This window comes from Emys orbicularis, chromosome 1 (genome assembly GCF_028017835.1).
Source record: "Emys orbicularis isolate rEmyOrb1 chromosome 1, rEmyOrb1.hap1, whole genome shotgun sequence".
Lineage (NCBI taxonomy): Eukaryota > Metazoa > Chordata > Testudines > Emydidae > Emys > Emys orbicularis.
The window spans coordinates 371,745,762-371,817,850 of record NC_088683.1 but is presented as its reverse complement, the minus strand read 5'-3'; the positions used below and the strand labels follow the sequence as shown (position 1 = coordinate 371,817,850).

Sequence of the window (72,089 nt, the reverse complement as noted above, 5' to 3'; positions counted from 1 at the left end):
ACCCCATGGGATCCAGGTGCCAACCGACGGGAGGGTAGCAAGTGGCCTGAAGCAGCCGACCCTAGTCTGATTGCGTTGTGGCCAGAGATCCAGTCAGCGTGTTTTGGCTGGTTTCCCAGCTGACCCAGTGGCGGAATTCTACAGCACTCTTAGGGCTGGGACGCAATGGAGTCAGGAAGGCCCACATCCCTCTACCCCTGCCACCGCAGCCCTGGGGTGGAAATCCCCCCTCTCTAGGCTAATGAGCCTGCAATTGTCAGCCATCCAATGGAGCTAGGATGCCTGACCCTCTTTCTGCTCGGCCCTGAATAGAGGCCTGAGCCATGGACTTTTTGCTGCCCACCCTGACTGAGGACTTGGGGATAATAACGATTCCTTTGCTGCTCAGCCCTGGGTACAGGCCCGAGCCACAGACCCTTTACCACCCGTCCTGACTGAGGGCCAGGGGCTCATAACTGACTGTTTGCTGCTCAGCCCTCAATACAGGCCAAAGCCATAGACTCTTTGCTGCCCTGCCCTGATGAAGGGCTTGGACTCAAAACATTTTTCTCCTTTGCCTGATTGCAGGTTAGAGACCCTAAATGACAACTGGTTTACCCGGACTGCTGTCCAGAGACACACGCTTTGGGTTGCCTTTCAAATTCCCTATCTGTGGGTGACAGCAAGCGGTGTAGTGAGGCAGAGTGGCCTCCAACTGACCCAGAAGGCGAGGAAAAACCACAAAGCAAATACAAGGAATCTTAAGAGGGGTGCTGGTATGAGTAATGTGGAATAAGTAAACAAACTGAAAGATCTGATGGGAAACTGTGTAAGGAGCAAAGGTGTTACAAGTTTGATTGAATGTTTGACCTTGTTCCTCAGGAGTGTTTCTTAAACATATGTACAGATGATGTAAAACAATGTCTATGGGTCAAAAAGGTGAAAAATATGGATGAGATGGTTTCTCTAGCAGTTGATTTTGAGCAGACACGAGCATCTATTGTGAATAAACCAGAGAGAAAGGGGTATAAATTTGTTGGAAAACATGGTTCTCTTTTACTCCATTCCTCTAATCCTCGACTCATATCTCCTGTTAAATCAGAAGAGTCCAGCAGGTGCTATCATTGTAATTCCACTGACCACATGAGGAATAAATACCCTGTGCTGGAAGGAAGCAGGCAGCATGTAGGTCATGTGAATGCTGCAACCCTGAGCACAGAAACTCCTCAGTCACCTGTCACTTATCATACTGGGTTTGTAAAATTATCCTCTACACAATCACATATGAGGCACATCTAGGCTGTCAGCATTATTTGCAGGGAACACCTTCAGTGGGAAGATACAGGGCAGAAGTTTCTGTGGTTAGCAGGGTATAGAGCAAGAAGACAAGACACTGCCAGGACAGATGGAAGAGCTTCTAGTAGAGGAGGTCAAAAAATCCTTGTGCCTTCGGCTCAAGTGCACATACAAACCGAGTGTTGGGAAGCTTTATTATCAGTTTGGGTAGTACAGGTGTGGCCAACCTGAGCCTGAAAAGGAGCCAGAATTTTCCAATGTACATTGCTAAAGAGACAAAGTATTACGTCTGCCGCTCCCCCATCATCCCCCTCTCTGCTCCCAGCTCTGTCGAGGCATGCAGGAGGCTCTGGGGAGGGGAAGGAGTGAGGGCACGGCAGGCTCAAGGGAGGGCACAGGAAGATGTGTCCCAGAAGGGAGAACAGAGAAGGGAGACGGAATCCTAGAAACCACTGGGGAGGTGGGTATGAGTTCCTTTAACATGGCAGCAGGAGGCAACAGCACCTCAGGAAGGGAGGGGGGAGTAGCACCTCTCAGTGTGACAGCTGTCCAGTCTGTTAGCTGTGAGCCCTTCACAACTGAACAGGGGGCAGATCCCGCCCTAGAGAGCCAAGGGGTATCTGTCTTGGGGAGGGGGGCAGAGGGGGAATCTGGGAAAGGAACAGTGGGAGTACAGGAATGTCTCCTCACTGGTCACTTGGGACAGGATGCCCAGGACAGAATGGCTGATTCAGCATCTGCCCATCCAGGCACTCCACCTGTGACTCAAGTTTCGCGAGGAAACTGTGTAACTGACCACCTGGAGGGGAGCAGTCACACAACTGACTTCTTGGGGATAGAGAGAGGGGTGACAGAGGGTACCCCAATCCAGGTTCCTGGCGTGCTTGTGAAAATGAACTGTCTCTATAGAATCATAGAATCACAGATTAGGGTTGGAAGTGACCTCAGGAGGTCATCTCGTCCAACCCCCTGCTCAAAGCAGAACCAATCCCCAACTAAATCCTCCCAGCCAGGGCTTTGTCAATCCAGGGCTGAAAAGCCTCTAAAGATGGTGATTCCACCACCTCCCTAGGTAACCCATTCCAGTGCTTCACCACCCTCCTAGTGAAATAGTGTTTCCTATTATCCAACCTAGACCTGCCGCAGTGCAACTTGAGATCATTATTCCTTCTTCTGTCATCTGCCACCATTTAGAACAGCCGAGCTACATCCTCTTTGGAACCTCCCTACAGGTAGTTGAAGGCTGCTATCAAATCTCTCCTCACTCTTCTCTTCTGCAGACTAAACAAGCCAAATTCTCTCAGCCTCTCCTCGTAAGTCATGTGCCCCTACCGCCTGATCATTTTATTGCCCTCTGCTGGATTCTCTCCTACTTGTTCACATCCTTTCTGTAGTGGGGAGGCTGAAAACTGGACACAATACTCCAGATGTGGCTTCACCAGTGCAGATTAGAGGGGAATAATCACTTCCTTCGATCTGCTGGCAATGCTCCTACTAATACAGCCCAATATGCTGTTAGCCTTCTCGGTAACAAGGGCTCACTGCTGACTCATATCGCACTTCTCATCCACTGTAATCCCCAGGTCCTTTTCTGCAGAAATACTGCTTAGCCAGTCGGTCCCCAGCTTGTAGCTTGGGATTCTTCCATCCTAATTTCAGGACTCTGCACTTGTCCTTGTTGAACCTCATCAGATTTCTTTTGGCCCAATCCTCCAATTTGTCTAGGTCTCTCTGGACCATATCCCTACCCTCCAGCATATCTACCTCTCCCCCCAGCTTTAAGAGAGGATGTAGATCTGACTGAATAAATAGTTGTCTGTGAAAATGCTAATGACCCACCTGACAGAGGGGAGGAGGAAATTCTCTGGGCTGGTAAGACACAGAAAGAGGCCAGGTATGATCTGCTGGGAGAAGGCACAACGCTTTGCCCAGAGAGCACAGATCACCATCACAACCCTCTAGGGAAAAAAAGTGTTATGAGTGGGGATCACAGGGAAAGCCTGATGAGTTAAGAATGTAAGAGCACTTTGCATGTTGTCTAGCCCTCACCACACTGTCGAAGCAGAAGGCGTGGTGTAATAATTATACTTGGAAACGCCTAGCTGTAATAAAAGATTTGATGGTATTGGTAAATATCATGATGGAAAGTTAGTTGCTAATGGTAAATCTTATGACAAAAAAAATTAGTACTGATGGTAAACCTATGAAAAGGTGAAGCAGGCATGATTTTGAGAGAAAGCTTTTGGACATACTAGAAGTAATCAACAAGAAACCGTACATGATTATTGCTTCTCAGAGAACACCTGTTCACAGGCTAAAAGCTTGTCACAGTAGGGAAATTATAATATACCTGGTGTGCTGTCTGGAGGGGGAAACTGAGGCACAACACCTCATGGTGTTGATGAATATATGTATTGAGTTACAACTAGTTGGAAAAACACAATGGTTAACAATACTGCACAGAAAGCACACTTGCTGACTTTTGAGATCACGAGGCTCATCTTCAAAGTGTTGAAAGTACATAGAAGTTTGGAGGAACATCTGTGGATAACACTACAATGTTTGTAACACTTGGGAGTTGTATGATCAAAAAATAAAGAGGGCCTTGAGCACACTGCTTCTGCATCAGACAGTGACTAACAGTCCTGCAGTAAATTAAGGGGAGAGGTGTGACATTCTGTGCCCCAAAGCAACACCCAGTCGCCCCCATATTTACCATGGTGATATGACTATGATGTTAGTTTTTATAAAGTATATAAAATATGTGATGTATTTGTATACCTATATCATTTTTGTACCTAACGTTCTGAAAGCATGCAAGGGCATGTGACCAGCTCCTGTTCCCTGGACTCCATCTTGTGTCTGTACTTTTCCACTAACTGTGCTGGGGGCTTTTGCTTGGAAAAATGAAGTTCCCTCTACATGGCAGAAGCTATAAAATGTGAAAGTGACATCATCACTTGGCCTCACCCCCCAAACAACAGAACACGAAAGACCTTAGAACCTGGAACTAAACTCGGGCTGTGGTCCCAGGCTGAAGGGATTTCTAGCCTATGTATGGAAGATTGGTGGATTGTTTGTCCCATCAGGGTGAGACACTGTTTGATTCAAAGCCTGTCTAGTGTATAGAACTTAGATTGTGATGTTGTTTATTTCTCAGATTTCAACTTTGTTCTTTACATTATTACGTATAATCACGTAAACAATCGATCTTTCTGTAATTAATACATCTGGGAATGGGAAATAAACCTATACTGGTGAGGCTTTTGGCCAGGGCAAGAGGGTACAGCTCTTGGGTCCTAGGCTGGGGAGCTGGGGGGAACGGGCTGGAGTCTATCTATTGCTGTTTCATGGCTGGCTAGTGAAATCATTCATGTACCTGGAGCTGGGTGTGTCCCTGTCTGTGTATGGCTGTGTAAGTGCAGGACCTGAGAGGATTTCAGCTTGTCAATGCCTCACAGTGTGGGAAGGGGCCCAGATTGGTATGCCAGAGGGCTTGGCGGTCCCCAGTTCAGGGTTGCAACCCAGGTAATTCCCTGCCCCCCTCCAGTGAACAGGCCCTGAAAGACTGTGAGTCCATTTCCACGTTTTCATGTGGTCACTGACTGACAGAGAGACCGTGGTTATGGAAGGGAAGTCAGGACACTTGGGTTCTGTCTGTCTGTCTCTATGTGACCTTGTCTCCCCATGCCTCAGTTTACCGATCATTGAAATGGGGAAGTTTCATGATGACTTTCCTTTGCTAGGTGTTTTGAAGATCCATCAATGAAAGCTGCTACACAGTATGATAATAGTTACTGATGAGAATTACTGATCTCTGATCCCATGTGTTTGCTGTAAGTGCTTGTGTCTCCTCTTAGTCAACTTTCTCCAGATCTCTCTGTCTACTATCTACCTATCTGTTCTGAGAATTTACAGGAAATCAGATCCTCTGGAGAGTTAGGCATTATCCTTACTTTTCTTACTCATCAACTATAATTTTTAAATATATGCACACAAACGTACAGAGCAGCCAATTCCTCTCTGACTCAGCACAGAGCCCAAGCGTTCTCATCTCCCTTTGGGAAGGTTCCTTAATTACTGTTTACTCCTAAAGCTGGATAATTAGCAGAGAAGCGGAGACATGCTTCTCTACAGCCTGTTTTCTTTCAGAGCCTCCCTTCTTCTCTAGAGGCTGAGCGAACCCCACTGTGATTACACAGAGCTATATTATAAATGGTGCACATCCCCGTGTTGTCTCTCTGTGTGGGATGCTGCTGCAGATGCTGGGTTCAGAGAGGTGTGGGTCATGGATACCTGAGGTGGATACCTATGGAGGACACTTCTGTCTCAGAATTCACAGGTACCCATCTCTTGCTGAGGAGCTCAACTGATTGACAAACCCTGTGCAATGTGGGTGTGGTGGGATAGAGAGTAAGTCTGTGGTTCTTTCCGCTCTGCACAACCATGAAACTTCCCAGGCCCCTTGCCATAAGTGATGAGTTTGCTAAAGAATCACTAGCCAAAATCTCACTCTTTTCTGTGCACCCCTGCACATCCCGCTTGATGGACTGCAGCCCCGAAGTGGTGCATTTCAGTGGCACAGTGAATCCTTCAGAATGAAAGATGTTAGTAGATGTGCAATACAAGATCAAATTCTGAGACCACTACCCATGCTTTGCTCAGGCCCCAGTGATGCAAAACTCCCTTGGAGGAAGAACTGAGTACAGATGTCAGGAGCCAACTGTGTGTTAATGCACAGACACTGTCACCCCCTCCTCTTGCTTTTCGGGGCAGAGGGACAGGGGCTGTTATCTGACTTTTATCTCCTGGAAAGCTTGGAGGTGCTAGGGCTCCTCGCTAGAACAATACTGAGAATTTTTCAACATGGGTAACACATACTTTCTCCTAGATTCATTCAAGAAGTCGGCTGAACTATAATGCCTGAAACTTTCAAAAAAACAATTCTTCCCAAAGCAGACACCATGGGAAATTTCAGTAAAAACACAGAAAATTTGGCAAACTTATAAGCAACTGGAAATGAGGCCGTCTAATGGAAGGTGTCAGACAGCCTTAACTACAGGTGATGCTACCAGCATCACGTACAATGGCCAATCCATTTGTGAATCCCATTCTTCTATTCTCTTTGCTCCAATAATGTTGATAGCTAGGAGTTCCACAGGCCAAATAGAAATTATGTTAGCAATTATCTTTTCTTAAAGTTATATGTTCAGACTTTCAATTTAACTAAATGTTCCCTTGTTCATGTTGTGAGACACGTTAAATATAAATGCCTGATCTACTTTTTTATCAATAGATCCATAGGGTTTAAGATCAGAAGGGACCATTTGATCATCCAGTCTGACCTCCTGTAAAACACAGGCCCATTAAATTTACCTCTGTATTGAGCTGAAAGAATTATGTGTGACTAAGGCCTGGTCTACACTAGGATTTTACAAGATAGAATGATAGATCCATAGAGTTATAAGGGATCGCGAAGGAGAGCTAGTCTAACCCCCTGACAAGATACAGGATTTTTGTCTTAGTCTCCAATTGAGACCTAGTCCACACCAAGTTGAGGAATGCTATCACGTACCATGATTTGCATGTTATACTTCAGATAATATAACCTAACATTGCATTTGCCTTTTTTGAAACATTTTTCCTAATGTCCAACCTAAACTGTCCTTACTGCAATTTAAGTCCATTGCCTCTTCTCTTCAAAGGTTAAGGAGAACACTTTTTCTCCCTCCTTGTAAGAACCTTCTAGGTATTTGAAAACTGTTATCATGTCCCCCCTCAGTCTTCTCTTATTCAGACTGAACAAACCTTGCTCTTACAGTCATCCCTTATAGGCCATGTTTTCAAGACCCCTAATCATCCTTTACTCGAGTTTTTCCAGATCATTTTGCATTTTTATCCAATTCTCCAAAGACTTACAACCCCTTCCAATTTGCTATAATCTGCAAACTTAATAAGTGTACTCTCTGTGCCATGATCTAAATTGTTGATGAAGACATGGAAAAGAACCGGACCCAGAACTGTTCCCTGTAGTACCCCACTTGTTATGCCCTTACAGCATCACTGTAAACCATTCATTACTACTCTCTGGGATTGTTTTCCAACTAGTTATGCATCCTCCGTATAGTACCTCCATCTAGGTTGTTTTCCCGTAGTTTCTTAATGAGAAGATCATGCGAGATTATATCAAAAGCTGTACTAATGTCTAGATATACCACATCTACTTCTTCCCCCCATCCACAGGGCTTGTTACCTTGTCAAAGAAAGCTAACAGGTTGGTTTGACATGTTTTGTTTTTGACAAATCCATGCTGATTATCATTTATCACTTTATTATCTTCTACACATTTGCAAATTGAATCCTTAATTATATGCTCCATTATCTTACCTGGTACAGAAGATAAGCTTACTGGTCTGTAATAGTCTAGGTTTCCCTTATATCCCTTTTTATAGATAGGCACTATATGTGCTCTTTCCAGTGTTCCAGAATCTTCCCTGACTCCCATCACTTTTAAAAGCTAATAGCTAATGGCTCAGATATCTCCTCAGTCACTTCCTTCAGCGTACTCTAGGATGCATTTCGTCAGGCCCTGGTGACTTGAAGACATATGACTTTTCCATCTAACTTTTAACTTATTTCCTTATTTTATCATCGGAACCTATTCCATTTTCACTGTCATTCTCTATGTTAGGTGTCCAAACACCAACAACTTTTCTGGTGAAAACCTAAACAAAGAAGTCATTAAGCACCTATGCCATTTCCACGTTTATTGTTCTTGTTTTCCTGCCTTCATTTAGTAACAGATCTACCTAGTCCTTGGTCTCCTGCTTGCTTCTAATGTATTTGTAGAATATTTTCTTGCTACCCTTTATGTCTCTATCTAGTTTGATCTTGTTTTGTGCCTTGGTCTTTCAAATTTTGCCCCTACATACATGTGTTATTTGTTTATATTCCTCCTTTGTAACTTGAACTTGTTTTCACTTTTTGTGGGATCCTTTTTTGTTTTTTAGATCATTCAAGATCTCCTATTTAAGCCATTGCGGTCTCTTGCCATACATCCTAACTTTCCTACGCAGTGGGATAGTTTGCGCTTGTGGCCTTACGAACGTGTCTCCTAAAACCTGCCAGCTGTTTTCTATTGTTTTTCCCATTAGATTTGCTTCCCATGAGATCTTACCTACCAACTCTCTGAGTTTGCTCAAGTCTGCCTTCTTGAAATCCATTGTCTTTATTTTGCTGTTCTCCCTCCTACCATTCCTTAAAATCGTGAACTCTGTCATTTCATGATCACATTCCCCCAAATTGCCTTCCAGTTTCAAATTCTCAACCTCATAGACTCATAGACTCATAGACTCATAGACTTTAAGGTCAGAAGGGACCAATATGGTCATCTAGTCTGACCTCCCGCATGATGCAGGCCACAAAAGCTGACTCACCCACAACAGAATCTTCCAGCCTGCGACCCCTGCCCTATGCTGCGGAGGAAGGCGAAAAACCTCCAGGGCCTCTGCCAATCTACCCTGGAGGAAAATTCCTTCCCGACCCCAAATATGGCGATCAGCAGAACCCCGAGCATACAGGCAAGATTCTACAGCCGGACTCTCATTTTACCCGCGATGGCCCGTTAATGCCTATTTGACTAAAATCACATTATCCCATCAAACCATTCCCTCCATAAACTTATCAAGCCTAATCTTGAAGCCAGAGAGGTCCTTTGCCCCCACCGTTTCCCTCGGAAGGCTGTTCCAAAATTTTACCCCTCTGACGGTCAGAAACCTTCGTCTAATTTCAAGCCTAAACTTCCCCACGGCCAGTTTATATCCATTCGTTCTCGTATCCACATTACTACTAAGCTGAAATAATTCCTCTCCCTCCTTGGTATTAATCCCTTTGATATATTTAAAGAGAGCAATCATATCCCCCCTCAGCCTTCTTTTGGTTAGGCTAAACAAACCGAGCTCCTCGAGTCTCCTTTCATAGGAAAGGTTTTCCATTCCTCGGATCATCCTAGTGGCCCTTCTCTGTACCCGTTCCAGTTTGAGTTCATCCTTTTTAAACATAGGAGACCAGAACTGCACACAGTACTCCAAATGAGGTCTCACCAGCGCCTTGTATAACGGAAGCAGCACCTCCCTGTCCCTACTAGAAATACCTCGCCTAACGCATCCCAAGATCGCATTAGCTTTTTTCACAGCCACGTCACATTGCCGACTCATAGTCATCTTGCGATCAACCAGGACTCCGAGGTCCTTCTCCTCCTCCGTCACTTCCAACCTATGCGTCCCTAACTTATAACTAAAATTCTTGTTAGTCATCCCTAAATGCATCACCTTACACTTCCCACTATTGAATCTCATCCTATTATTGTTACTCCAATTTACAAGGTCATCCAAGTCTCCCTGCAAAATATCCCGATCCTTCTCCGAATTGGCAATACCTCCCAACTTTGTGTCATCCGCAAACTTTATCAGCCCACTCCTACATTCGGTTCCGAGGTCAGTAACGAATAGATTAAATAAAATCGGACCCAAAACCGAACCTTGAGGAACCCCACTGGTGACCTCCCTCCAACCCGACAGTTCCCCTTTCAGTACTACCCGCTGCAGTCTCCCCTTTAACCAGTTCTTTATCCACCTCTGGATTTTCATATCGATCCCCATCTTTTCTAATTTAACCAGTAATTCCTCGTGCGGCACAGTATCAAACGCTTTACTAAAATCTAGGTAAATTAGATCCACCGCATTTCCTTTATCTAGAAGGTCTGTTACTTTCTCAAAAAAGGAGATCAAGTTGGTTTGGCACGATCTTCCTTTCGTAAACCCATGTTGTAATTTGTCCCAATTGCCATTCACCTCAAGGTCCTTAACTACTTTTTCCTTCAAGATTTTTTCCAAGACCTTGCATACTACAGAAGTTAAACTAACAGGCCTGTAGTTACCCGGGTCACTTTTTATCCCCTTCTTGAAAATAGGAACCACATTAGCTATTTTCCAGTCCATCGGTACCTCCCCCGAGTTTACAGATTTATTAAAAATTATCGCCAAGGGGCTTGCAATTTCTCGCGCCAGCTCCTTCAATATTCTAGGATGAAGATCATCCGGTCCACCCGATTTAGTCCCATTTAGCTGGTCAAGTTTGGCTTCCACCTCTGATACTTTAATGTCAATTGCCCCTCCTTTATTCCCCTCTGTCCCGCTCCCTCTATTCCTAAGCCCTTCATTAGCCTTGTTAAACACCGATGCAAAATATTCATTTAGATATTGTGCCATGCTTAGATTGTCCTTAATCTCCACTCCATCTGCAAGCTTCAGTGGCCCCACTTCCTCTTTCTTTGTTTTCTTCCTATTTATATGGCTATAAAACCTCTTACTATTGGATTTAATTCCCCTCGCGAGGTCCAACTCTACACGGCTTTTGGCCTTTCTCACCGCATCCCTACATGCTCTGACCTCAATAAGGTAGGTTTCTTTGCCGATCTCTCCTCTCTTCCATTCTTTGTACGCTTTCTGTTTTTTCTTAATCGCCCCTTTGAGACGCCCGCTCATCCAGCTGGGTCTAATTCCCCTGCCTACTGACCGTTTCCCCTTTCTCGGGATACAGGCCTCGGACAGCTCGTGCAACTTCAGCTTGAAATAATCCCAGGCCTCATCTGCCTTTAGCTCTCTAAGTATGTTAGCCCAATCCACTTCCCTAAGTAGTTGCCTTAATTTATTAAAGTTGGCCTTTTTGAAATCGTAAACCTTAGTCACAGTCATAGTTTTATTTCTGTTAACCCTTCCATTTAGTTTAAACCAAATTAGCTCATGGTCACTCGAGCCAAGGTTGTCCCCTACAACCATTTCCTCAACGAGGTCCTCACTACTCACCAGCACCAAATCTAAAATGGCATCCCCCCTCGTCGGTTCAGCTACTACTTGATGAAGGAATTCATCTGCTAGCACGTCTAGAAACATCTGAGCCCTATTATTGTTACTAGCATTTGTTCCCCAATCTATGTCTGGGAAGTTAAAGTCCCCCATGATCACACAGCTCTTATTAGTTTTTACTTCCTTAAAAACATTAAATAGTTCTCTGTCCGCATCCAGGCTAGATCCCGGCGGTCTATAGCACACCCCAAGCAGTATCTCAGGGGAGGCTCTAGTAGTTCTTTTACCCAGTGTAATTGTTGCCCAGACAGACTCCGTCTTATCCATTCCATCACTTATTATTTCTTTACATTTTAGCTCATTATTGACATACAATGCCACACCCCCACCTTTACCTTTTTTCCGGTCATTCCTAAACAGCACATACCCTTCCATACCTGTACTCCAGTCATGACTACCATTCCACCACGTTTCGGTTATTCCTACGATATCAGGTTTCATTTCTTGGACCAGGAGCTCCAATTCCTCCATTTTGTTACCTAGGCTTCTCGCATTGGTGTATAAACATCTTACCATATGCTGTCTATCCATTCTCCCATTAGTTATGCACTTTGGTACGGACCCAGTAGTGTCCATCTGCCCCCTCCTTCTTATGTCCAATTCCCTACCCCTACCTATATCTGTGCTTTTCTCCTCGCCCTCTTTTTCCTCCTTATATGTCAAAATAAAGTCTAGAACAGCCTGTCTCCTCGTACCTTTCCCCAGCTCCTGGAACAAAAAATTGTCTCCAAGACATTCCAAGAATTTGTTGAATAATCTGTGCCCTGGTGTAGACAGCATGAGATGAATTCTTCCATCGAACTAGCTACCACCTCTCGGGCATTACCTATGATGAGAACCCTTCCGTCTGTGTAAGTAGTGTCTATAGTGAAGTGCTATGGCAGCACTGCTGTAGCATTTTAAGTGTAAACAATCCTTCAATCAGATCTTCCAAAAAAACATCCAGTCTGGATGTGCCAACATGGGGAATTGGAGAATCCAACACTTCCCTTCACAGTGTATCCCAATGGTTAATTACCCTCAGTGCTAAATATTTGCCCCTAATTTCGTGCTGGAATTTGCCTGGCTTCAGCTTCCAGCCCTTCGGTCTTGCTCTGCCTTTGTCCGGTGGATTAGAGAGCCCATTATTACCTGTGATTTTCTCCACATGAAAGTCTCCACTGACCATCTTTTTGATAAATTGAACAGATATACATGTTCAAGTCTAAAGACCCGGCCTTTTCTCTATCCTCAAATCATTTTTGTGGCTCCTTTCTGCCCTCTCTCCAAGTTTTCTTCATCTTTTTTCCAATGTGGACCCCAGAATTGGATGCAGTTTGTTTCACCAATTGCATGTGAAGAGGTCAAATCTTTCCCCTGCTCCAACTCACCAACTCAATATTTACCTCTACTAAATCAAATGGCTCTGAGAAATCAAGTTTCATTGCATCAGCATTTTTCCTTGATCAACCAATGTGTACTCTCATAAAAGGATGAAATCAGGTTTATTTGACAAGATCTGTTTTGCATAAACCGTGTTGCTGACTGGCATTATTTACATTTCTAGACTTGTTTTTTTAACTAATCCCATACCAGCTTTTCCGTTGTTTCTTAACCTAGTCAATTCTTTTATATATTAAAAAAACCCTTTCCCTTTATTTTTTAATACTTTATATTTAACACATAAAACTTTTCCAGGATTTCTCTTGGTGTTAATATACGTAATAAACTCCTTTTTGTGATTCATAGCCCTGCCAAACGTGGAGTTTTCCCTGATATCTTAACCTCCCTTATGAATTTTCTTAACTTCCAATTTCTGTTCTTGGATATCTATTTTCCCTTTTTCCTTTTTGTTATATATTGCTTCCTCCCTCCCCACTCTTGCTGCCTTCACTTTGCCACTGATCTGGGTTTTTACCCAAAGTTGTTCACTTTGTTGACTGTAGAATCATCAGTTTTCCGCTATCTAATAAGCTGTTATCAAAGAATTACCAATATGCATTCATATTTTTCTGTTTACATTTTTCCTCCCAATCAGTTTTGCTGATAATTTTCCTCATATTTGGGGAAATAGTCCTCTTGGAGCACTAAGTGTCTATCAGTAATAATGGTTAGGAATTGTCCATTTGAATGTAAATTAGTTTTATTTTTTATTTTTCTCTCCTATATCATACTCTCTTCTTTGTCTCTTGTGCAAACTACAGAGTCCCAGACTCTTCTATCTGTTTCCATATGGCAGCCTCCCCCATTCTCAAAGGCTGTCTTGCAAATCCCTTTTACATATGCTATATCCTTAATAGAGACTGGATGACCAAAACTGAACACATATACCGAACCTGTTATTCTCCATCCCATATCTTAGTGATCCGAACATTGTTTTGTTTTGTCCACTGCTGTGAATGAGCAAGTGTTTATCATGACCTGCTATCAATGGCACCCAGGTCTTCTCCCTGAGGTATGTTCTAGTTGGGATGTTTCTCTCAGCACATGTCTTCGCAAAAGTTTGTTTTTTTCCCCTTGCTGCTTTCGAGCAACTGGATGAGTGCGATACTCCCTTCAGTATGGACTCCCTATCCTGGCTCTCATTGCATTAAGGCACAATGATGGATGACCAGTATCCCCAATTGTATTTCCTGCTGATGCCTCTTAAGGTTTCCCCCCCAAAAAGTGTAAGAATTATTAATGCAGGGAGCACCACAAAATATGGAATTGGATTTATTAGGGTCATTGTTCATAGTTATTTTCTCAGAATAATGAAAATATAATTTCTCAGTGTGTGAATAGTGATCAATGTGCTTCTCCCATGAGAATAGCCTCCACTACTGCATGCAGTGTCTCATATTAACATTGTCTCTTCATTCAGGCATTTCCACTGTGACCATCACCTGAGATCCTGGGAACACACAGAAAATCAGGGGAGCATACGCTAAATGCAGGAGACACCCTAACGCGTCAGAGTTGGACTCTTTCTCCCCTACTCCATGTCAGGTTCGAACACAACCGACTTCACCAACCCTTCCACCTTCATCCTACTTGGCATTCCTGGCTTAGAGAAAGCCTATATCTGGATTTCCATTCCCTTCTGTGCTATGTACACCATAGCCGTGTTGGGGAATTTCACCATCCTGTTCATCGTGAAGAGGGAGCCGAGCCTCCACGGACCCATGTTCTATTTCCTGTGCATGCTGGCCGTCACCGACCTGGTCATGTCCACATCAACCATACCGAAAATGCTGAGCATCTTTTGGTTCAATTCCAGGGAGATCAGTTTCAGTGCCTGCCTCACCCAGATGTACTTCCTTCACTCCTCCTCAGGGATGGAGTCCGGAATCCTCGTGGCCATGGCTTTTGATCGCTACGTGGCCATCTGCAATCCTCTGAGACATTCCACAATCCTGACAAACTCTGTTGTGGCCAAGATAGGCCTGGCCGTGGTGCTGCGTAGTGTCATAGTCACATTACCCTATCCCTTCCTGGCGAAGCGGTGGCCATATTGCAGGACCAACATCATCCCCCACTTCTGTTGTGGGCATATAGCTGTGGTGCAGCTGGCCTGTGCCGACATCCGCATCAGTAGTTATTATGGCCTGTTTGATCTTCTCTCTGTGATCGGAATGGATGTGTTTTTTATCACCGTGTCCTACACTCAGATCCTCCGGGCAATCTTCCGCCTCCCGACAACGGATGCTCGGCTCAAAACTTTTGGGACCTGCATTTCTCATGTTTGTGCCATCTTAGCTTTGTACGTTCCGGATTTCTTCTCCTCTCTCATGTACCGGTTTGGCCACAATGTACCACTGCACTTCCTCGTTCTCATTGCCAGTGTTTACCAGCTGGTGCCCCCCACGCTACACCCCATCATTTATGGAGTGAGGACCAAACAGATCCGGGTCAGGCTACTCCAGCTCTTTACACATGGAGAGACCTAAATGTTTCCTCCTTATACTCTGGCTCTCAGATTGAGCTCTGTGCAGAGATGGCTGGTGCATGGTGCTGGGGCCTCTTCCCTGAATCACTTCCTGGACAGTCAAAGTGACATTAAACCCTTTCCTGTCCTTACTGTGCTGTGTCAATGTGATGAACTGTGGAATCATTCTATGTACACTACACTGGTTGTGACCTTTCTAATTGCTGGTAGCTGGATCCCTGAAATTGTAACCTTGCCTCATCTCTTCTATCAAACTTCGACCCTGCTGTGTGTCTTCTCCCCAAGGCGCTGCCCCTGTCACTTGCTCCTGTCTTCCCCTCCCCTTGTCATCTGCGACCCAGTCATCTCTAAAGCCAATATGTTCTCACATCTTATGGCAAGTCACTTAAGGGACACTGGTTAGTGTTAAAATTTTAATGTTTATTCTTACATTGTTCCTAACTCTGTGGCGAGAGAGACCCCGTCAGGAGTCCTGGGATCTATCTCGGCTCGGGGAGGGGAGTGGGGTATAGTGGGATACAGCAGGAGGCAGATACATCTGGGGTCTAAATAAGAAAATCAGAATGGCCATACTGGGTAAAACCAATGGTCCGTGTCGCCCAGTAGCCTGTCTTCTGACAGTGCCCAGTGTCAGAGGCTTCAGAGGGAATGGACAGAACATGGCAATCCTCATCTGATTCGTGTAGAGCAGCTCAGGAGAAGGGGCCAGAAGCACCGAGCCCAGGCTGCCTCCGCTGTCACAGCTTCAGCTGGCAGGAGTTCAAGCCTCCAGCCCCAGTAGGAGCCAATGGGGAAGGGGAAGAGCTCAAGCTGCCCTGGCAGCAGCGGCAGAAGAAGCCCTCAGTTCAGGCTGCCCCGAGCCCTAGCCGCAGCCACAGAGCAGAGACAGGAGCTGCAGGAGGGAAGGGGGAGAGAAGCCCTACTCATTTGTGTCCCCTCCACCTTCCATACTGCTGCCAACCAGGGGTTTTCTCCTTTCCCCTGTCCTTAGATGAACCTCATGGGGTGTTTTTTTTGCCTCCCTTCCTTCACCATATAGTGGCTCATCTCTTCCTTCCATCTCCCTTTCCCTTTCTGGAGATAGAGACTTGTTGCGCATCGCCACCGGTACAGTTGCCGCACCGGTGGTCTGCTCCCTCTATGTAGATCTCCGTGGGCTACCGGTGGGCCTGCAACTTCTGTGAAAAGCCTTTCAGGTTGGTCAGTGATTGTTGCAAGGCCAGATGGGGATTCCATGCTCACGAGGATCCTCCTCAGCCCTCAGAATGAAGCCATCCATCTTTTCTGAATGGTTTTTTTTAATCTGTTCAATGTCTACCCCCCAAATTCAGACTCGGAGTGGGTGTGTTTCGCTCAACAGGTGTCTTTCTTCCTCGGCACTTTGGATCCCCAAGGTGCCTGGCCTGGGTGGGGATTTTAATATCATCTTTGAGGCCCAGAATCACTCAGGGTTCAAAAGGAGCCAGGCTGCTGCAGGCATCCTCGGAGAGATCGTCAATCATCACTCCCTGGTGGATGTCTTGCACGACCAACACCCGGATGAGAATTCCATCTTTACCTGTGTCCAGGTGGAGGTCGATCAGTTGCAGTACTCCTGGTTGAACCGCATATATTTATTTTGTTTTCACCTTGCCCGGGCCCACTCCTCCAGCATTTCACTGGCCCAGTTCTTGGCCCACCATTTAGTGGCCAGGATGGCGTCTTTCATCTTGGAGCTCACCTGGGGCTCTTCAGACCCTACTGCGCATACTCCAGGAGGTTGGGAGCCACCATATTGCTTACTGCTCTGGTTTTCCTTGAACAGGTACTACAAGAGGGTGCTCCCCACCCACCCCTCACCCCAGTGCCTCTGGAATTCTTGATTGGGCTCCTGCCCATGAGTCCCCCCGGCCCCCTCCCTTTCATAACCTGAGCCAGCGGCACACACTTCAGCTGGTTCATTTCTGAATTCCACCAAGGGAACAACTTTACATGCTCATGAGCCACATACTTCACTTCCTCAGATGCCCTGATACCATGTGGCAGAACCTAGTACCACCTTTGGATGGTGAGGAACCCCGGTGGGCCAGAAAGTACTACACCCTGGTCCCACGGCCCCCCGTGGATATCGGTTGGTGGCTTGTTCATGGAGCCATGATCACAGGCATGTACGTGGCACAGTTCACCCCCATTCCAGATGCCTGCCCATTTTGCAGCATGAGGCAGATCCTGGCGGATGCCTATCTACAATGCACAAGGTTGCAACCCCTATTCCTACTCCTCCACAACTTCAACAGGAGGTTCTGGCTGCACTTTTCCCCACACCTTTTCTTATCTGCTCCCTGCTTTAGCTCAACAAACAGGATTTGGCCTTCAGGTCCCTTGTGTTACAGGTGAAATCTGTAAACGTATCAATAAAACAAATAATCAAACCCATAAGAAAATAAGAAACTTATAAGAAAAGATATATAGACAAGCAAGTAGATTAGACTATAGGCTACCACAGCTGCAGGCTGCTAGTTGGTAATGGCCAAGGACTTAGAAGTGACAGAGAGAGGGAGGCACGTGTGTGTGGGGGTGAGTTACAAAGGAAAGAGAGAGCTGGTCCTAAATGCACCAGGAGAAAGAGAGAGAGTGAAAGAGAGAGAGAGAGAGAGAGAGAGAGAGAGATGGGACAAAACCCACTAGAACAGGGACTCACTGTCTCTGCCATTCTGGGGAGCACTTTCGGAGGGAGACACAAACTCTCTCCCTGATCGCAAACAGGCACTGTGTGTTCCACAAACATTTCCCTCAGGGAAGCCCGGATGGATCAGTTCTGGAACGAGAGCACTTGGGGAAACACAGATGGCAGAGGAGCCAAATATGGGTGAAGGAAATATCTTGAGGCACTTTCCCGGCCAGGCCCACTCCCCTTCCACATCTGTGTAGCAGCTCCAGGTTTGCTGTCACAGCCCTGCTCAAGCTCGTACAGCTGGACACTCACCAGCTGAGCAAGTTTGGGGCCCACAAACAAGACCCATGTGATTTTGAGTCACAGCACTGTTCAGGCGCTGCCCCTGGCTCTGGGGTTCCACATGACACTCACAGTGTCTGGGAAGTTAGTTCCTTCCGGCAGCTGTTAAAACAGACCAGAGTGCCTGAAGATGCGAGTGTCATGCACCTTTCCCAGCCATCCCACGTTGATGTCGGTGAAACATCCCCTTATGATCCACCAGTGCTTGCAGCACCATTGAAACGTACCCCTTGTGGTTTACTTACTGGCTGCAACTGGGACTGCCTCTGGCCTTCTACTCAGATGAACCAGAGGAACCCCTAGGGATCCAGGTGCCAACCGACGGGAGGGTAGCAAGTGGCCTGGGGCAGCCAACCCTAGTCTGATTGTGTTGGGGCCAGAGATCCAGTCAGCGTGTTTTGGCTGGATTCGCAGCTGACCCAGTGGTGGAATTCTACAGCACTCTTAGGGCTGGGACGCAATGGAGTCAGGAAGACCCACATCCCTCTACCCCTGCCACCGCAGCCCTGGGGTGGAAGTCCCCCCTCTCTAGGCTAATGAGCCTGCAATTGTCAACCATCCCATGGAACTAGGATGCCTGACCCTCTTTCTGCTCGGCCCTGAATAGAGGCCTGAGCCATGGACGTTTTGCTGCCCACCCTGACTGAGGACTTGGGGATAATAACGATTCCTTTGCTGCTCAGCCCTGGGTACAGGCCCGAGCCACAGACCCTTTACCACCCGTCCTGACTGAGGGCCAGGGGCTCATAACTGACTGTTTGCTGCTCAGCCCTCAATACAGGCCAAAGCCATAGACTCTTTGCTGCCCTGCCCTGATGAAGGGCTTGGACTCAAAACATTTTTCTCCTTTGCCTGATTGCAGGTTAGAGACCCTAAATGACAACTGGTTTACCCGGACTGCTGTCCAGAGACACACGCTTTGGGTTGCCTTTCAAATTCCCTATCTGTGGGTGACAGCAAGCGGTGTAGTGAGGCAAAGTGGCCTCCAACTGACCCAGAAGGCGAGGAAAAACCACAAAGCAAATACAAGGAATCTTAAGAGGGGTGCTGGTATGAGTAATGTGGAATAAGTAAACAAACTGAAAGATCTGATGGGAAACTGTGTAAGGAGCAAAGGTGTTACAAGTTTGATTGAATGTTTGACCTTGTTGCTCAGGAGTGTTTCTTAAACATATGTACAGATGATGTAAAACAGTGTCTATGGGTCAAAAAGGTGAAAAATATGGATGAGATGGTTTCTCTAGCAGTTGATTTTGAGCAGACACGAGCATCTATTGTGAATAAACCAGAGAGAAAGGGGTATAAATTTGTTGGAAAACATGGTTCTCTTTTACTCCATTCCTCTAATCCTCGACTCATATCTCCTGTTAAATCAGAAGAGTCCAGCAGGTGCTATCATTGTAATTCCACTGACCACATGAGGAATAAATACCCTGTGCTGGAAGGAAGCAGGCAGCATGTAGGCCATGTGAATGCTGCGACCCTGAGCACAGAAACTCCTCAGTCACCTGTCACTTATCATACTGGGTTTGTAAAATTATCCTCTACACAATCACATATGAGGCACATCTAGGCTGTCAGCATTATTTGCAGGGAACACCTTCAGTGGGAAGATACAGGGCAGAAGTTTCTGTGGTTAGCAGGGTATAGAGCAAGAAGACAAGACACTGCCAGGACAGATGGAAGAGCTTCTAGTAGAGGAGGTCAAAAAATCCTTGTGCCTTCGGCTCAAGTGCACATACAAACCGAGTGTTGGGAAGCTTTATTATCAGTTTGGGTAGTACAGGTGTGGCCAACCTGAGCCTGAAAAGGAGCCAGAATTTTCCAATGTACATTGCTAAAGAGACAAAGTATTACGTCTGCCGCTCCCCCATCATCCCCCTCTTTGTGCCCAGCTCTGTCGAGGCGTGCAGGAGGCTCCAGGGAGGGGAGGAGTGAGGGCACGGCAGGCTCAAGGGAGGGCATGGGAAGGGGTGGAGTGGGGGCAGAGTCTGTGGCCGAGCAAGGGGTTGAGCAGTGAGCACCCCCCAGCACATTGGAAAGTTGGCACCTGTAGCTCCAGCCCCGGAGTTGGTGCCTATACAAGGAGCCGCATATTAACTTCTGATGAGCCGCATGTGGCTCCGGAGCCACAGGTTGGCCACCCCTGGAGTAGTAGATGATAACCCTATTAATATGCTAATTGGTAATGACATTTTCCATGGAGCTCGATCTGCTGGCAATGCTCCTACTAATGCAGCCGAATATGCTGTTAGCCTTCTCGGTAACAAGGGCACACTGCTGACTCATATCGCACTTCTCATACACTGAAATCCCCAGGTCCTTTTCTGCAGAAATACTGCTTAGCCAGTCAGTCCCCAGCCTGTAGCGGTGCATGGAGGTCTTCCATTCTAATTTCCGGACTCTGCACTTGTCCTTATTGAACCTCATCACATTTCTTTTGGCCCAATCCTCCAATTTGTCTAGGTCCCTCTGTATCCTGTCCCTACCCTCCAGCATATCTACCTCTCCCCCCAGCTTTAAGAGAGGATGTAGATCTGATTGAATAAATGGTTGTCTGTGAAAATGCTAATGACCCACCTGACAGAGGGGAGGAGGAAATTCTCTGGCCTGGTAAGACACAGAAAGAGGCCATGAATGATCTGCTTGGAGAAGGCACAACTCTTTGCCCAGAGAGCACAGATCACTATCACAACCCTCTAGGAAAAGTGTTATGAGTGAGGATCACAGGGAAAGCCCAAGGGGGGTGAACTTTTTCCATGGGCATAACCCTAGGTTGGAAAGTAGCTTCAGTGACGGCTAGACAACACGCAAAGTGCCCTTACATCCTTACCTCATCAGACCGTTGAATAACAAGTACTCAATAAAAAGAACAGGAGTACTTGTGGCACCTTAGAGACTAACACATTTATTAGAGCATAAGCTTTCGTGGGCTACAACCCACTTCTTCGGATGCATATAGAGTGAAACATATATTGAGGAGATATATATACACACCCATACAGAGAGCATGAACAGGTGGGAGTTGTCTTACCAACTCTGAGAGGCCAATTAAGTAAGAGAAAAAAAACTTTTGAAGTGATAATCAAGATGGCTCAATACAGACAGTTTGATAAGAAGCAAGTGTGAAAATACTTACAAGGGGAGATAGATTCAATGTTTGTAATGGCTCAGCCATTCCCAGTCTTTATTTAATCCTGTGTTGATTGTGTCTAGTTTGCATATCAATTCCAGCTCAGCAGTCTCTCGTTGGAGTCTGTTTTTGAAGTTTTTCTGTTTTAAGATAGCCACCCGCAGGTCTGTCATAGAATGGCCAGACAGGTTAAAGTGTTCTCCCACTGGTTTTTGAGTATTATGATTCCTGATGTCAGATTTGTGTCCATTAATTCTTTTGCGTAGAGACTGTCCGGTTTGGCCAATGTACATGGCAGAGGGGCATTGCTGGCACATGATGGCATATATCACATTGGTAGATGTGCAGGTGAACGAGCCCCTGATGGTATGGCTGATGTGATTAGGCCCTATGATGATGTCACTTGAATAGATATGTGGACAGAGTTGGCATCAGGCTTTGTTACAAGGATAGGTTCCTGGGTCAGTGTTTTTGTTCAGTGATGTGTGGTTGCTGGTGAGTATTTGCTTTAGGTTGGGGGGTTGTCTGTAAGCGAGGACAGGTCTGTCTCCCAAGATCTGTGAGAGTAAAGGATCATCTTTCAGGATAGGTTGTAGATCTCTGATGATGCACTGGAGAGGTTTTAGTTGGGGGCTGAAGGTGACAGCTAGTGGTGTTCTGTTATTTTCTTTGTTGGCCCTGTCTTGTAGGAGGTGACTTCTGGGTACTCATCTGGCTCTGTCAATCTGTTTTTTCACTTCAGCAGGTGGGTATTGTAGTTTTAAGAATGCTTGATAGAGATCTTGTAGGTGCTTGTCTCTATCTGAGGGATTGGAGCAGATGACCTTGAACTGAGATCCCTACTTAAGGGGACACTGAAGGGTAAGGAAAGCCAATAACTAAACATATGTTAAGGTTCAGGAAGTAGTTGAAAGCCAAAATGTAATTTCAACAAACCACACTGTCGAAGCAGAAGGCGTGGTGTAATAATTATACTTGGAAACGCCTAGCTGTAATAAAAGATTTGATGGTATTGGTAAATATCATGATGGAAAGTTAGTTGCTAATGGTAAATCTTATGACAAAAAAAAATTAGTACTGATGGTAAACCTATGAAAAGGTGAAGCAGGCATGATTTTGAGAGAAAGCTTTTGGACATACTAGAAGTAATCAACAAGAAGCCGTACATGACTATTGCTTCTCAGAGAACACCTGTTCACAGGCTAAAAGCTTGTCATAGGAGGTAAATTATAATATACCTGGTGTGCTGTCTGGAGGGGGAAACTGAGGCACAACACCTCATGGTGTTGATGAATATATGTATTGAGTTACAACTAGTTGGAAAAACACAATGGTTAACAATACTGCACAGAAAACACACTTCCTGACTTTTGAGATCACGAGGCTCATCTACAAAGTGTTGAAAGGTACATAGAAGTTTGGAGGAACATCTGTGGATAACACTACAATGATTGTAACACTTGGGAGTTGTATGATGAAAAAATAAAGAGGGCCTTGAGCACACTGCTTCTGCATCAGTCAGTGACTAACAGTCCTGCAGTAAAGTAAGGGGAAAGGTGTGACATTCTGTGCCCCAAAGCAACAACCAGTCGCCCCCATATTTACCATGGTGATATGACTATGATGTTAGTTTTTATAAAGTATATAAAATATGTGATGTATTTTTATACATATATCATTTTTGTACCTAAAGCTCTGAAAGGATGCAAGGGCATGTGACCAGCTCCTGTACACTGGATTCGATATTGTGTCTGTACCTTTCCACTAACTGTGCTGGGCGCTTTGGCTTGGAAAAATTAAGCTCCTTCTACATGGCAGAAGCTATAAAATGTGGAAGTGACATCATCACTTGGCCTCACCCCCCAAACAACTGAACACCAAAGACGTTAGAACCTGGGACTGAACTGGGGCTGTGGTCCCAGGCTGACGGGATTTCTAGCCTGTGTATGGAAGATTGGTGGATTGTTTGTCCCATCAGGGTGACACACTGTTTGATTCAAAGCCTGTCTAGTGTATAGAACTTAGATTGTGATGTTGTTTATTTCTCAGATTTCAACTTTGTTCTTTACATTATTACTTATAATCACGTAAACAATAGATCTTTCTGTAATTAATAAATCTGTTTTATATATATTTTTTTACTAAACACAGGATGTTGTTTGAAATGAAAAAAGCAAAATCTGCTCAGGCTGATGTATTGTCCTCTCCACATTGAGGGAGGGGCAGACTGGGAAATAAACGTATACTGGTCAGGCTTTTGGCCAGGGCCAGATGGTACAGCTCTTGGGTGCTAGGCTGGGGAGCTGGGGGGAACGGGCTGGAGCCTCTCTATTGTTGTTTCATGGCTGGCTAGTGAAAGATTCCATGTCCCTGGAGCTGGGTGTGTCCCTGTCTGTGTATGGCTGTTTAAGTGCAAGACCTGGAGAGGATTGCAGCTTGTCACAGCCTCACAGTGTGAGGGGGCCCAGATTGGTATGCCAGAGGGCTCGGTGGTCCCCAGTTCCAGGTTGCATTCCAGGGAATTCCTTCCCCCCCTTCCCCTGCCCCAGTGAACAGGCCCTGCAAGACTGTAAGTCCATTTCCCTGTTGTCATGTGGTCACTTACAGACACAGAGACCGTGGTTATGGAAGGGAAGTCAGGACACTTGGGTTCTGTCAGTCATTCACTGTGTGACCTTTGACAAGTCATGTCTCCCTCTGCCTCAGTTTACCGATCGGTGAAATGGGGATGGTTCATAGTGACTTTTCTTTGCTAGGTGTTTTGAAGATCCGTCAATGAAAGGTGCTACACAGTATGATGATAGTTACTGATGAGAAGTACTGATCTCTGATCTCTTAGTGACAGCCCCATGTATTTGCTGTGAGTGCTTGTGTCTCCTCTTAGTCAACTTACTTCAGATCTCTCTGTCTACTGTCTACACATCTATCCTGAGAATTAGGCTTTATCGCTAATTTTCTTTCTCATCAACTATAATTTTTAAATACATGCACACAAACGTACAGAGCAGCCAATTCCTCTCTGACTCAGCACAGAGCCCCAGAGTTCTCATCTCCCTTTGGGAAGGTTCCTTAATTACTGTTTACTCTAAAGCTGGATAATTAGCACAGAAGCGGAGAGTTGCTTGTCTACAGCCTGTTTACACTCAGACACTTCCTTCTCCTCTAGAGGCTGAGCGAACCCCACTGGGATTACACAGAGCTATATTATAAACTGTGCACAACGTGTGTCGGCTCTCGGTGTGGGATGCTGCTGCATATGCTGGGTTGAGAGAGGTGTGGGTCACGGATACCTGAGGGGGATTCCTAAGGAGGACACTTCTGTCTCAGAATTCACAGGTACCCATCTCTTGCTGAGGAGCTCACCTGATCAACAAATCCAGTGTAACGTGGGTGTAGAGGGATAGAGAGTAAGTCTGTGGTCCTTTCCGCTCTGCATAACCATGAAGCACCCCAGGGCCCTTGCCATAAGCACTGAGTTTGCTAAAGAATCACTGGCCAAAATGTCACTGATTTCTGTGTACCCCTGCGCTTCCTGCCTGATGGACTCCAGCCCAAGGTGGTGCATTTCAGTGGCACAGTGAATTCTTCAGGATGAAAGATGTTACTAGATGTGCAATACAAGGCCAAATTCTGAGACCACGCCCCATGTTTTGCTCAGGCCCCAGTGAGATAAAACTCCCCTTGGAGAAAGAACTGAGTACAGATGTCAGGAGTCAACTGTGTGTTAATGCACAGACACTGTCACCCCCTCCTCTTGCATTTCAGGGCTCTGTCTGTTAATGGGTCAGAGGGACAGGAGCTGTTACCTGACTTCTATCTGCTGGAAAGCCTGTAAATCAGTTTTTTTTTTTTATTTTGCTCTCCTATATCTACTGCTTCCCTCCATCCACACTGCTTGTTACCCTGTCAAAGAGTCTGTCAAAGCTCTGGCTGTTAACATAAGACCATACATCAGAACATAAGAATGGCCATAATACACAGGCCCATTACATTTCACTCAGTTGCCTCCGTATTCAGCCAAAAGACTTGTGTGTGACTAAGGCCAAGTCTACACTAGGATTTTACATCATAGAATGATAGAGCCATAGAGTTATAAGGGAACACAAAGGACAGCTAGTCTGTCCCCCTGACAAGATGCAGGATTTGTTTTGTCTTAGTCATCTAAGACTCATGGCTATTCACAGGTCTGTGAAAAACCTCTACAGAAGGAGCTTCCATGACTTCCCTAGGAGTCTGTTCCATTCGCCTCCTGTACTTAAAGTTAGGAAGATTTTCCTGAAATTTAATTTATATCTGCTATGACTGGAGTTTGAACCCATTGGCTCTTGTCCTGCCCCTCTGTGGTAAGATAGAATAACTTTCCTCCACCTTTTTATGGCCGTCTTTCAAGTGTTTGAGGACCACTATCATGTCCCCCATTAATCTCCTATTTTCCAAATAAACATACTGGTTCCTTTGGCTTGCTCATATGGCTTGCTTTCCATCCCTTGTGTAACATTTGTTACTTGCCTATAGATCCTTTCCAGGTTCTCTACATCCTTTCTGTTAATTGGTGTGCAAAATTGGACACATTACTCCAATTGAGACCTAACCCACACCGAGTAGAGGAATACTATCACGTACCATGACTTGCATGTTATATTTCTGCTAATATAACCAAACATTGCATTTGCCTTTTTTGAAACATTTTTCCTAATGTCCAACCTAAACCATTCTTGCTGGAGTTTAAGTTTTTTACTTTTTACATTGCTTCTTGTCTTCCCTTCAGAGGTTAAGGAGAACAGTTTTTCTCCCTCATTGTAACAACCTTTTCGGTATTTGAAAATTGTTATCATTTCCCCCCTCAGTCTTTTCTTATTCAGACTAAACAAACCTAGATCTTTCAGTCTTCCCTCATAGGTCGTCTTTTCAAAACCCCTAATCATCCTTTTCTCCAGTTTTTCCAGATCATTTTGAATGTTTATCCAATCCTCCAAAAGACTTGCAACCCCTCCTAACTTAGTATTGTCTGCAAACTTAATATGTGTACTCTCTATGCCATGATCTAAATCATTGATGAAGACATTGAAAAGAACCGGACATAGAATTCATCTCTGCGGAACGCCACTTGTTATGCCCTTTCAGCATCACTGTGAACCACTGATAACTACTCACTGGGAGCAGTTTTTCAATCAGTTATGCATTCCCGAATAGTAACTCCAACTAGCTTGTATTTCCCTAGTTTGGTAATGAGAAGGTCATGCAAGACGGTATCGAAATCTGTACTAATGTCTACATATACCACATCTACTGCTTCCCCCCATCCACAGGGCTTGTTATTCTGTTAAAGAAAGCTATCAGGTTGATTTGACATGATTTGTTCTTGACAAATCCATGCTGACTATCACTTATCAATTAATTATCTTCTAGATGTTTACAAATTGATTCCATAATTATTTGCTCCATTATCTTACCTGGTACAGAAGTTAAGCTTACTGGTCTGTAGTAGCATGGGTTGCCCTTATTTCCCTTTTTATAGATAGGCACGAGTCTTCTGGAATCTCCCCCATCTTCCATGACTTTTGAAAGATAATAACTAATGGTTCAGATATCTCCTCAGTTAGTTCCCTCAGAGTATTCTAGGATATATTTCATCAGGCCCTGGTGACTTGAAGATATCTAACTTGTCCAAGTAACTTTTAACTTGTTCTTTCCCTATTTTAGCATCTGAACCTACCCCATTTTCACTGTCATTCACTATTTTAGGTGTCCAAACATCACCAACCATCTTGTTGAAAACTGAAACAAACAATGGTTAATCACCCTCACTGCTAAATATTTGGCCCTAATTTCTAGCTGGAATTTGCCTGGCTTCAGCTTCCAGCCCCTTGGTCTTGCTCAGCCTTTCTCTGGTAGATTACAGAGCTTGTTATTACCCATGATTTTCTCCAAATTAAAGTCTCTGCTTGATCATCTTTTTGATAAGTTAAAGAGATATACACCTTCAAGTCTAACGATCCAGCTTTTTCTCTATCCTCCAATCATTTTTGTGGCTCTTTTCTGCACCGTCTCCAAGTTTTCAACATCTTTTTTCAAATGTGGACTCCAGAACTGGATGCAGTTTGTTTCACCAATCCCATGTGCAGAGGTAAAATCCTTCCCCTGCTCCAACTCAATATTTTCCACTACTAAATCAAATGCCTCTGAGAAATCAAGGTTCGTTGCATCAGCGTTGTTCCCTTGATCAACCAATGTGTACTCTCATAAAAGGATGACAAGATCTGTTTAACTTAAACCCTGTTGGTGGCTGGCATTACTTACATTTCTAGACTTTTTCTTGAACTAATCCTATATCAGCTTTTCCGCTGTTTCTTAACCTCGTCAATTCTTTTATAAAAAACCCTCTCCCTTTATTTTTTAATACTTTATATTTAACACGGGAATTGACATAAATCTTCATTAGGATTTTATTTGTTCTTAATATAATTAATAACCTCCTTTTTGTGATCCATAGCCCTGCCAAACATGGAGTTTTCAAAGATGTCTTAACATTCTTTATCAATTTTCTTAACTTCCGATTTCTATTCTTGGCGAGCTGTTTTCCCTTTTTCCTATTTGTTACATATTGCTTCCCTCCCCCTAATTGCTGCCTTCACTTTGCCACTGATCTGGGTTTTACCCAAAGTTGTTCACTTTGTTGACTGTGGAATCATGAGTTTTCCACTATCTAATAAACTGTTATCAAAGAATTACCAATATTCATTCATATTTTTTGTCAAAATTTTTCCTCCCAATCAATTTTGCTGATAATTTTCCTCAGCTTTGGGGAATTAGTCCTCTTGGAGCACCTAGTGTCTATCGATAGTACTGGTTGGGAACTGTCCATTTGAATGTAAATCAGTTTCATTTTTTTTATTTTCCTCTCCTATATCATACGTTCTCATATTTCTCTCTTGTAAAAATAAAGAGTCCCGGACTTTTCTAGCCTCAATAGAGACTGGGTGACCAAAACTGACCACATATCCCGAACATGTTATGCTCCATCCCATATCTTAGGGATCTGAACATTATTTTGTTTTGTTCACTGCTGCGAATGAGCAGGTGTTTCTCTTGAGCTGCTATCAATGGCGCCCAGGTCTTTTCCCTGAGGTATGTGCTAGTTGGAATGTTTCTCTCAACACATGTCTTCATAAAAGTTTGTTTTTTTCCTCTCTCTGATTTTGAGCAACTGGATGAATGGGGAACTCCCTTCAGTATGGACTCCCTATCCTGGCACTCATTGCATAAAGGAACAATGATAGATAATGAGTATCCAAACTGTGTTTCCTGCTGGTGCCTCTTAAATTTCCCCCGTCCCCCAAAAAAGTGTAGGAATTCTTAATGCAGGGAGCACAACAAAAATATGGAATTGGATTTAGTAGGGTCATTGTTCATAGTTATTTTCTCTGAATAATGAAAATGTAATTTTTCAGTGTATGAAGAGAGATCAATCTTCTTCTCCCATGCGAACAGCCTCTACTAGTGCATGCAGAGTCTCATATTAACATTGTCTCTCCATTCAGGCATTTCTACTGCAGACATCACCCTAGATCCTGGGAACACACAGAAAGTCAGTGGAGCATACGGTAAATGCAGGAGACACCCTTATGCCTCAGAGCTGGACACTTTCTCCCATAATCCATGTCAGATTCCAACACAACTGACTTCACCAACCCCTCCACCTTCATCCTACTTGGCATTCCTGGCCTGGAGGCAGCCCATATTTGGATCTCCATTCCCTTCTGTGCTATGTACGCCATAGCCGTGTTGGGGAACTTCACCATCCTCTTCATCGTGAAGACGGAGCCAAGCCTCCATGGGCCCATGTACTATTTCCTCTGCATGCTGGCCATCACCGACCTGGTCATGTCCACATCCACCCTTCCCAAAATGCTGAGCATCTTCTGGTTCAATTCCAGGGAGATCAGTTTCAGTGCCTGCCTCACCCAGATGTACTTCGTTCATTCATTCTCAACGATGGAGTCTGGAATCCTCGTGGCCATGGCTTTTGACCGCTACGTTGCCATCTGCAATCCTCTGCGATATTCCACCACCCTGACAAACTCTGCTGTGGCCAAGATAGGCCTGGCTGTGCTGCTGCGTAGTGTCATACTCACATTACCCTATCCCTTCCTGGTCAGGCGGTGGCCATATTGCAGAACCAACGTCATCCCCCACTTCTATTGTGGGCATATAGCTGTGGTGAAGCTGGCCTGTGCTGACATCCGCATCAATAGTTACTATGGACTGTTTAATCTTTTCTCTGTTATCGGAATGGATGTGTTTTTTATCGCCGTGTCCTATACTCTGATCCTCCGGGCCATCTTCCGCCTCCCCACAAAGGATGCCCGGCTCAAAACTTTTGGGACCTGCATCTCTCATCTTTGTGCCATCTCAGCTTTGTACATCCCAGATTTATTCTCCTCTCTTATGCAGCGGTTTGGCCAGAATGTGCCAATGCACTTCCTTATTCTTATTACCAGTGTGTACCAGCTGGTGCCACCCATGCTACACCCCATCATTTATGGGGTGAGGACCAAACAGATCTGGGATAGGCTGCTCCAGCTCTTTATTCATAAAGAGCCCTAAATGTTTTCTCCTTGTGCTCTGGCTCTCAAATTAAGCAGGTTGGTCCATGGTGCTGGGGCCTCCTCCCTGAATCACTTACTGGACAGACAGAGAGACATTAAACCCTTTCCTGTCCTTACTGTGCTGTGTCAATGTGATGAACTGGGGAGTCAGTCTGTGTACACTACACTGGGTTGCCACCTTTCTAATTGCTGGTAGCTGGATCCCTGACATTGCAATCTTGCCCCATCTCTTCTGTCAACCCTCGACCCTGCTGTGTGTCTTCTCCCCAAGGCGCTGCCCCTCTCGTTTGCTCCTGTCTTCCCCTCCCCTTTTCATCTGCGACCCAGTCATCTCTAAAACCAATATGTTCTCAAATCTTATGGCAAGTCACTTAAGGATACTGGTTAGTGTTAAAATGTTAATGTTTATTCTTACTTTGTTACTAACTCTGTGGCGAGAGAGACCCCATCAGGAGTCCTGGGATCTATCTCAGCTCTGGGAGGGGAATGGGGTATAGTGGGATACAGCAGGAGGCAGATACATCTGGGATCTAAATAAGAAGATCAGAAGGGCCGTACTGGGTAAAACCAATGGTCCATGTAGCCCAGTAGCCTGTCTTCTGACAGTGCCCATTGTCAGGTGCTTCAGAGGGAATGAACAGAACATGGCAATCACCATGTGATTCATATGGAGCAGCTCGGCAGAAGGGGACAGAAGCCCGGAGCTCGGGATGACTCAGCTTCATCTGGCAGGAGTTCAAGCCTCCAACCCCAGTAGGAGCTGTTGGGTGAGGGGAAGAGCCCAGGCTGCCCGGCTGCAGTGGCAGAAGAAGCCCTCATCTCAGGCTGCCCCTAGCCACAGCCACAGATTGGAGGCAGGAGCTGTTGGGGGGAGCGGGAAGAGAAGCACTACTCATCTTTGTCCCCTCCATCTTCCATATGGCTGCCATCCAGGGGCTGATTCATTTTTCCATGTCCTTGGACGAACCTCAGGGGGATGTTTTTTTGTCCCCCTCCCTGACTGTTTAGGGGCTGCTCTCTTCCCTCCAGCTCCCTTTCCCTTTCTGCAGCATCACCGGTAGAGTCGCCAAACCAGTGGTCTCCTCTCTCTTTGCCATCTCCATGGGCCACAGGGTCATAAGAGGTACCCAGCCAGAGAATCATCATAAGTCCACGACACTGTCCCGCCTCCCTCCCCCCGGTGCTGCTAGATGAGCCTCATCATTTTCCAGTGGACACCTGTGATTTCATGGGCAAAATGAAGTTCCCTCTCCAGCACTGGGGAGACTTCCATCTCGTCTTCTGGGCCACAAGTGCTGTTTTGGAGGAGTGGAGGGGAACAGGGAGGCAGAACATCCTGGTCTACCAGTGGGCCCGCAACTTCTGTGACAAACTTTTCAGGTCCGTCAGTGAGCAACGCCGGCTGGGGATGCTCCTTCCCACGAGGATCCTCCTCAGCCCTCAGAATGAATCCAACCATTTTTCAACATTGAACACCAGAGACTGTAGGGTGGTTCTCCATGTTGCCAGTAGCTCTCCTTTCTTTGTGATGTAGAGTACTGTCAGGGTTCCCTCCCCACTCTGAACTCTGGGGTACTGATGTCGGGACCCACATGAAAGACCCCCTAAGTTTATATTCCACCAGCTTAGTTTAAAAACGTCCCCAAGGCGCAATGGGGCCTTGGGGAAGTTGATCTTGGACGGTATTTCTGCCACCACGAAATGATTTAAACAAACATTCAGGGAGGAGCCACTTGAAGGACTACTAACTATGGTTTGGAACCTGTCCTTTAAATCAGCTTCTGTACCCAGTGACTGGAAAATAGCTAATGTAACACCAATATTTAAAAAAGGGCTCTAGAGTTGATCCTGGCAATTACAGACCGGTAAGTCTAACATCAGTACCAGGGAAATTAGTTGAAACAATAGTAAAGAATAAAATTGTCAGACACATAGAAGAACATAAATTGTTCAGCAAAAGTCAACATGGTTTCTTTAAATGGAAATTGTGTCTTACTAATCTATTAGAGTTCTTTGAAGGGGTCAAGAAACAAGTGGACAAGGGAGATCCAGTGGGCATAGTGTACTTAGATTTCCAGAAAGCCTTTGACAAGGTCCCTCACCAAAGGCTCTTACGTAAATAAAGTTGTCATGGGATAAGAGGGAAGATCCTTTCATGGATAGTGTTCCCCAAGGGTCAGTCCTAGGACCAATCCCATTCAACTTATTCCTAAATCATCTGACGAAAGGGGTAAAAAGTGAGGTGGCAAAATTTGCAGATGATACTAAACTGCTCAAGGTAGTTAAGACTAAAGCAGACTGTGAAGAATTTCAAAAAGATCTCACAAAACTAAGTGATTAGGCAACAAAATGGCAAATGAAATTTAATGTGGATAAATGTAAAGTAATGCACTTTGGGAAAAATAATCCCAACTATACATACAATATGATGGGGGCTAATTTAGCTACAGCTAATCAGGAAAGAGATCTTGGAGTCATCATGCATAGTTCTCTGAAGACGTCCAAGCAGTGTGCAGCACCAGTCAAAAAAGCAAACAGGATGTTAGAAATCATTAAAAAGGGGATAGAGAATAAGATGGAGAATATCTTATTGCCCTTATATAAATCCATGGTAGGCCCACATCTTGAATACTGCATCCAGATGTGGTCTCCTCATCTCAAAAAAGATATATTGGCATTAGAAAAGGTTCAGAGAAGGGCAACAAAAATGATTAGGGGTTTGAGGAGAGATAAAGAGGCTAGGACTTTTCAGCTTGGAAAATAGGAGACTAAGGAGGGATATGATAGAGGTATATCTATATATTCATGAGTGATGTGGAGAAAGTGAATAAGAAAACCTTATTTACTTGTTCCCATAATATAAGAACTAGGGGCCACCAAATGAAATTAATGGGCAGCAGGTTTAAAACAAATAAAAGGAAGTTCCTCTTCTCATGCGCACAATCAGCTTGTGGAACTGCTTGCCTGAGGAGGTTGGGAAGGCTAGGACTATAACAGCATATAAAAGAGAACTAGATAAATTCATAGAGGTTAAGTCCATTAATAGCTATTAGCCAGGATGGGTAAGGAATGGTGTCCCTAGCATCTGCTTGTCAGAGGGTGGTGATGGCCGGCAGCGGAGAGATAACTTGATTATTACCTGTTAGGTTCACTCCCTCTGGGGCACCTGGCATTGGCCACTGTTAATAGGATACTGGGCTAGATGGACCTTTGGTCTGACCCAGTACGGCCATTCTTATTTTCTTATGTTCACTTGGAGCCTTATTCCTCCTGAAATATCCCCCCAAACCCCTTCACCCCCTTTCCTGGTGTGGAAGAAAACAAGTCCTCACTCTGCATTTGTGAGCAACAAGTCAGAGGCAGTTTTATTATGAGCAATTGCAAGGGAAGATTGCAGTCCGTGGGGTGGGGGGGAGGGGGCTGACCTTAGGCAGACCTTCTTCCTACAAGCAGCATAAGACAAGTATTTATACCTTCCCGTTACATGCACCAACGGCTAATGGTTATCCTTTGTTTATACAAACTCCCTCCAGACACTCCATTATCTCAAGGTTTCTGCTTAAATCAGCATTCCATTCTTATAAACTAAAGTGAGCAGAAAAGCGAGGCATCAATCAGCATCTCTTACAACTCTCACGTTTTAGGGTTACATTTCATTCTATCCTTAAACCTGATTTACCCTGCTTTAATTCTGCTTCGACATTCCCCCCTTTTGTGCTTATAGCACAACTAATATTGTTAAAGCTCTATTTTCATTAAACATTGTAGTTCCTTTTCCAGATTAGTGAGATCAACCTTACAACTTCAAGTTGGTAATACATGAGTAGTATGAACAGGATAGCTATTTCCATTATTACACCTTTGACAACAACAATAAAACATTCATAGGATAAACAAAAACAAATAAAATTATCAATAATCCCAATATAATTTTATGATGTGGTTGTCCCAGAGCCTTAGTTACATAACATGATATATCATTATTAGCACACAAGAGAGATGTTCTGTAGGTGGTATGGAAAGCATGTTTTTCAATTTGATACATATTTTGGAGTCCATGAATTTGACCTTGTAATTCAGAGATTTTCTGTACTTCTGGTAAGAGGAAAGCAGGTTTTGGAATTGATCAGGTACCAAAGTAGTCCAATTAAAGGGTATTTGAAACCTAAGGGTTGACCATAAATCTCAGTCTGCAGGCCAATAGATAACATAGCTTCCTGGAGCAGTGGTAAGATTAAGATGTATCTCTTGTAAAAGAAAATCCTTAATATATAAGCAACTATCATTAGCCTGAAAGATTGGTTGCCCTCCAAGGTAGTTCCTAGTCCCATTCTGTCATAACTATAATGGGAAGGGTAACAGCCCTCCTGTGTACAATACTATAAAATCCCTCCTGGCCAGAGACACCAAAATCCCTTTATCTGTAAAGGGTTAAGAAGCTCAGGTAACCTGGCTGACACCTGACCCAAAGGACCAATAAGGGGACAAGATACTTTCAAATGTTGGTGGGGGGATGGCTTTTGTTTGTGCTCTTTGTTTTGGGAGTTGTTCGCTCTTGGGACTAAGAGGAACCAGACATCAATCCATGCTCTCCAGATCTTTCTGAACAAGTCTCTCATATTTCAAACTTGTAAGTAACAGCCAGGCAAGGCGTATTAGTTTTATCTTTGTTTTCTCAACTTGTAAATGTTCCTTTTGCTAGAGGGTTTACCTCTGCTTGCTGTAACTTTGAACCTAAGGCTAGAGGGGGTTCCTCTGGGCTCTTTGAATCTGATTACCCTGTAAAGTTATTTTCCATCCTGATTTTACAGAGATGATTTTTACCTTTCTTTCTTTAATTAAAAGCCTTCTTTTTAAGAACCTGATTGATTTTTCCTTGTTTTAAGATCCAAGGGGATTGGATCTGGACTCACCAGGAATTGGTGGGGGAAAAGGGGAGGGGAGGAATAATTAATTCCTTCTTGTTTTAAGATCCAAGGTATTTGGATCGGTGTTCACCAGGGAATTGGTGGAGGAGTCTCTCAAGGCTACCCAGGGAGGCAAAGGTTTTGGGGGGGAAGACAAAGTTTCCCAAATAACCCATAAATCATTTGGGTGGTGGCAGCAAAAGCAAATCTTAGCTGGTAGTTAAGCTTAGAGGTTTTCATGCAGGTCCCCACCTCTGTACCCTAAAGTTCAGTGTGGGGAAGGAACCTTGACACATGCCTTCCCAACAAACATTGTCATGAACCGTGACAACCTCTCCTTTTTTCAATTTTTGTACACACTGAAGCTGCAGGGTTTCTAGAGGCCAGAGTGTCCATTGGCTTCCTATCCCTCTCCAAATATTGGGTGTTATTCCAGGACCACAGAGTATAAATTGGCTAGGCTCACCAGATGGTTCAATTTCCCAAACATCGCGGTGAATTACCCAATCCCACATGCATCCTCCCCACGGACCCAGCAGGATTCAATATGTGGGAGCCCACACCCCTCCGACCGGCCTGTACGCTTGGAAGGAGCACTGCGAGTGTCTGCATTTCCACCCTGAAACCCTCCAAGTATGTCTCCAAGGCCACAATTCAGATGGCATCCCCGAGGCATTTGTAAGGGCAGTAGGCCAAGTCTGATGCTCAAGATCACTCCGAATGGCCATCAGCTGGTCATTCAGGAAATCCTGAATCTCTGAGCAGGCCAAATCCCACTGCAATACCTTTCCTGCCTCAGTGATGTTAAGTACCATTCTTGTTAGCAGTTCCTGGGTCATAGAGCTGAGGGTGGTGATAACATGCAATTCACTGATAGCAGCCTGTACGTGGGCTAGCTGTGCTCCAGGAACAAGTCCTGTGGCTTTCTCCAGCTGCCCTAGTTTTTCCTCTTGCTGTTGGCCCTTGCAAAGATTCCAAATTGCTGCTGCACTATTGGCACCATCGCATAGGCATTCACTCAAATCTCTTTTCCTTCTTGAGAAGACCCATGCCCTTTGCTCTGCTAACCAAATGGCAGCCCCCTTGGAGCAATTAGGGTACACAGAGGTGACCTGAAAACTGGATAATGGCAGTGTGAATGTTACAATCCTTAGTGTGGCATTAACCATTGTCCATCGATATCCTAGCACATCTCTCTTTAGTACAGTGTCATACCACATTTGTTGGTTAACAATTCTCATATAGCTCTGGGAAGCATCACCATTAAGGGCATCGGAAGGGGAATACTGCAGTATGGTGTAGGTTAAGTTACTGGTTATCGGGATTACTTCAGTACAGGTAAAATTGCCATCAGTGGAACACATTTTCTGAGTGTGAATTTGATCATTTACTACTTGGGTAACCAAATAACAATGAGGACCCCTTCCTTCCAATATATTGCAAGCTCTGGGAACGGCCATCATGTCAACCCCATTATGAAACCCACTAATCTCAATGACAGATTCTTGCAGCTTGTTTGTAGTGATCTCATACACTTCTATCTCTACTGACCCATCTGTTTTCCACTCAATTGTTCACTTGTATGAGATACTCTGAACCTTAAAAAATAAAATTTCCAAACAATATTTAAATAAATCACTAAGGTGTGAAGGCCTTGGCTGTTGAGTTCCATCTGAATATATGGGATTGTTGATATTTGGGTACGTTACAGGGGTGGTAGTGGTTGTGGAGGAGCTGGTGGGGGCAGTGTCTGTGGCAGCAAGGCGCTTTTGGTATTCATCATCCAGAAGCCAATTAGGGAAGGCAGTGCATCCTGATGGTACTTGTCCATAAGTGCAGAGCCCAGCCCAGCCCACCACTCAACTCCACATTACCAATCACGGTCCCCGCAAATTCCTCCCTGTCATAACTATAAAGGGAAGGGTAACAGCTCTCCTGTGTACAGTACCATAAAATCCCTCCTGGCCAGAGACTCCAAAATCCTTTTACCTGTAAAGGGTTAAGAAGCTCGGGTAACCTGGCTGACACCTGACCCAAAGGACCAATAAGGGGACAAGATACTTTCAAATCTTGGGGGGGGGGAAAGGCTTTTGTTTGTGCTGTTTGTTTTGGTTGTTGTTCGCTCTTGGGACTGAGAGGGACCAGACATCAATCCAGGTTCTCCACATTTTTCTAACCAAGTCTCTCATATTTCAAACTTGTAAGTAAACAGCCAGGCAAGGCGTGTTAGTTTTGCTTTGTTTTTCTCAACTTGTAAATGTCCTTTTACTAGAGTGTTTATCTTTGTTTGCTGTACTTTGAACCTAAGACTAGAGGGGAGTCCTCTGAGCTCTTTAAGTTTGATTACCCTGTAAAGTTATTTTCCATCCTGATTTTACAGAGATGATTTTTACCTTTTTCTTTAATTAAAAGCCTTCTTTTTAAGAACCTGATTGATTTTTCCTTGTTTTAGATCCAAGGGGGTTGGATCTGTATTCACCAGGAGTTGGTGGGAGAAAGGAGGGGGATGGTTAATTTCTCCTTGTCTTAAGATCGAAGGGGTTTGGATCTGTATTCACCAGGGAATTGGTGAAAGGTTTCTCAAGGCTTCCCAGGGAAGGGAATTAGCTTTGGGAATAGTGGCAGCGGACCAGATCTAAGCTGGTAGTTAAGCTTAGAAGTCTTCATGCAGGCCCCCACAGTTGTACCCTAAAGCTCAAAGTGGGGATACAGCCTTGACACTCCCTGCCAATTTACAATACTCCGTCTCCTCCACCAGGGCCAATTCTTAATGTCTTTTGTAGTCAGGAATCCCTGGACTTTGGCAGTTTTGGCAGAGTGAGTGTTCCTTCTTCTTTCCCGGCATAGTTGTGGTGCAGGATCATGCAGGGGAGAGGGTACTAGCATGTCACCCTGTAGTGGTTTGGTATCTTTAACAGATGCTGGCTATATGATGGTTCTCTTAGTGGACAAGGGAGAGTTTACTAGCACTTCACCTTGTCTTTGTTTCCCACTGTTCAGGAGGGAAAGAGGTATCAGAAGGAGAGATAGGTTGATCAGTAATAGGAGCTGCATCATCTTGAGGCGGTGGGGCCATTTTGCGGTGAGAAGCGTGGGTCAAGGCAGTTAGGCCTTGGTACTTCACGGCGGTGTTGGCAGTCAGCAAAACTTGATAAGGGCCTTTCCAGCACGGGGTTAGAGTGGTCTTTCGTTGATGGACCTTTATGTAGATCCGGTCCCCTGGTTCCAGTGAATGGCAGGGCTGCTCAGGATCCTTAGGTAGTGCCTCTTTCACCTGTGAATAAAGAGACCTAACACATTTAATTAATGCCTGACAGTAATTAATCATTGTATCATCTATCAAATGAATGTCCATTTGGGCAAGGGTCAGAGGAGGCGCTGCTGGAAGTCGCATCGGCTGCCCTGTCAGGATTTCATGAGGGCTATGTCCAGTCTTTCGGTTGGGGGTGGCCTTCATGCTCATTAATGCTAACGGAAGGGCATCTGGTCAAATTAAGTTTGTTTCCGCACAGATCTTGGCAAGTTTATTTTTCAAAATCCCATTCTGACGTTCTACTGTCCCGGCAGACTGCGGATGATGGGGACAGTGGAGGTTGTGTTGGATCTGCAAGGCTGCACATAACTCTTTTACAATCTATCCAATAAAATTAGTTCCACAATCACTGTTGATACCAACAGGTATGCCAAATCGTGGTATAAGATCCCTAAGCAAAATTTTCACAACAGTCTTGGTGTCTGCCCTTCTACAAGGGAAGGCTTCAACCCAGCTTTAAAAAACATCAACTAATACTAACACATACTCATAATTACAGAATTTAGACATTTGAATAAAATCAATCTGAATATTTACAAAGGGTCCCCAAGGAGGGGGATGTGCTGCCTTTCTAACTCTGACTGCTTTTCCAACATTATGTTGCTGGCAGACTGCACACTGTTGACAGTAATGTTGGGCTACAGAAGAACATTTTGGTGCATACCAGTCTTGTTTAACTGCAGCAATCATCCCCCCTTTGCTCACGTGTGCCACCCCATGGTCCACGTGAGCAAAGTAGGGCAAGAGCACCTTAGGCGCAACCAGGCGGCCATCCAGGGAGCACCAGAGTTCATCAGGGTGCAAAGTACACCCAGCAACACTCCAAGAACATTTTTTTGGCTTCCGGTGCCGCGTCCTGGATCTTGGCAAGGTCTTCATGGGAGGCCAGCGGAGGTTGCGCAATCACAGCAAGAGTATACACAGCCTGAGGGGCAGAAAGGGCTGCGGTTTTGGCTGCTGAATCAGCCAAAGAATTTCCATGTGTAACTTCATCACGAGGGGTTTGGTGAGCAACACATTTTAAACAGCAACAGCTTTGGGCAACAAAAGGGCATTGAAAAGAGCAGACACATACTTGCCATTTTTAATAGGGGAACTAGAGGATGTTCCGAAGTCTTTGTGTTTCCACAGTTGGCCATAGTCATGTACTACTCCAAAAGCGTAGCAGGAGTCAGTATAAATAGTAACAGCTTCAACCTGTGCCAAAATACAGGCTCGGGCTATGGCAACAAGTTCGACAACCTGGGCTGAAAATACAGAAGGAAGGAGGGCCCTTTCAATGACAGAATGCAAAGAGCATACAGCATAGCCAGCAACCAGATTTCCCTTAGGATCTTGCAAACATGAGCCATCTACAAAATAAATGAGTTCAGGATTCTGTAGAGGCACATCCATGAGGTCTTCCCTTGGACGGGTAAGGATAGAAGTCACAGACACACAATCGTGGGGCTCTCCGTCCTCTGGCCCAGGCAATAAGGAAGCAGGATTTAAAATGGGACAGTGAGTCAGGGTAATATGAGACAAGTATAGCAGCACAAATTCATATTTGGTGAGGCGGGAAGTAGACCGATGTTGAGTCTTAGATTTTAACAGAAGAGCAGACACAGCATGAGGTACCGCGACAGTCTAGGGTGACCCTAGGACTATGGATTCAGACAACTTCACAGACAGAGCAGCTGCCGCCACAGCCCGTAAACAAAAGGAAATCCGTCTGCCCCAGTGTCCAGGGCAGGGCTATAATAAGCAAGTGGGCGGTGTTTATCTCCGCGGTTTTGCGTTAACACAGCTAAGGCAAACCCGTTGCGCTCATGGCAGAAAAGAACAAACGGTTTAGTGTAATCAGGAAGTCCAAGTGCTGGGGCACTAGACAGGGCTTATTTAATGTCCACGAAAGCTTGCTCAGCCTCCTGGGACCAGAGAAGTGGCTCAGGAGTGCCTGTCTTAGTCAGATTTTGTAATGGCTTAATTATTGTTGCATAACCCAAAATCGACTGCCTGCAGTACCCAGTCATGCCAAGAAAGGTTCGCATTTGAGAGATAGTGACAGGCCTAGGCAATTTTAAGATAGTTGCAATGCGGGAATCTGACAAATGACAGGTGCCAGGTGAAATATCATGACCAAGGTAATGGACTCTTGGTTGGCACAACTGGAGCTTTTCCTGAGATGCCTTGTGACCCTTGGCAGCAAGAGCAGTCAAAAGAACTAAAGTATCAGTTTTGCAGGATTCAAAGAAAGGCGATGCCAGTAAAAGATCATTCACATATTGTATGCATGTGGATTTTTCTGGGAAGACCACATCATCCAGAACCTTCTTTAGGATCTGGGAAAACAGGGATGGAGATTCGCCATTCCTTGAGGTAAATGGAGATACCCCATTCCTTGAGGTAAATGGGTCCAGGTATATTGGAGCCCTTTATAGGTAAAGGCAAACAAATATTGGCTATCAGAATGAAAAGGAATTGAAAAGAAGGCTGAACAGAGGTCTAGAACAGTGAAATAAGTGGCTGTAGGGGGAATACAAGAAAGAATGGTAGCTGGGTTTGGGGCCACTGGGTAAGACAACAGCATTAACCGCACAGAGATCCTGAACAAAGCAATAGGTGTTCTTTCCCAGTTTCTTTACTGGGAGAATAGGTGTATTACAAACACTGGTAGTAGGGATGATAATACCTTGCTGTAACAAAGAATCTATTACCAGAGCTATTCCTTCTTCCGCTTCAGGATGTAGTGAATATTGTGGTACCCTTGGAAGTGGTTTGAAAGGGTCAACAAGAATTTTAACTGGTTCAGCTGTTCGAATTAGCCCTACTTCGTTTGCATGCTGGGACCAAGCCAAGAGGGTACTTGTGACAACAGCTTAATAAGATCATTGCTGAGAGTTGCATTTGATTGGGCTGGCTCAGTTGTTTGAAGGGTGGCCCAGTACTAGGTTGGTATTCTCATCAGGAACTTCTAAGAACACACCGTCTGGCGTGCAATAGATAGTGCAGCCCAATTTGCACAAAAGATCTCTTCCCAGCAAATTAACAGGAGAGGACCGGCTGAGTAAAAAGGCATGTTGATCAGAAATGGGTCCCAAGGAAACAGAAAGGGGTTTAGTAGTAGGATGAGGTACAGGCTGATTTGAAATACCGATGGCACTAATAAAGGAGGATGACAAGGGGAAGGAGGGAAACTCAAAGAACCTTAAAGCTGATCTGCTAGCAGCAGTATCTACAAGAAAAGCTACAGATTGTCCTTCAATTTTACAATTTACATATGGGTCCTTTTGATCAAGAGGAATGAAAGGATGCATGATGCAGATACTTTCTCTCAGGCTGTCCTAATAGGAATTATTTTGTGGAGGAGAAAAAGCATGTGCATCAGGGTTCGGGAATGGGGGTGGAGGTATCTGAGGAGGTCGGTTCAGGCATTCATTTTTCCAATTCCTCTCCTGGCCACAGCAATGGCGCGTATTGTTCCCTGTTGAGTCAGAGCGTGAGGGACCTCTCCATCTTCCCCTTCCTCTTCCCCAAACTTGTCCTCTCCTACCCCTCATTACCCCACAGCCTCTATGTTGATAAATCTGCAACTGCAAGGCCAGTAGTTTGGTTTCAGAACTTTCTTTCTTCTCCTCTATGCAAGCTGTACAATGGTTGGCAACTGTCACCAATTCAGAAAGGGGTTTAGTTTGCCAGCTGATGCAGATCAATTTTAACTGCTGTTGAACCTTTGGCAAGAGTTCTTGGACAAAAGCAGCCCACACTGCCTCTCTGGCATTGTTAGCTGGCTGGGAAATCCCCGAATATTGTTCAAACATTTTCTTCAATCTAAATAATCGGCGGGGGACTCGCCTTTGTTCTGTTTACAGTTTTTGATCTTTGTCCAATCCGTTTTCCTGGGGCAAATTTCTGGAATGGCGATCACGAGGCGATTCCTAGCCTGCGCCCGGGCATCCCCATTTCCGGGGTCCACGTTGGGCCAGTCGGTCTGAGCAAGTAGCCGTTGTTGGACTTCAGATGGCAGGACTACTCTCAAGAGTTGGTTAATGTCCACCCATGATGGATTGCAACGTTGAATCACTGTCTCGAGTTCCTCTCTAAATTTTCCCAGTTCTTCTCTAATATTAGGAAACTCCTTAACTAAATTTCTAAGATCCCCTGGTGTCCAGGGGGCATGTACTGTGACCAAGCCTCCTTCACCAGGCAATTGCCTTAAGGGGCCTGGAACATTGCTGGTCTGGTCGGCTCCTAGTGTGATTGGCGACAGGGCTGTAAGTATCAGAGCTGAGTGAGATGTGGGAGAGATCAGGAACAGCCCTTGGCTGCTGATGTAGATAGGGCAGTGGAGGGAAAGTTTCCTCTCCGGAATGAACGGCCTGATCAGCCGATACATGTGGTGGTGATGATGGTGCTACCGGTCCAGTAGGCATAGCCTGTGTGGCCCCGAGATGCTGGGGGGTGGGGCTAGCGGCGACTGCTGCTTGCATCCTGCCAGAGGCACACCCTGCTGAGAAGCACTGTTGAAAAAAATCCACAATGTCCTCGTCTGTCTCCCCCTTGCTCCCAGTCTTTACTAATTGGGGATACAAAGGAGCTGAGGGGGTCGATGAGGTAGAGGGGTTTGATGAGGTAATTTGGGGAAGGGGACATCCGGATGTCTTGCATTTAGTTTTTAAATCCTGCACTTGGGTTTTTAACTTTTCCTGGGAGTCCTTTAAACTCTGCACTCGAGACTCATGGAGTCTCTTTGTGGCTTCCTCCCACCAATAAACAAATTGTTCCCACTGTATGTCAGGGGTTTTTGGTGTTTCAGGAGCTCCTCTGAGGTGTATAATCTTATCTAAATCGAAGGTACCTTCTAATGGAAACTGTTTAGATGGATTATCACGCGTGTAAAAATTCCAGTTATCTAGATTGTTACAGGTCCTAGGACCATAATGCACGTACATATAGTACACAGGGGTGCCTTTCGGCAGTGTGGGAATATTCTTAGACTGACCACTACCCATTTTTCAGGCACTCAGGGAAAATTCACCGGGTCATGGGGTTCCACTGACTCCCCTTGCTTTCCAAACTCCCACACAGGGTAGCCCTGGGGCGGCTGGAGTCAGTTTAAGTTCCAGACCTGATCAGTGAATAAGTAAGGGAAGACTTTTGCTCTCTCATGCTCCAAGGAAAGGGTCTACTGGGTCACGAGGTTCCACCGCTCAGCGGCTTAAGTCCCAGACCTGGTCAGCAGACTTGGCAAGGGAAAGCTTCCGCTGTGTCATGAGGTTCGGCTGACCACCTTTGCTTTCAGAACTCCCACATGGGGTAGTTCTGGGGCGGCTGGAGTCAGCTTAAGTCCCAGACCTGGTCAGCGGCATTCACTCTTCACTTATTCACTCAGTCTTATGCATTTCTCCCAATACCTGGATGCAGCTTGTTTAACCATAACCTTAATTCCTTACGTCCGGACTTATCATAACATTTTCCTTATGTGATATGCAGCTGCAACCTTTCCTTATGTGAGGTGGCAATCTCCTCAGCACCGTTTTGCATCAGTCCTTGTTGCAAAATCAATAAATGTGCATGGTGTGAACCCAAGAGGGACAGACAGCCACGCGGGCAGTCCTCCTCCGAACACCTCTAGAGATTTCAAAAGGTCTCTTACCTCTTGTCTGGTGCCTTGGGGTTCAGAGGGGAACCGTCTGTAGTGATTGCTGCTGTCTCAGCCAGGTGTTGCCATCCGAGTCACGGCACCAAAATTGTGGAAGAAAACAAGTCCTCACTCTGCGTTTGTTAGCAACAAGTCAGAGACAGTTTTATTATGAGCAATTGCAAGGGAAGACTGCAGTCGGATAGTGGGAGAGGGGGCTCATCTTAGGTAGACCTACAAGCAGCATAAGACAAGTATTTACACCTTCCCGTTACATGCACCAACGGCTAACGGTTATCCTTTTTTTTTACAAACTCCCTCCAGACACTACATTATCTCAAGGTTTCTGCTTAAATCAGCATTCCATTCTTATCAACTAAAGTGAGCAGAAAAGTGAGGCGTGAAGCAGCATCTCTTACAACGCTTGTGTTGTTAAGGTTACATTTCACTCTATCCTTAAACCTGACTAAAACATTTACCCTGCTTTAATTCTGCTTCCACATTGGGGAGGCTTGAGAATAATATACCAACGAATTGCCTTTAATAAAAGTAAAGACTAGACCCTTTATATTTAGGACACTAAAATCAATCAGGTTCTTAAAAGAAGAACTTTATTATAAAGAAAAAAGTTTAAAAAGCACCACTGTAAAATCAGGATGGAAGGGTAATAAAAAGATTTAAAACACAGGGGATTCCCCTCTAGGCTCAACTTTAAAGTTACAGAAACAGGAATAAACCTCCCTCTTAGCATAGGAGAAATTCACAAGCTAAAACAAAAGATAATCCAATGCATTTCCTTGCTGTTTCTTTTTGGTTAGGTCTGTCAGTGGGGCGGCGATTTGGCTGTAGTGCGGTACAAATCGCCACTAATATCTGGCCAAGCGTAAGAAGGATTGGGCCTGTTTCTTTGACTTTGGGAAAGGCCACTTTTGGATAGCATTCACTTTGGCCTGTAAGGGGTTGACAGTTCCTTGACCCACCTGGTGTCCAAGGTAAGTCACTCTGTTTAGGCCTATTTGACACTTTTTAGCCTTAACAATTAATCCTGCCTCCTGTATGTGCTCGAAGACTTTCTGTAGATCCTCCAGGTGTCCTGCCCATGAATCAGAAAATATGGCCACATAGTCAAGAAAGGCGACTGCAGATTCTCCCAATCCTGCTAGGAGACCATCTACAAGTTTCTGTCAGGTTGCAGGTGCATTTCACAGCCTGAAAGGGAGCACATTAAATTCATACAGCCCTACATGGGTGATGAAGTCTGACCTTTCCTTGGTGGATTTATCTAGCGGTACTTGCCAGTACCCCTTGGTTAAGTCTAAGGTAGAAATGAACTGGGCACATCCCAATTTCTCCAATAGCTCATCTGTGCATGGCATGGGATAGTTGTCTGGGCAAGTCAAAGCATTAAGCTTACAGTAGTCCACGCAAAAGCATATTTCCTAATTCAGTTTGGGAAATAAAACCAGTGGAGATGCCCATGCACTGTTAGAGGGGTGGATTACACCCATCTGTAGCATGTCCTGGATCTCCCATTCTATGGCAGTTTTGGATTGAGGAGCCACCAGGTAAGGTTGGGCTCTAATTGGGCAAGCATTACCTGTGTCAATGGAGTGGTGTGCCCGTTCGGTCCGTCCTGGGGTGGCTGAGAACATCGGTGCGAAGCTAGTGCACAGCTCCTTGATTTGCTGTTGCTGCATACGTTCGAGGGTCATTGAGAGGTTCACCTCTTCCACACCACAGTCACTTTTTCCTTCATAGTAAACCCTTCAGGCCACTCAGCATTCATCTCCTCCCTGAGCAATAAACTGACAAACCTTTAATTTTCTGGAATAAAAGGGATTTAAAGAATTAACATGGTACACAGTAGCCTTTAGGTCTGAGGTGGGGATGCTATAAGATAGTTAACTGCTCACAGGCGGTCTTGCCATAAATGGCCATTCCCATGATGCTTACATCTTATGGGCATGGAGCACCTTTAAGACCATGACCTGGTCCCCTACTTTGAAGGAATGCACTCTGGCACGTTTATCGTACCAGGCCTTTTGCTCTTCCGGAGCATCTTTTAGGTTTTCTCTAGCAAGGGCTAAAGAGGTTCGGAGGGTATTTTGTAGGTTGTTTACAAAGTCCAGAATGTTAGTTCCTGGAGAAGGCATAAATCCCTCCCATTAATGCTCCACCAACTGTAATGGCATCTTAATCTCGCGGCCATACACAAGTTCAAATGGTGAAAACCCTAAACTGGGATGTGGTACAGACCAATAGGCAAAAAACAACTGCTGCAACACTAGGTCCCAATCATTTATGAATTTATGTGTCATGGCCCCCAAAGTTCCATTAAACTTCTCCACCAGGCCATTTGTTTGATGGTGGTTAGGGGTGGTAACCAAGTCGTTCGTCCCATGAGCTTCCCGAAGGCTTTTCATGGTCCCTGCCAGGAAATTAGTTCCTGAATCCGTAAGGATGTTGGAGGGCCAACCTACCTTGGCAAAAATGTCTGTTAATGACTGGCACACAATTTTAGCCCTGGTGCTGTTTAGAAAGTCAGTATGTACAGCTTTCCTCTGGATGTCTTTTTTGGAAAAGGACCCAGAATATCCACAGCTACTCGCTGAAGTGGAACCTCAATTATGGGGAGTGGCTGGAGAGGGGCTTTGACCTGGTCATGGGGTTTTCCCACTCTTTGGCACACCTCACAAGACCGGACATAAGTAGAAATGTCCTTGCCCATTCCCTCCCAGTGGAAGGAATTCCCCAAATGTGGGGGACTTCCCCTTTACCCAGTACTTAGTTGGAACTACCAACTGTCTCTGAGGATGCCAGTATTCCTGGTGACCACCAGAAAGAGTTTCCTTGTATAAAAGTCCTCTTTCTACAACAAACCGGGATTAATTAGAAGAGCTGAGAGGCAGTGGGTTGCTCCGTGCCACCATCCAAGCTCCCTGGAGGCTTTCATCTGCTTCCTGCTCAGCCTGGAACTGTTCCCTTGGTGCTGGAGAGCAGTTCCTCACTGAATTGTGAACTTGGGCTTGGTCCCTCTGGAAGCGATGTACGTGACGGGGCTTGTTCAGTTGACTGTGAACCGCTCTCCGCTGGTGCACTATGTTGTGTTTCAGACTTCAGCTGAGCCTCTTGCGCAGCTTTAGCTGCTGCTGCCAGTGCGGGTTCAGTAGTGCTCTCTGGTGTTGGAGTTGCAGACAGGGTTGCAAGTGCTGTATTCAGTGCTGAAAACTGTTCTGGTGCTGGTTGCTTCATCAGCTCTGGTTCTGGGACTGGCTCTGGCTGGGTCGCTGCGACTGGATCCATGACTGCTGTCACAGATGTTGGGATGGGGTCCGGTTCCACCACCTTTACCTGGGTCTCTGGTAACACAGACTGGGCCACTGTAGAAGGCTCAGAAACAGAGCTAGGCATGGAGGCTTGCTTAGCCTGGCTGCGGGTTACCATTCCCACCCTCTTGGCTAGCTTCACATGGTTGGCCAAGTCTTCCCTCAGCAGCATAGGAATGGGATAATCATCATAGACTGCAAAAGTCCACATTCCCGACCAGCCCTTGTACTGGACAGGCAACTTGGCTGTAGGCAAGTCAAAAGGGTTTGACTTGAAAGGTTGAATCATCACTTGGGCCTCTGGGTTGATGAATTTGCGGTCCACTAAGGATTGGTGGATAGCTGACACCTGTACTCCAGTGTCCCTCCACACGATAACCTCTTCCCACCACATTCACAGTTTCCCTTCACTCTGAGGGTATCTGGGAGGCATCTGGACCCGAGGACCTTTGGTGTGACCCCGGTCCAGTGAACTGTAATGTGTTGGGGTTCTTAGGGTAGTTGGCCTTTACTTGCCCCAGCTCATTACATTTAAATCATCGCCCGGATGACTGATCACTGGGGCGAGGTGGGTTGCTGGAGACTGGTGTGGTGGGACGATAAGGTGTCTGGGGTTTTCCTCGGGGTGTAGGTGGGGCCTTGGGATGCTCCCAGAGGTATGGTCGGTTCTCGGGGTGTCCCTTCTGGTATCTGCCCAAACTGTGACCAGGGTTGTTTCTCTCTGCTACCTCCACCCACTTTGTTCCGATTTGCCCTGCCTCTCTAGCGGTCTGGGACTGGTCGTATTGATCAGCATTAGAAGCAAAACTTTCTGCTGAGTCCATTTTCTTATCCCATAAACACTCTTTTACATCATCATTGGTTATAGTCAGGAACTGCTCCTGTACAACTAAATCACACATTCCTTCAAAACTAGTTACACCACTTCCTTTGACCCATTTATCTAACAGATCCTTCATTTGGTTTACATAAGCCACATTACTTAGTCCAGCCCCTCTCTTAATGGTTTTAAATTTTACTCTTTAAGTTTTAGGTGCAATTTTAAATTGTTTCAAAACCAATCCTTAAATTTACCATAGTCAGGAGCATCCTCAAAAGGCATCTTGTTGAATATGTCCAGAGCTCTTCCAGTCAATTTTGCTACCAATGTGGTCATCTTGTGATCTTCAGGAATTGCATGTAGGGTGCACAATCTCTCAAAGGTGACGAAATATTCAACAATATCACTGGATTCATCATACTGTGGACATAATCACTCCCATTTGTGGATTTTTGGGAAGTGGAGCCAGCTGCTGAAGAGTTCTGTCTTTTCAACTCCATAACAGCCAGTTCATGTTTCTCGGCCAAAATCTTGGCCTGTATTTCCCTGTTTTTTTAACTCCAGGGCTCTTTTATTGTCAGCCTCTGCCCTGGCTGTTTCTGCTTCCAAGTTTTTTGCCTCCTTCTTCTCCTCCGAGTCCTACTCCAACCACTTTAATGCCATTTGTTTTTCATGTTCTTTCTGGCTCTTTTCAGCTTCCAATCTGGCTATTTCTAGTTTCTTTTGGACCTCACTTTCCGTCACCCTAGCCTTCCTACTCTTAGCCTAGCCTAACCTGAGAGCTAGAAAGAAAGAAAGAAAAAAACAGCTTGTGAATTACCTTGCAGGAACTTAACTACTCTGCCTTCAGACAGAGAAAAAAACCTCCAGCTGCTCTCAGCTTAAAAAAACCCCATCCCTGGTTTTCCAGCCCCCCCCCCCCAAAATATCCCGAGGGCTGTACTTCTGGTTCAGATTGATCCCATCAAGCTGCCACCATGTCAAGTTTCCCTCCCCACTCTGAACTCTGGGGTACAGATGTGGGGACCTGCATAACCCTCCCCTAAGCTTATATTTCACCAGCTTAGGTTAAAAACTTCCCCAAGGCACAAATTCCATTTCTTGTTTTTGGACGGTATTGCTGCCACCACCAAGTGATTTAAACAAACATTTAGGGAGGGGCCACTTGGATCCCTAACCCCCCAAAATATCCCCCAAGCCCCTTCACCCCTGTTTCTAGGGAGGCTTGAGAATAATATGCCAACCAATTGCCTTTAATAAAAGTACAAACCAAACCCTTTATATTTAGAACACTAACATTAATCAGGTTTTTAAAAAAGAAACTTTATTATAAAAAAAGTAAAAGAAGCACCTCTGTAAAATCAAAATAAAAGGTAATTTTACAGGGTAATAAAAAAATTTAAAACACAAAGGATTTTCCTCTAGGCTCAGGTTCAAAGTTACAAAAACAAAAATAAACCTTCCTCTTAGCATAGAAATGTACAAGCTAAAACAAAAAATAATTTAATGCATTTTCTTGCTATTACTTACAATTTCTGTAATCTTAAATGTATTATTTTAGTAGAAGCAAAACTAAACAAAGAGCACAAACAAAACCTTACGCCACCGCCAGATTTAAAAGAATCGTCTTTCCCCATTGGTTCTTCTGGTCAGGTGCCAACTAGGTTAATTAAACTAATGAACCACCTACAGATAAGTAATTTTGTACCTCTGGCCAGAAGGGATTTGATGTTACTGCATACATAAAGGTTGTTACTCTTCCATTATTTTATAACAAGGACTATTTAGAAAAGCTGGACGTGCACAAGTGCAGGAGTCCAGATCTAATGCATCCAAGGGTGCTGAGGGAGTTAGCTGATGTCATTGCAGAGCCATTGGCCATTATCTTTGAAAATTGGTGGTGGTCGAGGGAGGTCCTGGATGAGTGGAAAAAGGCAAATATAGTGCCCGTATTTAAAAAGGGAAGAAAGAGAACCCGGGGAACTGCAGACCAGTCAGCCTCACTTCAGCCAGTGAATACAATAAAGTAAGCTAGCCCACTGGGCTGCAATGTGGGGTCTATATAAGAACATCAGAATGGCCGTACTGGGTAAGATCATTGGTCCATCCAACCCCATATGCTGTCTTCCAACTGTGGCCAATAGCAGGTGTTTAGAGGGAATGAATAGAACAGGCAATGATCAAGTGATTCATCTCCTGTCACCCACTCCCAGCTTTTGGAAAACAGAGGCTAGGGACACTCAGAACATGGTGTTGGATCCCTGCCCATCATGGCTAATAGCCATTAATGGACCCATAGTCCATGAATTTATATCGTTATTATTGAACCCCTTTTATAGTTTTGACCTTTACAACATCACCTGGCAAAGAATTCCATAGGTTGACTGTGAAGAAATACTTTATTTTGTTTGTTTTCAATCTGCTGCCTATTAATTTCATTGGGTTACCCTTAGTTTTTGTGTTATGTGAAGGAGTAAATAACTTTTCCTTATTTAATTTTTCCACACCATTCATGGTTTACAGAATTTCTATCCTATTCCCCCTTAGGTATTCCTTTTCCAGTCTGCAAAGTCCTGGTCTTTTCAATCTCTCCTCATATGGAAGCTGTTCCATAACCCTAATCATTTCTGTTGCTGTTCTCTGTATCTTTTCCAAATCCAATATAACTTTTTGGAGATGGGGCGACCAGATATGCATACAGTATTCAAGATGTGGATGTATCATTAATTTATAGAGGCAGTATGATATTTTCTGTCTTATTATCTATCCCCTTCCTAATGATTCCCAACATTCTCTTAGCTTTTTTGATTGCCACTGTACATTGAGCAGATGTTTTCAGAGAACTATCCACAGTGACTCCAAGATCTCCTTCTTAATGGATAACAGCTAATTTAGACCCTATCATTTGGTATGTATCATTGGGATTATATTTAGCCATGTGCATTACTTTGCATTTCTTAACACTGAATTTCATCTACCAATCAGTTGACCTGTCCCCCCAGTTTTGTGAGATCCCCTTGTCACTCTTCAGAGTCTTCTATGGACTGAACTATCTTAATTAATTTGATAAAATCTGCAAATTTAGTCACCTCACTGTTTACCACTTTGTCCTGATCATTTATGAATGTGCTGAACAGCACTGGCCTAGTACAGACCCCTGGGGGACTCCACTATTTACCTCTTTCAATTTTCACCATTTATTCCTACCCTTTGTTTCCTTTCTTTTAATGGGAGTGCCTGAAACATTTTCAGAATCATATAAGGAGCCTTAATTTAATTTAATTTAATGACAAGCCTTTTGTTATCTTCATACCCTGCCTCTGTTTATATACACACTCCCTGCCCCAAAGGCGGAAGCTGGGAGAAGCACAGAATTCATCATATATCACATTCAAACTGTGTTGCAGGTAACAGCTCCATCTTGGGCTAGGGCTTGGGCTGTGAGCAGGCCTCAGGTACGAAACTCACGGGGGCTAGAGGCCCCTGACTTCCCAAATGGTGCCTCTACCCAGCTGGGCTCCCTCTGCTCCAGGGCTGGGATGGGAAGCTATTGCTGTCTGACAAGGAAAGTGCCTGCAGGTATGAGGTGGCCACAGGTGAGCAGTGGGTTAATGACCTGTCACCTCCACCACAGTCCAGCAGTAACCGGACACTGCCAGATCCCTTTTTGATTGGACATCCCAGTTGAAAACCGGGTACCTGGCAACCCTAAATGGCACCCAGACACAGAAGCCAAAAAAACCCCTCTCTGCATAAAACCGAGATGGATTGAAACCCTATTAACTTACATTTGATTGTATGAACCATCTTTATCCTTATGTCTTTGAGCTTTTATTCTATAGTACACTCACACTCCTTTTTCCTCAGTGGCAGGAGGCTGGGGCAGAGGCATCTGTCTATAACTAGGATGGTCATTAAAGAGTATCAGCCCTAACAAGATCTCACCTCGACAGAAGAAGGGAGTAACTGCATTCTAGGTAAAGCCAGTTTTCTCCAGGGTCTCTGCACAGGGGTGGGCATGGAAGGAATGGACCCTCCCCAGAAGAGGGAATAAAGAGAGGAGGTTTTGGTTCAGTCCTTCAAGAAACAGAGACTGAATGAGTCAGAAGAAGCTGTGGCAAGAGTGAGGCACAAACGTGGCAGAGGGGACTTTTTGGTTGCAGGGTTATTGCTGCGGCAGATAGACAGACTCAAAGACCCCAAAGACGATCTTAGACTGAGATTCCTACTGAAGGACACACTGAAGGGAAAGGTAAGGAAAACAAGTAGTTAAACACATGTTAAGGTTTAGGAAGGAGTTGAAAGACACAATGGGTATTGAACAAACCAAACTGTCCAAACACAAGGCTTGGTACAATAAAAATACTTGGAAATGTCTACCTGTGATAAAAGATTTGGTGTTATTTTTAAATCTCATAATGCAAAGTTAGTTGCTAATGGTAAATCTTAGGATAAAAAAATTGGTACTGATGGCAAATTTACGGAAAGGTGTAGCATGCATGATTTTGGGGAAAATCTTTTGGACATACACCTCTACCCCGATATAACGCTGTCCTTGGGAGCCAAAAAATCTTACCGCGTTATAGGTGAAACCGAGTTATATCGAACTTGCTTTGATCCGCCAGAGTGCACAGCCCCGCTCCCCCGGAACTCTGCTTTACTGCGTTATATCCGAATTCGTGTTATATCGGGTCGCGTTATACTGGGGTAGAGGAGTACTAGGAGTAATCAACAAGAAGCCGTACGTAGCTATTGCTTCTCAGCTAACACCTGCTCAAAGCTTATCACAGGAGGGAAATGATAATAAACCTGGTCTGCAGTCTGGAGGGGGAAACTGAGGCACAACACCTCATTGTATTGATGAATATATGTATTGAGTTATCACTAGTTGGAAAAACACAATGGTTAACAACGCTGCACTGAAAGCACACTTGATGACTTTTGAGATCACTAGGCTGATCTACTAAGCGTGGAAGGGTACATAGAAGTTTGCAAGAACACCTGTCGATAACAATGTTTGCAACACTTGGGAGTTTTATGATCAAAAAGTAAAGAGAGCCTTGAACACACTGCTCCTGCATCAGTCAGTGACTAACACTCCTTCAGTGAACTAAGGAGGGAGGTCTGACATTGTGGAGAGGACAATGCAACAGCCTGAGCAGATTTCCCTTTTATGTTTCAAACAACATCTTGTATTAAGTAAAACAATATAAAACAGATTTATTAATTACGGAAAGATCGATTGTTTAAGTGATTATAAGTAATAGTGTAAAGAACAAAGCTGAAATCTGAGAAATAAAGAAAATCACAATCTAAGTTCTATTCCCTAGACATGCTTTGAATCAAACAGTGTGTCACCCTGTTCCAGGTCAGCCATAAAAAATGTTGGGTCTTCGGCACTCTGCCTCCGCAGTAGTCAGTGACTAAGGTGAAGAAGATGTGGATTTTTTGCATGGCCATACCCTGGGGTTGGGAAGCAGCTACAAAGGGGCTAACCAACACGGAAAGTCCCCTTACATCTTTATCTTACCAGACCCTGGCATACCAAGACCGCAAAAATGATCTTAGACTGAGTTCCCTACTGAAGGAGACACTGAAGGGAAAAGAAAACCAGTAGTTAAACACATGTTAAGGTTCAGGAAGGAGTTGAAAGACACAATGGGTATTGACCAACAAACTGTCCAAACACGAGGCGTGGAATAATAAAAATTCTTGGAAATGCCTACCTGTGATAAAAGTTTTGGTGTTATTGTTAAATCTCATAATGCAAATGTAGTTGCTAATGGTAAATCTTATGACAAAAAGAAATGGTACTGATGGTAAGCCTATGCATGATTTCGGGGGAAAGCCTTTGGATATGCCAGTAGTAATCAACAAGAAGCTGTATGTGGCTATTGCTTCTCAGCTAACACCTGTTCACAGGTTCAAAACTTGTCACAGGAGGGAAATGATAATAGACCCGGCCTGCTGTCTGGAGGGGGAAACTGAGGCAAAACACCTCATGGTGTTGATGACCATATGTATTGAGTTACCACTAGTTGGAAAAGCACAATGGTTAACAATGCTTCACAGAAAGCACTCTAGCTGACTTTTTGAGATCACTAGGCTAATCTACAAAGTGTTGAAAGGGTACAAAGATGGTTACAAGAACACCTGTGGATAACACTACAACGTTTGCAACACTTGGGAGTTGTATGGTGTAAAAGTAAAGAGAGCCTTGAACACACTGCTTCTGCATCAGTCAGTGACTAACACTCCTTCAGTGAACTAAGGAGGGAGGTGTGGTTCTCTGTTCCCCAAAGCAACACCCTGTCTGCACCATATTTACCATGGTGATATGATTATGAATATGATTTTTACAAAGTATATAAAATATGTCATGTAAGATGTCAATGGAAAATTATTATTTGCTGAATATGTTTACCCTATTTCTATGCATATATCATTTTTGTACTTAAAGTTCTGAAAGCATGGAAGGGCATGTGACCAGCTCCTGTGGCACTGGACTCTATCTTGTGTCTGTACTTTTCCACTAACTGTGCTGGGGGCGTTTGCTTGGGAAAATGAAGCTCCCTGGGACTGAACTGGGGATGTGGTCCCAGGCTGAAGGGATTTCTAGCCAGTGTATGAAAGATTGGTGGATTGCTGATTCAAAGTCTGTCTAGTGTATAGAAATTAGATTGTGATTTTGTTTATTTCTCAGATTTCAACTTTGTTCTCAAGTATCAGAGTCTCATGCGTCTGACGAAGTGGGTATTCACCCACAAAAACTTATGTTCCAATACGTCTGTTAGTCTATAAGGTGCCACAGGACACTTTGTAACTTTGTTCTTTACACTATTTCTTATAATCACTTAAACAATCAATCTTTCTGTAATTAATAAATATGTTTTCTATTTCTTTACTAAATACAGGATGCTGTTTGAAACGTAAAAGGGAAATCTGCTCAGGCTGATGCATTGTCCTCTCCACATTGAGGGAGGGGTAGACTGGGAAATAAACTGATACTGGTAAGGCTTTTGGCCAGGGCAAGAGGGTACAGCTCTTGGCTCCTAGGCTGGGTAGTTGGCGGAAACTGGCTGAAGCCTCTCTATTGTTGTTTCATGGCTGGCTAGTGAAAGAATTCATGTAACTGCAGCTGGGTGTGTCCCTGTCTGTGTATAGCTGTGTAAGAGCAAGACCTGAGAGGATTGCAGCTTGACAGAGCCTCACAGTGTGAGAGGGCATCAGATTGGTATGCTAGATGGCTCGGCTGTCCCCAATTCCAGTTTGCACCCCAGGGAATTCCATCACCACCCTACCCACAGTGACCAGGCCCTGCAAGACCATGTTTCCATTTCCCTGTTGTCATGTGGTCACTTACTGACAGAGAGACCGTGGTTATGGAAGGGAAGTCAGGACACTTGGCTTCTGTCAGTCAGTCTCTGTGTGACCTTGGACAAGTCATGTCTCGCCGTGCCTCAGTTTACTGATCAGTGAAATGGGGATGGTTCATAGTGACTTTTATTTGCTAGGTTTTTTGAATATTCCTCAATGAAAGGTGCTACACAGTATAAAGATAGTTACTATCTCTGATCCCTTAGCAACAGTCCAATGTGTTTGCTCTAAGTGCTTGTGTATCCTCTTAGTCAACTTTCTGCAGATCTCTCTGTCTATTATCTACCCATTGTGACAAAGTTCCTCCTCTATCTTGGTGGGTCCTGCGCTTATTGGCAGATTTTCTTGCCTCAGAGATTCACCATGTGGGTTGGGGAACAGCCCAGAGACCTTCCCCTCTGGAAGAACCCACAGTCCAGGTCAATTGGGAGGTTTGGGGGTAACCCAGGCCCGCCCTCTACTCCGGGTTCCAGCCCAGGGCCCTGTGGACTGCAGCTGTCTATAGTGCCTCCTGTAACAGCTGCATGACAGCTACAACTCCCTGGGCTACTTCCCCATGGCCTCCTCCAAACACCTTCCTTATTCTCACCACAGGACCTTCCTCCTGGTGTCTGATAACGCTTGTGCTCCTCAGTCCTCCAGCAGCACACCCTCTCACTCTCAGCTCCTTGCGCCTCTTGCTCCCAGCTCCTCACACTCGCACCACAAACTGAAGTGAGCTCCTTTTAAAACCCAGGTGCCTTGATTAGCCTGCCTTAATTGATTCTAGAAGCTTCTTCTTAATTGGCTCCAGGTGTCCTAATTAGCCTGCCTGCCTTAACTGGTTCTAGCAGGTTCCTGATTACTCTAGTGCAGCCCCTTCTCTGGTCACTCAGGGAACAGAAAACTACTCATCCAGTGACCAGTATATTTGCCCTCTACCAGACTCCTGTACCCCACTGGTCTGGCTCTGTCACACCATCTATCCTGAGACTTTAGAATATATCAGATCCTCTGGAGAGTTAGGCATTATCCCTAGTTTCAACTATAATTTTTAAATATATACACACAAACATACAGAGCAGCCAATTCCTCTCTGACTCAGCACAGAGCCCATGAGTTCTCATCTCCCTTTGGGAAGGTTCCTTAATTACTGTTTACTCCTAAAGCTGATTAATTAGCACTAAAGCAGACAGTAGCTTGTCTACAGCCTGTTTTCATTCATATGCTCACTTCTCCTCTAGAGGCTGAGAGAACCCCACTGGGATTACACAGAGCTACATTATAAACTCTGCACAATGTGTATCAGCTCTCGGTGTTGGATACTGCTGCAAATGCTGGGTTCAGAGAGGTGTGGGTCATGGATACTTGAGGGGGATTCCTAAGGAGGACACTTCCATCTCAGAATTCACAGGTACCCATCTCTTGCTGAGGAGCTCACCTGATCGACAAACCCTGTGCAACGTGGGTGTGGTGGGAGAGATAGTAAGTCTGTGGTCCCTTCCGCTCTGCACAACCATGAAACATCCCAGGCCCCTTGCCATAAGTGATGAGTTTGCTAAAGAATCACTGGCCAAAATGTCACTCTTTTCTGTGCACCCCTGGACATCCCACCTGATAGCCTCCAGCCCCAAGGTGGTGCATTTCAGTGGCACAGTGAATCCTTCAGGATGAAAGATGTTAGTAGATGTGCAATACAATGCCAAATTCTGAGACCACGGCCCGTATTTGCTCAGGCCCCAGTGAGGCCAATCTCCCCTTGGAGCAAGAACTGAGTAGAGACATCAGGAGCCAGCTGTGTGTTAATGAACAGACACTGTCGCACTCTCCTCTTGCATTTCAGGGCTCTGTCTATTAATGGGGCAGAGGGACAGGGGCTGTTATCTGACTTTTATCTGCTGGAAAGCTTGGAGGTGCTAGGGCTCCTCACTAGAACAATAATGAGAATTTTTCAGCATGGGTAACATATACTTTCTCCTAGCTTCATTCAAGAAGTCAGCTGAATTGTTATGGCTGAAACTTTCAAAACAACAATTCTGCTCGAAGCAGACACCCAAGATGGGAAACTTCAGTCCAAGCACCAAAATTTGGCAAACTTATAAGCAACTGAAAATGAGGTCTTCTAAAGGAAGGTGTCAGACATCCATAACTATAGGTGATGCCACCAGCACCACATACAATGGCACATACATTTGTGAATCCCATTTTTTTATGCTATTCACTCCAATAATGTTGGTAGCAAGGAGTTCTACAGCCCAAATAAGAATTATGTTAGCAATTACCTTTTCTCAATGTTATATGTTCAGACTTTCAATTTAACTAAATGTTCCCTTGTTCATGTTATGAGACACATTAAATATAAATGCCTGATCTACTTTCTTTATCAATAGATCCATAGGGTTTAACGTTAGAAGGGACCATTAGAGCATCCCGTCTGACCTCCTTTAAAACACAGGCCCATTAAATTTCACTCCGTTTCCTCTGGATTGAGCTGAAAGATTTGCTTGTGTCTAAAGGCTGGTCCACACTAGGATTTTACATCATAGAGTGATAGAGCCATAGAGTTATAAGGGAATGCAAATCTGCCTTCTTGAAATCCATTGTCTTTATTTTGCAAAAAGAACAGGAGTACTTGTGGCACCTTAGAGACTAACAAATTTACTTGAGCATAAGCTTTTGTGGGCTATAGCCCACTTCATCGGATGCATAGAATGGAACATATAGTGAAGATATATATATACATACAGAGAACATGAAAAGGTAGGAGTTCCCCTACCAACATGGCAATGGGGCATTGCTGGCACATGATGGCATATATCACATTGGTAGATGTGCAGGTGAATGAGCCCCTGATGGTGTGGCTGATGTGATTAGGTCCTATGATGGTGTCACTTGAATAGATATGTGGACAGAGTTGGCATCTGGCTTTGTTGCAAGGATAGGTTCCTGGGTTAGTGTGTTTGTTCTGTGGTGTGTGGTTGCTGGTGAGTATTTGCTTCAGGTTGGCAGGCTGTCTGTAAGCGAGGACAGGTCTGTCTCCCAAGATCTGTGAGAGTGAGGGAACATCTTTCAGGATAGGTTGTAGATCTTTGATGATGCGCTGGAGAGGTTTTAGTTGGGGGCTGAAGGTGACAGCTAGTGATGTTCTGTTATTTTCTTTGTTGGGCCTGTCTTGTAGTAGGTGACTTCTGGGTACTCTTCTGGCTCTGTCAATCTGTTTTTTCACTGAATCAGGTGGGTATTGTAGTTTTAAGAATGCTTAATAGAGATCTTGTAGGTGTTTGTCTCTGTCTGAGGGATTGGAGCTAATGCGGTTGTATTTTATAGCTTCGCTGTAGACAATGGATCATGTGGTGTGTCCTGGATGGAAGCTGGAGGCATGTAGGTAAGTATAGCAGTCAGTAGGATTCCCGTATAGGGTGGTGTTTATGTGACCATTGCTTATTAGGGGCTCGTTCACCTGCACATCTACCAATGTGATATATGCCATCATGTGCCAGCAATGCCCCTCTCCAATGTACATTGGCCAAACCGGACAGTCTCTATGCAAAAGAATAAATGGACACAAATCTGACATCAGGAATCATAACACTTAAACACCAGTAGGAGAACACTTCAACCTCTCTGGCCACTCAGTAACAGATTTAAAGGTGGCAATTTTGCAACAGAAAAGCTTCAAAAAACAGACTCCAACGAGAAACTGCTGAACTTGAATTAATATGCAAACTAGATGCCCAATCCCATCCTGGCGAGGCGGCGGCCATATCCCCCACTCATACTGCGAGCACATGGCCGTGCTGAAACTGGCCTGCACAGACATCCATGTCAGTAGTTACTACAACCTCTCTGTGACATTCTTGGTGACCGCTCTGGATGTGTTTTTTATCACCGTGTCCTATATCCAGATCCTAAGGGCCATCTTCAGCCTCCCCACAAAGGAAGCCCGGCTCAAAACTTTTGGGACCTGCAGCTCCCACCTCTGTACCATCATAGCCTTTTACATCCCAGCTCTTTTCTCCTCCCTCACACACCGGTTTGGCCACAATGTGCCTCTGCATTTCCACGTTCTCATGGCCAACGTGTACCTCCTGGTGCCCCCCATGCTACATCCCATCATCTACGGAGTGAGGACCAAACAGATCTGGGACAGGCTGCTCCGGCTCTTTACTTATATGGAAACTAAAGTTTTTTCCTGGTTCTTTGGCTCCCAGACCGAGCTCTGTGCAGAACTGACTGGTGACATAGTGCTGGGCCCTCTACTCTGAATCACTGACTGGACAATCAGAGAGACATTAGACCCTTTCCTGGCCTTACAGTGCTGTGTAAGCCTGATAAATTGGGGAATCGGTCTGCGTACAACTCATTAACATATAGAGTTGCCACTTTTCTAATTCCTGATAATTGGACACCAGACCCCCAACCCTTGCCCAGCCTCTTCCCTCAAGGCCTCCAGCATATGACGAGCCCAGTTCTTGGCCCACCATTTAGTGGCCATGATGGCCTTTTTCATCTCAGGTCTCACCTTGGGCTGTTCACCCTTCAGACACCCCTGCGCATACTCCAGGAGTTGGGGCCACCTTATTGTCTAATGCTCGGGTTTTCCTTGAATGGATCCTAAAAGAGGGTGCTCCGCACCCACCCCTCATCCCAGTGCCTCTGGAACTCTTGATTGGGCTCCTGTCCCATGAGTCACCCTGGCCCCCTCCCTTTCATAACCTTAGCTGGCTTCACACCCTGCAGCTGGTTCATTTCTGAATTCCACCAAGGGAACAACTTTACATGCTCATGCTCCACATACTTCACTTCTTCAGATACCCTGATACCAAGTGGAGGGACATAGTACCACCTTCGGAGGGTGAGGAATCCCAGTGCACCAGAAAGTACTCCACCCTGGTCCAACAGCCCAGCGGGGATATCGGTTGATGGCTCCTTCATGAAGCCATGACCACAGGCATGTACGTGGCACAGTTCACCCCCATTCCAGATGCCTGCGCATTTTGTGGCATGAGGCAGATCCTGGTGCACGCTTATCTAGAATGTGCAAGGTTGCAGCCCCTATTCCAACTCCTCCACTACTTCAACGGGAGGTTCTGCCTGCACTTTTCCCCACAACTTTTCTTATCTGCTAACTGCTTTAGCTGAACATACAGGATGTGGCCTACAGGTCCCTTGTGTTACAGGTGAAATATACTCTAATAAATATCTGTAAACTTATTAATAAAACAAATAATCAAACCCATAAGAAAATAAGAAACTTATTAGAAAAGATATATACGCAAGCAAGTAGGCTAGACTATAGGCTACCACAGCTGCAGGTTGCTAGTTGGTAATGGCCAGGGACTTAGAAGTGACAAAGAGAGGGAGACACTTGTGGGTGTGCAGGTGAGTTACAAAGGAAAGAGAGAGCTGGACCTAAATAGTCCAGGAGAAATAGAGAAAGAGAGAGAGAGAGACAGAGAACAGGGACTCCCTGTCTCTGCCATTCTGGGGAGCACTTTCCAAGAAAGACACAAACTCTCTCCCTGACCCCAAACAGGCACTGTGTGTTCCACAAACATTTCCTTCAGGGAAGTCCGGCTGCCAGCTGGATCAGTTCTGGAACGAGAGCACTTGGGGAAACACAGATGGCAGAGGAGCCACATATAGGTGAAGGAAATATCTTGTGGCAGTTTCCTGGCCAGGCCCATTCCCCTTCCATATCTGTGTAGCAGCTCCAGGGTTGCTGTCACAGCCCTGCTCAACCTCGTGCAGCTGGACAATCATCAGCCAAGAGTGTTTGGGGCTCACAAACAAGACCCATGGGCTTTTGAGTCACAGCACTGATCAGGCCCTGCCTCTAGCTCTGGGTTTCTAGGCAAAATCTCTCAGTGAAGCTTCCATTCTATCACCTCTCTCTGGGAGCAGAAACCTGCAGGTCAAGCACCAAGGCCCTGAGGCTAGCTTTCACTCGGCTCCCCGACACTCCAAATGCTTCAGCCCACGCTTCCCTCAGCTCCCCCTTGGGCGCACTCTGTTTCCAGTTTCTCTGTTTCAGGGCACAGGATCGTTAAAGCAAACAGCCCCAGGCCTTGCAAAAGGGGTTGTGTGACATATGGCCAGAAAGAGTTAAGCAACTTGCAGGCTATTGACCCAGATTCACCCTTTAGAGTCAGGTTAGAAAAGTATGTAAATGGCAATTAGGACCATTCCACCTTTAATAGGCTAGAGCTTTGAAATATAGACTTGTATTATTAAAGAACTGGAAGAAGTTAGTGACTCTAGTAGTCTCTGTTTACTGACAACTTGTTAGAATTTAGCAGTGTAACCAAACGATTCCTATCTAGAGCTGTATTCGATTAATTCAGAGACGAAAAGGAAATATTATTAGATGGAACTTGGGTGCAATAATCTCATTTTCTGTATGTCTCTTTAAAGTTTCTTGTGAACTCTCTATAAACTGCTTAATGGATAATAACCTTATGTTAATCCACGTAGTTAATTACCAGTGATGTTTAGGAAATAGAAGGTTACTTCAAAAGCCGATTGTTCACCCAAGGTCTGCTCTGCTGCCATGAACTGTATAAAGGGCTCTTGGAACCTGATCCTTTTTACCTCGGATCTGCTTAAGCATCATCAGGGGAAGCTTGAGTCACAAGACTCTGATCTCCAGTTATTCCCTGGACCGCCCTGATAATGAATATTTCAACATTGGACTATGATCTCTTGTCTAATTCTGAAAGAACTCTGTAGAACTCTGAAGCCAGCCATCTTTACTATGAAACTGACTTAAAAACTCTAATCATGTCTCTGTGTATAATTATCTTTTAACCAATACTCTGTCTTTTAAAATAAATCTTAGTTTAGTTAATAAGAATTGGCTCTTTGTGATTATTTGAGTAATATCTGAAACATTCATTCACCTGGGAGGTGATGTGTATAATCCTTTGGGATTGGTAGAACTTTATTATATGATGAGCAAGATTTTCAATAGTCATCATCATACTTGACTTGGTTGTCTGGGTGGAAGCCCAAGGCTCGGTGGGTTTAAGGGACCTGGGTTTTGGCTTCTGTGTAAGCAGTAAAGCATTGTGAAAGCTGTTTTGTTGCTGCCTTGTTAAATCCAAGTATTAGAATAACCACCCGTTTGGGGGATTGTCTGCCTCCTTCTTTGCAGTTTGCCCTGATTGAGCAGTCTCAGAATGGGGCCCCCTGGAACTCCATTCACAGGTTGCTAAAACAATTCCTCTACTTTAGACAGCAGAAGAGATACCCAGATTCTGGAAAACACAACACAACACAACATCTTCACACCATTTCCTTCTTCAGTGAACTTAAGAATGGTCATGTTGTGTTAGACCAAAGGTCCATGTAGCCCAGTATCCTGTCTTTCAACAGTGTCCAATGTCAGATTCTTCAGAGGGAATGAACAGAAGAGATAATTCTGAAAGGATCCATTCCCAATTAACCTTTCCCAGCTTCAAGCAAACAGAGGCTAGGGACATCATGCCTGCCCATCCTGGCTAATAGTCATTGATGGACCTATCCTCCATGAATTCATCTAGTTCTTTTTGAAAGCTGTTATAGTCTTGGCCTTCACCCCATCCTCTGTCAAAGAGCTACACATGTTGACTGTGTGTTGTGTGAAGAAATATATATATGACATAACTAGAATATGTTTTATGCTACATATGCCATGAAACATATCTCTGTAAAGGTCATGATCTGCTGAATCTATTAATCCTATTTGTATGCATGTGTCATTTTTGTATTCAAAGTTATGAATATTGGCTGCATACTTGTTTGATTCTAAGTAGGCTGTATTGAAGCAGTTGGTCAGCTTCCTGAGAAAAGACTATTCTCAGTAAGTGCCCAATCAAGAAAAACTTAAGCCAACCATGAACTTGGAGACACCAATCCACATCGGAACTTTCCCAGGAATGTGGCTTGGCTGGTAAAGAACTGAGTCATGCATGGAAATTCTGGAACTGGTGAGGAACTTTTCTGTGTTCAGTTGGATTAGACATAGGTTTGTGTGTTTTATTTGATTTTACTTGGTAATTCACTTTGTTCTGTCTGTCACTACTTGGAACCACTTAAATTCTACTTTCTGTATTTAATAAAATCACTTTTTACTTATTCAATAACCCAGAGTATGTATTAATACCTGGGCAAACAGCTGTGCATATCTCTCTATTAGTGTTATAGAGGGAGAACAATTTATGAGTTTACTCTGTCTAAGCTTTATACAGGGTAAAACGGATTTATTTGGGTTTAGACCCCATTGGGAGTTGGGCATGTGAGTGTTAAAGACAGGAACACTTCTGTTAGCTGCTTTCAGTTAAGTGTGCAGCTTTGGGGCAAGTAATTCAGACCCTGGGTCTGTGTTGAAGCAGACGGGTGAGTCTGGCTCCCCAAGATGGGGTGCTGGGGTCCTGAGCTGGCAGGGAAAGCAGGAGCAGAAGTAGCCTTGGGACATCAGGTGGCAGCTCCCAAGGGGGGTTCTGTGATCCAACCCATCACACACTCCTGCAGTAAACTAAGGGGAGAGGTGTGACATTCTGTGCCCCAAATCAACATCCTGGCACCCCATATTTACCTTGGTGATATGATTATGATGTGACACTGGTCTCCATCTTGCGGCTGTTCCTTTCCAGTAACTGTGCTGGGGGCTTTTGCTTGGAATAATGAAGCTCCCTCTACATGGCAGAAGCTATAAAATGTGGAAGCGACATCATCACTTGGCCTCACTCCCCCACAACACAACACCAAAGACGTTAGAAACTGGGACTGAACTGAGGCTGTGGTCCCAGGCTGAAGGGGTTTCTACCCTGTGTGTGGAAGATTGGTGGATTGTTTGAACCATCAGGGTGAGACACTGTTTCATTCAAAATCAGTCTAGTATATAGCACTTAGATTGTGATTTTGTTTATTTCTCAGATTTCAGCTTTGTTCTTTGCACTATTACTTATAATCTCTTAAACAATCGATCTTTCTGTAATTAATAAATCTGTTTTATATTGTTTACCTTACCACAGAATGTTGTTTGAAACTTAAAAGCGAAATCTGCTCAGGCTGATGTATTGTCCTCTCCACATTGAGGGAGGGCCAGACTGGGAAATAAACATATACTGGTCAGGCTTTTGGCCAGGACAAGACGGTACAGCTCTTGGGTTCTAGGCTGGGGAACTGGGGGGAACTGGCTGGAACCTCTCTATTGTTGTTTCATGGATGGCTAGTGAAAGCATTCATGTAACTGCAGCTGGGTGTGTCCCTGTCTGTGTATAGCTGTGTAAGTGCAGGACCTGAGAGGATTGCAGCTTGTCACAACCTCACAGTGTGAGGGGGCCCAGATTGGTATGCCAGAGGGCTTGGTGGTCCCCAGTTCCAGGTGGCACTCCAGGGAATTTCTTCCCTCCCGTCCCCTGCCCCAGTGAACAGGCCCTGCAAGACCGTAAGTCCATTTCCCTGTTGTCATGTGGTCACTTACAGACACAGAGACCGTGGTTATGGAAGGGAAGTCAGGACACTTGGGTTCTGTCAGTCATTCACTGTGTGACCTTGGACAAGTCATGTCTCCCTGTGCCTCAGTTTACCTATCGGTGAAATGGGAATGGTTCATAGTGACTTTTCTTTGCTGCGTGTTTTGAAGATCCGTCAATGAAAGGTGCTACACAGTATGATGATAGTTACTGATGAGAAGTACTGATCTCTGATCCCTTAGTGACAGCCCATGTGTTTGCTGTAAGTGCTTGTGTCTCCTCTTAGGGTACGTCTATACTTACCTCCGGGTTCGGCGGTAAGCAATCGATCTTCTGGGATCGATTTATCGCGTCTTGTCTACACGCGATAAATTGATCCCGGAAGTGCTCGCCGTCGACGCCGGTACTCCTGCTCCGCGAGAGGAGTCAGTGGAGTCAATGGGGGAGCCTGCCTGCCGCATGTGGACCCGCGGTAAGTACCTTGTAGTTCGAACTAAGGTACTTCGACTTCAGCTACGTTATTCACGTAGCTGAAGTTGCATATCTTAGTTTGAACTGGGGGGTTAGTGTGGACTAGCCCTTAGTCAACTTACTTTAGATCTCTCTGTCTACTATCTACACATCTATCCTGAGAATTAGGCTTTATCGCTAATTTTCTTTCTCATCAACTATAATTTTTAAATACATACACAGAAACATACAGAGCAGCCAATTCCTCTCTGACTCAGCACAGAGCCCAAGAGTTCTCATCTCCCTTTTGGAAGGTTCCTTAATTACTGTTTACTTCTTAAGCTGGATAATTAGCACCGAAGTGGAGACATACTTGTCTGCAGTCTGTTTACATTCAGATGATCCCTTATCCTCTAGAGGCTGAGCGAACCCCACTGGGAATACACAGAGCTATATTATAAACTGCGCACACTGTGTCGGCTCTCGGTGTCGGATGATGCTGCAGATGCTGGGTTCAGAGAGGTATAGGTCACAGATACCTGAGAGGGATTCCTAGGGAGGACACTTCCATCTCATAATTCACAGGTACACATCTCTTGATGAGGAGCTCACCCGATCGACAATCCTTCTGCAACATGGGTGTGGTGGGATAGAGAGTAAGTTTTTGATCCTTTCCGCTCCGCACAACCATGAAACATCCCAGGGTCCTTGACATAAGTGATGAGTTTGCTAAAGAATCACTGGCCAAAATGTCACTCTTTTCTGTGCACCACTGTGCATTCTGCCTGATGGCCTCCAGCCCCAAGGTTACCCTTGTTACCCTGTCAAAGAAAGCTATGAGGTTGGTTTGACATGTTTTGTTCTTGAGAAATCCATGCTGACTATCACTTATCACTTCATTATCTTCTAGACATTTTCAAATTGATTTCTTAATAAATTGCTACATTATCTTACCTGGTACAGAAGTTAAGCTGACTGGTCGATAATTGCCTGGGTTTCTCTTATATCCCTTTTTATAGATAGGCACTATGTGTGCTCTTTTCCAGTCTTCCGGAATCTCCCTGTCTCCGATGACTTTTCAAAGATAATAGCTAATGGCTCAGATATTTCCTCAGTTAGTTCCCTCAGAGTATTCTAGGATACATTTCTTCAGGCCTGGTGACTTCAAGACATCTAACTTGTCCAAGTAACTTTTAACTTGTTCGTTCCCTATTTTAGCATCTGAACATACCCCATTTTCACTGGCATTCTCTATGCTATGTGTCCAAACACCACTAACTGTCTTGGTGAAAACTGAAACAAATAAGTCATTGAACTATTCTGTCATTTCCACATTTCTTCTTATTGTTTAGTAACGGACCTACCCTGTCCTTGGTCTTCTGCTTGCTTCTAAGGTATTTGTAGAATGTTTTCTTGTTACCCTTTTGTCTCTAGTTATTTTGATCTTTTGTGCTTTGGCATTTCTAATTTTGCCCCTACATACATGAATTATTTGCCTATATATCTCCTTTGTAATGTGACCTTGTTTCCACTTTTTGTAGGATCTTTTTTGATTTTTAGATCATTCAAGATCCCCTGGTTAACTCATTGCAGTCTCTTGCCATACTTCCTATCTTTCCTACGCAGGGGGATCGTTTGTTATTGTGCCCTTAATGATGTCTCTCTGAAAAAATACCTGTCTTCTATTGTTTTTCCCCTTAGACTTGCTTCCCATGAGATCTTGCCTACCTACTCAATGACTTTGCTCAAGTCTGCCTTCTTGAAATCCATTGTCTTTATTTTGCTGTTCTCCCTCCTACCATTCCTTAGAATCATAAACTCTATCATTTCATGATCACTTTTCCCCAAGTTGCCTTCCGTTTTCAAATTCACAACCAGTTCCTCCTTATATGTCAAAATCAAGTCTAGAACAACCTCTCTCCAAGTAGGTTTCTCCAGCTTCTGGAAAAAAAATTGTCTCCAATACATTCCAAGAACTTATTGGATAATCTATGCCTTGGTGTAGACAGCATGAGATGAATTCTTCCATTGACCTGGCTACCACCTCTCGGGTATTACCTATGCTGAGGGGAGAACCCTTCCATCCATGTAAGTAGTGTCTATATTGAAGCACTATGGCAGCACTGCTATAGCATTTTAAACAACCCTTCAAGCAGATTTTCCAGGAAAAAACATCCAGTCTGGATGTGCCAACATGGGGAATTGGAGAATCCAACACTTCCCTTTTCAGTGTGTCCTAATGGTTAATCATCATCGGTGCTAAATATTTGGCCTTAATTTCAAGCTCGAATTTACCTGGCTTCAGCTTCCAGCCCTTTGGTTTCCCTCAGCCTTTGTTTGGTAGATTAAAGAGCTCATTATTATACATGATTTTCTGCACATGAAAGTCTCCACTCAATAATCTTTTTGATAAGTTAAGAGCTCTATACCTTCAAGTTTAATGATCCGTCTTTTTCTCTATCCTCCAATGTTTTTTGTGGCTCTTTCCTGCACCCTCTCCAAGTTTTCAACATCTTTTTTCAAATGTGGACCCCAGAACTGGATGCAGTTTATTTCACCAATCCCATGTGAAGAGGTCAAATCCTTCCCCTGCTCCAACTCACCAACTCAGTATTTTCCACTACTAAATCAAATGCCTCTGAGAAATCAAGGTTCGTTGCATCAGCGTTGTTCACTTGATCCACCAAATGTGTACCCTTGCTCAACCAATGTATACTCTCATAAAAGGATGAAATCAGGTTTATTTGACAAGATCTCTTTTGCATAAACCCTGTTGGTGACTAGCATTACTTACATATCAAGACTTCTTTTAACTAATCCCATACCCGCTTTTCCATAGTTTCTTAACCTTGTCAATTCTTTTATAAAAAAACCTTTCCTTTTATATTTCAATATTTTACATTTAACACAGGAATTGACATAAATCTTTTCGAGGATTTATCTTGTTCTTAATATATTTAATAAACTCCTTTTTGTGATCCATATCCCTGCAATACATGGCGTTTTCCCTGATGTCTTAACGTTCCTTATCAATTTTCTTAACTTCTGATTTCTATTGTTGGCTCGCTATTTTCCCTTTTTCCTCTTTGTTACATATTGCTTCCCTCCCTCTAATTGTTGCCTTCACTTTAGCACTAAACTGAGTTTTTACCCAAAGTTGTTCACTTTGTTGACTCTGGAATCGTGAGTTTTCTGATATCTAATAAAATGTTATCAAAGAATTACCAATATTCATTCATATTTTTCTGTCTAAATTTTTCCTCCCAATCAGTTTTGCTAACAATTTTCCTCAGCTTTAGGGAATTAGTTCTCGTGGAGCATGAAGTGTGTATAGATAGTATTGGTTGGGAACTGTCCATTAGAATGTAAATCAGTTTCTTTTTTATTTTCCTCTCCTACATCATATGCTCTCATCTTTCTCTCTTGTATAAACTAAAGACTCCCAGACTTTTAGCTCCTCAATAGAGACTGGGTGACAAAAACTGAACACATTCCCGAACATGTTATGCTCCATCCCATATCTTAGGGATCTGAACATTCTTTTGTTTTGTCCACTGCTGCGAATGAGCAGGGGTTTCTCTTGAGCTGCTATTAATGGCGCTCAGGTCTTTCCCCTGAGGTATGTTCTAGATGGGATATTTCTCTCAGCACATGTCTTCGCAAAATTTTGTTTTTTTCCCCTGTCTGAGTTTGAGAACTGGATGAATGGGGAACTCCCTTCAGTATAGACTCCTTATCCTGGCTCTCATTGCATTAAGGATCAATGATGGATAACCAGTATCCACACTTCTGTTTCCTGCTGATGCCTCTTAAGGTTCCCCCACCACAAAGTATAGGAATTATTAATGCAGGGAGCACAATACAAATATGGAATTGTATTTAGTAGGGTCATTGTTCACAGTTATTCTCTCTGAATAGTGAAAATGTAATTTTTCAGTGTGTGAAGAGCATTCAACCTGCTTCTCCCATGAAAACAGCCTCCACTACTGAATGCAGTGTCTCATATTAACGTTGTCTCTCCATGCAGGCATTTCAACTGCGACCATCATCCGAGATCCTGGGAACACACAGAAAGTCAGGGGAGAATATAGTAAATGCAGAAGACACCCTTATGCCTCAGAATTGAGCACTTTTCCCCCTATGCCATGTCAGATTCTAACACAACCGCCTTCACCAACCCCTCCACCTTCATCCTGCTGGGCATTCCTGATCTAGAGGAAGCCCATATCTGGATCTCCATTCCCTTCTGTGCTATGTACGCCATAGCCGTGTTGGGGAACTTCACCATCCTGTTCATCGTGAAGAGGGAGACAAGCCTCCACGAGCCTATGTTCTATTTCCTCTGCATGCTGGCCATCAGCGACCTGATCATGTCCACATCCTCCGTACCCAAAATGCTGAGTATCTTCTGGTTCAATTCCAGGGAGATCAGTTTCAGTGCCTGCCTCACCCAAATGTATTTTGTTCACTCCTTCTCAGGGATGGAGTCTGGAATCCTCGTGGCCATGGCTTTTGATCACTACGTGGCCATCTGCAATCCTCTGAGACATTCCAGCATCCTGACAAACTCTGTGGTGGCCAAGATCGGTTTGGCTGTGGTGCTGCGCAGTGGCATACTCGCATTGCCCTATCCCTTCCTGGCGAGCCAGTGGCCATATTGCAGAACCAACATCATCCCCCATTTCTATTGTGGACATATATCAGTGGTGAAGCTGGCCTGCGCTGACATACGCATCAGTAGTTACTATGGCCTGTTTGATCTTCTCTCTGTGATCGGAGTGGATGGGTTTTTTATCGCCGTATCCTATACTCAGATCCTCAGGGCCATCTTCCGCCTCCCCACAAAGGATGCTCGGCTCAAAACTTTTGGGACCTGCATCTCTCATGTTTGTGCCATCTCAGCTTTATACATCCCAGATTTATTCTCCTCCCTCATTCAGCGGTTTGACCACAATGTGCCACTGCATTTACGCATTCTCCTTACCAGTGTGTACCACATGGTGCCCCCCGTGCTACACCCCATCATTTACGGGTTGAGGACCAAACAGATCCGGGGCAGGCTGCTCCAGCTCTTTACTCATAAAAAGAACTAAATGTTTTCTCCTTGTGCTCTGGATCTCAGATTGAGCTCTGTGCAGAGCTGGCTGGTGCATGGTGCTGGGGCCTCTTCCCTGAATCACTTCCTGGACAGTCACAGTGGGATTAAACCCTTTCCTGTCCTTACTGTGCTGTGTCAATGGGATGAACTGGGGAATCATTCTATGTACACTACACTGGTTGTGACCTTTCTAATTGCTCTTAGCTGGATGCCTGAAATTGGAATCTTGCCCCATAGCCTCTGTGAAGCCTCGACCCTGCTGTGTGTCTTCTCCCCAAGGCACTGCCCCATCACTTTCTCCTGTCTTCCCCTCCCCTTGTCAGCTGCGACTCAGTCATCTCTAAAACCAATATGTTCTCATATCTGGCAAGTCACTTAAGGGTTAAATTTTTAATGTTCATTCTTACTTTGTTACCAACTCTGTGGAGAGAGAGAGTCCCCATCAGGACTCCTGGCTGACAAAGCCCTGGCTGGGATGATTTAGTTGGGGAATGGTCCTGCTTTGAGCAGGGGGTTGGACTAGATGACCTCCTGGGTTCCTTTCCAACCCTGATATTCTATGGTTCTATGATTCCTGGGATCTATCTCAGCTCTGGGAGGGGAGTGGGGTCTAGTGTGTTACAGCAAGAGGCAGATACATCTGGGGTCTAACTAAGCAGATCAGAATGGCCATTCCGGGTAAAACCAATGGTTTATGTAGCCCAGTAGCCCAGTGCCAGGTGCTTCAGAGGGATTGAACAGAACATGGCAATCACCATGTGATTCCTGTGGTACAGGTCAGCAGAAGGGGGCAGAAGACCTGAGTATGGGCAGTCTCAGATTCAGCTGGCAGGAGTTCAAGCCTCCTGCCCCAGTAAGAGCGTCTGGAGGAGGGGAAGCATCCAGGCTGCCCCGGATGGAGTGGCAGAAGAATCTGTCAGTTCCGGCTGCCCCGAGCCCTAGCCGCAGTCACAGAGCGGAGGCGGGGGGAGAGAAGCCCTACTCATTTCTGTCCCCTCTACCTTCCATACTGCTGCCAACCAGGGGTTGTCTCATTTCCATGGTCCTTAGATGAACCTCAGGGGGTAGTCTTTATGTCTCCCCTCCCGGACCCTTTAGGTGCTGCTCACTTCCCTCCTCTCCCTTACCCTTTCTGGAGATATAGGCAGGTTCACGGCACCACTGGTATTGTCGCCACACCATTGGCCTGCTCCCTCTATGCTCATTTCCGTGGGCTACAGGATCATAACAGGGGCCCCGCCAGAGGATCATCATGGGTCCACAACATCGTCCCACACTGTTCTGAGGGATGAGCTTCACCATTTTCTGGTGGACATCTGCGATTTCAAGGGTAAGGTGAAGCTCCCTCTCCAGCATTGGGGAGACTTCCACCTCGTCTTCTGGGCCACGAGGGCTGTTTTGGAGGAGTGGCGGGGAATGGTGTAGACGATGGTGTACAGAGGAGGGGTTTAGATTTATTAGGAACTGGGGAAACTTTTGGGATGGGGGAGCCTCTACAGGAAGGATGGGCTCCACCTAAACCAAAGTGGATCCAGACTGCTGGCACTTAACATTAAAAGCTTGCAGAGCAGTTTTTAACCTAAAAGATGGGGGAAAGCCGACTGCTGCAGCGGAGCATGTGGATACGACAGAGACTTCTCTTAGAGGAGAGTCTATTGATAGAGATTCTGTAGGTTCTAGTCAGGAGGAGAGGATGGAAGAGGATAAACTATGGGCCAGATCAGAAGAGAAACATTCACATAAAAAGAATCTGACTTATCCGAAAAGGGCAGACAAATAAACAGTGACAAGTTTTTCAAGTGCTTGTAGACAAATGCTAGAAGTCTAAATAATAAGATGGGTGAACTAGAGTGCCTCGTGTTAAAGGATATAATAGGCATCACAGAAACCTGGTGG

The 72,089-nt window shown here is 44.8% G+C and overlaps 2 protein-coding genes and 1 pseudogene across 2 annotated transcripts; all 3 read left to right on the top strand.

Moving 5' to 3' along the window:
- The first annotated feature begins 14,110 nt into the window (after positions 1-14,110).
- Positions 14,111-15,109, top strand: LOC135894965 (olfactory receptor 52E4-like; annotated as a pseudogene).
- Positions 15,110-28,895: 13,786 nt separating this feature from the next.
- Positions 28,896-59,452, top strand: LOC135873993 (olfactory receptor 52E4-like). The gene is made up of 2 exons (XM_065398650.1): positions 28,896-29,490; positions 59,004-59,452. The coding sequence occupies exons 1-2, from the start codon at positions 28,896-28,898 to the stop codon at positions 59,450-59,452; spliced, it is 1,044 nt and encodes a 347-aa protein (XP_065254722.1).
- Positions 59,453-69,240: 9,788 nt separating this feature from the next.
- LOC135895500 (olfactory receptor 52E4-like) lies at positions 69,241-70,188 on the top strand. The gene has a single exon (XM_065423609.1). The coding sequence runs from the start codon at positions 69,241-69,243 to the stop codon at positions 70,186-70,188; it is 948 nt and encodes a 315-aa protein (XP_065279681.1).
- The last annotated feature ends 1,901 nt before the right edge of the window (positions 70,189-72,089 follow it).

What these genes read in the sequence shown, in the direction of transcription:
- LOC135873993 (XM_065398650.1), top strand. Translation starts at nt 28,896, where the DNA reads ATGTCAGATTCCAACACAACTGACTTCACCAACCCCTCCACCTTCATC. An exon ending in TGCTGACATCCGCATCAATA is followed by an intron (nt 29,491 to 59,003) that starts GTTACTATGGAC and finishes TGGCCTGCACAG; the next exon opens with ACATCCATGTCAGTAGTTAC.
- LOC135895500 (XM_065423609.1), top strand. Translation starts at nt 69,241, where the DNA reads ATGTCAGATTCTAACACAACCGCCTTCACCAACCCCTCCACCTTCATC.